This window comes from Pseudorasbora parva, chromosome 16 (assembly GCF_024679245.1).
Source record: "Pseudorasbora parva isolate DD20220531a chromosome 16, ASM2467924v1, whole genome shotgun sequence".
Taxonomy (NCBI): domain Eukaryota; kingdom Metazoa; phylum Chordata; class Actinopteri; order Cypriniformes; family Gobionidae; genus Pseudorasbora; species Pseudorasbora parva.
Window position 1 is genome coordinate 39,113,902 of NC_090187.1, and position 72,089 is coordinate 39,185,990.

General features: G+C 38.1%; 2 protein-coding genes and 1 long non-coding RNA gene across 4 annotated transcripts in view; 2 read left to right on the top strand and 1 right to left on the bottom strand.

Moving 5' to 3' along the window:
* Positions 1–2,391: 2,391 nt before the first annotated feature.
* LOC137042974 (sodium/nucleoside cotransporter 2-like) lies at positions 2,392–27,589 on the top strand. 2 transcript variants are annotated; one of them, XM_067418958.1, is made up of 18 exons: positions 2,392–2,602; positions 2,813–2,889; positions 2,965–3,038; positions 3,250–3,341; positions 8,687–8,876; positions 17,739–17,880; positions 18,122–18,235; positions 18,455–18,529; positions 18,608–18,688; positions 18,788–18,868; positions 21,688–21,813; positions 21,963–22,093; positions 22,176–22,344; positions 24,083–24,274; positions 24,404–24,485; positions 24,620–24,718; positions 26,783–26,888; positions 26,972–27,589. In XM_067418958.1, exons 1-18 carry the CDS (start codon positions 2,599–2,601, stop codon positions 27,081–27,083), a joined length of 1,947 nt encoding a protein of 648 aa, XP_067275059.1. In that variant the 5' UTR covers positions 2,392–2,598; the 3' UTR covers positions 27,084–27,589. The 2 variants fall into 2 exon arrangements, with proteins under 2 accessions (XP_067275059.1, XP_067275061.1); XM_067418960.1 differs by lacking the exons at positions 2,392–2,602; positions 8,687–8,876 and having other exon boundaries at positions 26,972–27,585.
* On the bottom strand, positions 3,738–8,640 carry LOC137043524 (uncharacterized). Its single transcript, XR_010898511.1, has 3 exons — positions 8,341–8,640; positions 5,949–6,017; positions 3,738–4,118 (listed from the first exon to the last, which is right to left on the bottom strand). It is a non-coding gene; the product is annotated as an uncharacterized lncRNA (long non-coding RNA).
* Positions 27,590–64,682: 37,093 nt separating the features above from the next.
* Positions 64,683–72,089, top strand: part of rasgrf1 (Ras protein specific guanine nucleotide releasing factor 1) — a 53,136-nt gene continuing 45,729 nt past the window's right edge. The window contains exon 1 of the mRNA XM_067418972.1: positions 64,683–65,339. Within this exon, the coding sequence (XP_067275073.1) occupies positions 65,064–65,339 (276 nt within the window). The 5' untranslated portion in view covers positions 64,683–65,063. The remainder of the gene's footprint in view (positions 65,340–72,089) is intronic.

Below are 72,089 nucleotides of genomic sequence, written 5' to 3' on the forward strand. Positions count from 1 at the left end.
GTTTTTTCAATTGCACAGAATGTGCACAAAGCACAGTTACTCTGGATTGATCAATCATTTTACAAAATGTTGGTTATTTGTAAAAATGTACTTTAAAGGGTTAGTTCACCCAAAAATGAAATTAATATCATTAATGACTCACCCTAATGTTGTTCCTCACCCGTAAGACCTCCGTTCAGGGAATAAAAACATCATCAAAGTAAACTATGGATCTACATAAGTCCATATGTAACATCGCCAATGTCACGTGATTTCAGCAGTTCGGCTCGCGTGTCAAACCGCCAAACTGCTGAAATCACGTGACATTGGCAATTCGAATCATTGATCGATTCACTGATTCATGACTGTTTGAATCTTTATTTGAGGAACACGGAAGAGAAGACAATGCTGAATAAAGTCGTAGTTTTTGTTATTTTTGGACCAAAATGTATTTTCGATACTTCGAGAGATTCTAATGAACTAACTGATGTCACATATGGACTACTTTGATGATGTTTTTATTCCCTTTCTGGACATGGACAGTATAGTGTGCATAGACTGCATATGCTCTGGGACTAAAATATAAAATATCTTAAATTGTGTCTGAAGATGAACGGAGGTCTTACAGGTGTGGAACGATGAGTCATTAATGACATCAATTTATAAAAAATAAATTAATGATGAGTTTATAAACTCTCTGAGTTTATAATATTCTCTTTCTCTCTCTTTCTTAGATTTTATATTATTATAACTTTTATTATAGCCATTGTCGGGTAAAGTTACTTTTAAAAGTAATCCGTTATAATGCGTTACTTCCTAAAAAAGTAACTCATTGTGTTGCTTAGTTACTTTTCATGAAAAGTAATGCATTGCGCGATGCTGGGTAGATTACTTACAAATTGTAGTCTGATACTGACTATAAATTACATGAAAAAAAAATGCAGTTAGTAACGTAATGCATACTTTTTTTTAGAGTCAATGCATATTCACATCTATACAGAGGGCACAGCTCAAACTAACCTTACGGCTGTGCTGCCGCATTTTGCCATTCACAATGCTAAAAAACTGTTCTATAAATCATGAATGTGTGTAGTATGAATGTAATTCGGATGTACTACATCTGCCATGCTCACACCATGTGACCTGTCAGCTTCAGTTGCGTCTTGTCACTGCAATTAACAAATCCTCTCCTAGTGTCCATCTTCCACACATTTCAAAAATCTTACCCAAAGTAGTAGGCCATCTTGGCACTTTTTGCCTATTCTTTTACGAGTACTGTGAATTCAGACTTCTTTTGTCACATACTGTTTTTCGCCTACTATAGGGAAGCATGTGATTTCAGATGCAGCCTCTTACTCCAGCAATTAAATAAAAACTGACACACATATGTGATGTTAAAAGTCATTTTTGCTTATGGTTGTTGCATCATGAAAGGTCATCAGCAAAGACATTGCTTAAAGTGAGATTAAATAAATGAAGTATATTTTTGTCATTTAACATTCAATTAGTGCAGGTTTACATAATGTTCTGAGCTTGCTTTTCACTTTTTTTTGTTCATTTTGAAGAATACCGAATCGTGTTTTTTTTTTTTGTGCGAGTGAGATGAGTAAATGCATGCTCCCATTTAGTCAAGAATTGCAATAACCATCATGTTCACACATCACAACCCCTCACTTAGGCCTACTCCTGATTTCTCTCAACAGGAGATGAGAGCTGTCAGTCAAGTTTTACTTAAGTAGTTACTTGAAAAAGTAATCTAATTACAACTCACGGTGCTTGTAATACATTACTTCCAACACTGATTATAAGTGTAATACTTTAGTTTTTTTTTTGGGGGGGGGGGGGGGGGGGGGGCAATACAATGCTTAAACGCATTATTTATCTGATTAAATGTTTAAATCACGCAACCTTGATCCTTGTTTACTAAGGATTTTTTTGAACGTTCCCTATTAGCTGAGAATGTTTTAAAGACATGCACATCTCAGAGAATTGAAAATTAGCTGAGTTGAAGTTAATTTGCCCTTAACACTGCAAAGACCAGCTCTGTGCAGCTTTTCTGCATGGCCGCCTCTCTGTATCCTGATCCATAGCGACGCGTTAAGTCAGAAAGACGGGGGAGGCTGTCCCCTTGCTCTGTGTCTGCGTGCATTGCGCACCCTGGTTATCTTAGTCCAGTTCCTCTCAGCCCGGTGTGAAAGTGTCGAGCTAAAAAAACAGGGGCGACTCGCTCTTGATCCAGTTCCGGCTTTCTTCTCCACACCAGCTGCCAGTTGCACTCACACGGATGAGGGGAGATCTGCTAAAGCATCTCCACTGCATTGTGGCGCTCTCTCCTGGGATTAGCTGGGCTCTGCATTCCCACTGTCATATTGTTGGAGTCTTCTGCGCTCAGGCAGCACCACAGAAGGCGGGGGTGGTGTGTGACATAGCAATGAGAGTATGAGGTGTGAGATGTGCGGTCTTGGTGGACTTGGCATTTTATCAGCTGGATTTCATTGTCAGTGTTCCTGTAAAGCAGAATAGAAAGATGCTATTAATTAATGACAAGATTTCCATGTGGGCAGAGTATATATCCTGGCTCAAGGTTCAAGACCTAGCAGTTGTCACAGAGAACGCAGAATGAGTAAGCCGTGCATTTACTTCTCCTTTCTTTAAAAAAAAAAAAAATTCAAGCAGGTATTAGAACAGGTGGTTTTAACCGTGGTTTGCATAAAGGAGGTGTTGCTTTTGTATTTGTGGTAGTTAATAAATGTTTGGATGAAATGTGAGAAAGAAACTTACAGCTTTTAGGGAATTCAAGCTGGTAAACAGTTTTCTGATACTTTCCTTACAGCGGACAAAGAAGATTTACAGTTGACAACCGTCTCGTATGGGAATGAACAAGGTGTGGACAATCCAGCATTTGTGAAGGTAGGCTTGAGAAAGTATGAGGAAGTTCTCTGAAAAGGCAATGAGTTAGAAATCTCTATTTTTTTTTATCTTTAGGAGGATAAGTTAACAGATGACCTGAGTGACAGTGATAAAGAAGAGTCAGAACAGCAGTCAAAATCATGCCTAAGGTGTGGTGGTGAATCAAATCAGTGAATATGACATCATTCAGATTTCATTGTCACATTATTTAGTAATGAAATTCCTTTGAATTATGTGTCATAAGCTCATCCTAATTACGAAATAGACAAAAGTGTAAATATATCGACGGTGCCAACCCAATTATGCTGTTACACTTCACATGTGCAAGATCTTTAGCTTTTTATTTATTGTTTGCCACAGCAAAGCATGCATCCCCATCACGGCCACAGAGATCTTCTGCAAGACACACTCCAAAATAATCAAATACATCGCTTTGGGAATCTTTGCTGCAGGTAACATATTTTCATCTTCCTAGTTTTATATCTACAGTATAGATTCTATAAAATAAAGGTTCAACAGGTTTCAGTGAACATTTGAATAATCAGAAGAACCCCTTTTCACTTTAAAGAACCTTTTGTGCGTTGGAACCACTGATGCCAATAAAGAACCTTTATTCTTAATGAATTGTTTTAAATTAAACATGGTGTTACATTAAACATGGGTGATTATTTTTTCAAGTGAACACATGCACTCAAAAAAATTAATTGTTGAATGAACATGATTTGATCGTAGCACCCATTATGCATCTAATCCAATCAATTTTAACTTTGATTGGTTTGAATAGTTTATATGAACACAGTATGCATTTGCAGATTAAAGACAATTTTAATGTCAGTGTAACTTTGCAACTAATTGAATCAAAACGTTTGTATTGTGTTAGTCTAATCAAATTGATCCATATTCTCTCATGTCAGTAAAGCTCTTCAACTAAAGTCTGCCTTGTTACATCACCTAGTTAATGTCTTGTTCAGGTAGTTTAATGTATATCTATCTTGTTGTTTCAGTTAGATTTGTTTTAGATGACAGCACTAAGCAGCATGACATTACAAAAACTTCAGTAATCCACAAAAAATGCACAGAACACATGAAAACAATTTAAATATTTATTTTTAACTAGGATTTAACATGCACCAATTAAGTTTAAACTCCTTTCTTCACTTTAAGTTAGGCAGCGCTCCCTCCTTCAGTATGACATGCTCCATGGTATTTTGTGACTCAATGTCTGAATCCTGTGGGATGAAATACATGAAAGATCACAAACAAAAATTAGCTCAAATGTTTATTAAAAGTAGGGCTGCAACTAACAATTATGTTGGTAAGTTGGCTAATCATTTTTCAGTTAATTAATTGGATTAAAAGCCACTTTTTTTATTTATTATTAACAAAACACACTCTTTAAATTTCTCTAGTTAAGAGTGGAAATCAATATGCCTAACAACATGGTTTTACTCAAATAAATGTGTGTTAATTTCTGTAAGGGTGTGTCTGTGTTGTACATTATGTGCAAAAAAAAAAAAAGTTACTGAACAAAAGGAGCTTAAATCCCAACATAAAAATATTAACGAAAAATAAAAACAGACTTCATGTTAGAAATAAGAGGACTGTTCTGCAGGTCACATTCGCTTTGGACAAACCTGTTACTGTAATTTGTTTATCCAATAAATAGGCTGTCAGAAACCTCTAACATTTATATTCAATCACACGCTGTTATCCCTTTACAGTTATTACTCCCATAAAATATATGTAGACTTTTAAGCTTAAATTTAGTGTCCAAAAGCAGATAGTTCATCTAAATTAATGTTTTTCGCACTGAATATTAATTGTTTCTGTTAGGGATGCTGGGATGAAACAGACCCAAGAGCAGATTAGTTTGCTTAATTTATTGACCCAATTGCAAGGGGAAAACAAAAGACCAAAAAAAAAAAAAATAGACAGCCGAGCTGCCAAGTAAAGCTTGGAACATACTCTGCAAGAACAAAGAAAGAATATTTGTTTGTCCCAAACCAGGGCTGTTCTCGCAGCCCTGGGAGCGAGAACTTTTTTCTCTGTTCTTGTGGAGTATGTTGCAGCCTTAAAGCTTGGAACATACTCTGCAAGAACAAAGAAATTAGTTCATTTTCTCAAGGTGGCAAGAACAAGAACAGTTTGTTCTTGCTAGTACATTCCATACTTCACGAGAAAAGCAGGTGCCGATCATCTGCGTTTCTCTGCATTAACCACACCCATTTTAAATGTATGACCAATCACACAATAGTTCTCAGACACCCACAAGAAAAAAAGTTCTGTTCGGATAATCTGTCGAGAACAAGCTGCGAGAACTCCCAAACCAGGGCTGCGAGAACAATGACGTCATTTTGTTCTCTCAGCCCTGGGAGCGAGAACTTTTTTCTCTGTTTTTGCGGAGTATGTTCAAGCCTTAAAGAGCTGATCTGAGGTGAAATCCAAGGGGCAGTCAGTATACAAGCCAGGAGACAATCCCTTCATGCAATAATCCCTAAGAAAAGTTGAAGGGAGGATGGGCCAGGTAGGGGTCAAAACCAGAGGGAAACCAAAGTCCCAGGAGCAGATCACAGCTAACAGTCTAAAACACAAGCAGAAAATCATTAACCATGTAAAAGATCCAAAACAGGTCTGAATACAGGAACTGGGCAAATCAAAGATTAAATAAACAAACAGGTAATGTAACCTTGGTACGACTAGAACAGAAAAGTATTTTGGACAGTTGTGAAACGGACGGTAACCAAGACATACCGACAGAGAGGCAAAGAAAGAGAGGAGCATTAGTAGCTGAGGAATCAATGCAAATATGAGACAGGTGTGTGTGTGTGTGTGTGGGGAGAGCTGGAGCACTAATTAGAATGAGGTGCAGCTGTGGCAGAGTGAGTGAAAGGACAACTTCAGAAAGGCTGAAGATCAAACCAGAGTCCTGACAACAATTTGTCCAGCTCAGTTATTTGACAAAGTCATACGTTCTCTCGTCACATTTTTTTGTATGAAAAACATGGCTCAAGAACAGATTTAATAGGCTTTTGAAACCCAGAAAATTCTCATCAACTCACCAGTTTTTCAGGGTATTTATTCAACTAGGTGCACTTGATAACAGGCTCTTTGGGGATGTATACACATCACTGAAAGAGAAAGAAAAGGAAGGTTCAGTAATCAAGGATAGTTACATGTAGGCTATGTTACTGTATGTGAGTGTTAAGAAAAACCATGCCATAATGGTGAGGTAAGGTTCACACCAGAAGAGCATGGGGACAGCTTTATATTGTGATGCATTTCTATATTTTTTACTTAGAAAAGAAACATTTCTGCTGAGGAAGAAGAAAAAAAAAAGTGTATAAAAGTTAACCTTCAAAACTGTATCCAATTTACCCTAGTGTGTATGTTAAGACCAGAAAACACAAACAAGCAGCATTCTCCTGTTTGGCCGAAGAAGAAAAAAACACTAACGTTACTGCAGTAGCAGTATTAACATTAAGTGACATGGCATCTGACGCACAGGAGCCAATGGCACATGTCGCGACACACGCAGTGGCACTTCCGGTTCTCATTGGCATATGTCAGTGGATAGTGACATGTGTCGCGACACACGCGGTGGCACTTCCGGTTCTCATTGGCATGTGTCACTGACACTGTCACGAAACGCTGACACTGGCAGTGACACTGAGTCGCGGAACATGTCGCTGTATGTGACACTCACTGGCAGATGAGCTGAACAACAATACTCACGTAATTGTGGCACAAAAGCCAAAATAAATATCCTATTTTCGTGACTTTTTTCCCCTCTTAAATAAATGTTAATCTTACTTGTTAAATTTAGTAATATGTGTTAGTTTGTGACAAGCAGTATCTGAGTGGCATGTGACACTGAATGATTTATGCAATGCCAATATTGGTGCCAATGTTGTTGATCACGCAAACTGCACGTCCTAGAAAACACGTACAAACCATCATAAGTCATTACAAGCATCCGTTACTGTAGTAAAGCTTTAATTTTGCATCATGCTGCACGCTCTCCTCTAGGTGTCAGTATAGCCAGCGCAAAGATACACCATAACTTAAGACAGTTGAGGAACATCAACTGGTGGTGCATTTGACATTTTGTCTGCAAGTTTGATGGTAGCAATAACAGTATCTGATAGTATCAGAGTATGATATGTTAAGGCAAATTTGTAAATACTTTATCAAATTTATTTTTTGCATACTTAGGCCTACTCAGTCATGGCTTTAATATTTCACAACTAATTTTATGGAATTATGTAATGAGAAATAAACACAACTTTAAAAATGTGAACGCATTCCTTCTGGAGTTCCCTAAACGTCACACCATGGCAGACATCAGCATGTGTAGGCAACTGGACGTGACACAACCCTATGGACACAATACACAGCGACATCTTCCGTGACAGTGTCAGTGACACATGCCACTATCCACTGACACATGCCACACATTCTAGTGACACATGCCATTATCCACTGATGTTAATGTTAATTAATTAACGTTAATTTTCCTCAACTGTCTTAAGTTATGGTGTATCTTTGCGCTGGCTATACTGACACCTAGAGGAGAGCGTGCAGCATGATGCAAAATTAAAGCTTTACTACAGTAACGGATGCTTGTAATGACTTATGATGGTTTGTACGTGTTTTCTAGGACGTGCAGTTTGCGTGATCAACAACATTGGCACCAATATTGGCATTGCATAAATCATTCAGTGGCACATGCCACTCAGATACTGCTTGTCACAAACTAACACATATTACTAAATTTAACAAGTAAGATTAACATTTATTTAAGAGGGGAAAAAAGTCACGAAAATAGGATATTTATTTTGGCTTTTGTGCCACAATTACGTGAGTATTGTTGTTCAGCTCATCTGCCAGTGAGTGTCACATACAGCGACATGTTCCGCGACTCAGTGTCACTGCCAGTGTCAGCGTTTCGTGACAGTGTCAGTGACACATGCCAATGAGAACCGGAAGTGCCACCGCGTGTGTCGCGACACATGTCACTATCCACTGACATATGCCAATGAGAACCGGAAGTGCCACTGCGTGTGTCGCGACATGTGCCATTGGCTCCTGTGCGTCAGATGCCAATCGATATGCCAAGTTATGTAAACACCCCGGGTTATATCGTAAAAATGGCACCTTAAGCTATAGCTAACCTTACATTAACTCACAAACAGAAAAAACGAGGGAATGGTGTGTTCGACTCTGTATTCACTTTATCTCCCCCAGTTTAACGTAGATTGTGTAGTTGATAGTTATGCGTAGCTAGCATTGATTGTGACACAATTGTAGCGGATATATAAACGATGGTAAAACGTGCTTCGAGTCTGGGAATATAAACTTACATAGAAACATCGCCACAGACCACACTTATAACTTATATTCAATCTATAACCCAACAGTACTAATAACAAACAGTACATATCAAGTACCTACCCCCTCGATATCAAGGATGCAGACCCCTCCGCCGCTTATAAAACTCTACTTCCAGCCACCTAGAGACTCTGGACCGACCGTGTGTTCCCGAACTTCCCGCCGCACTTCTGAGCATGCGCCGTGACTGTTGATATGAAGCGCCTCAGTCTCATTGAATCAACAAGTAGATCTAATTCATTGAATTATTTGTTCATGTAGTTTCAAATAACACGAAGGAATCATTTAACTGACGCAAACTCTTTATATTCGTATTTATCAGACATATTTGTATTTTGTAATCAAGCAAGGCTAGTTTTTTGAGTGAACAGCGTACAATAGCTCATGGTGTTTGTGTTGTAAATCATAGGTTATTTGGCATACTTCATTGCTGCATGTTATTTGGACTTCCAGAGGGCAGTTGCTCTGGTTGTCCTCACTTGTCTGGGGGTGTTCATCATCATATGCAAACTAGTGAATAAGTACAAGGGTGACAGCATAAGGAGCTTCTTCAAGCCTGCTCAAAGGTGTTTCAAATCCAATATCAGATGGATAAAATGGTAAGTTGGACTCTTTGATACACTATCTTTTAAAATGTTTGTGGCTGTAATATGTTTAAATGTTTTTGAAAGAAGTCTAATTTATTTGATCAAATTAGGCTACAGTAAAACAGTAAATACTATGAAATATAATTACGTTAAGATATAGGATGATTAGAAAGTACAAAAAAGAGCAGCATTTCAAAGGAAATCTTCTGTAATATTAGAAATGTCTTTACTGTTACATGTAATTCCCTTTGGAATTTAGTTAGTGTATTGCTAACAAGTTGCTTTATAATAGATACAAAGTACAACAATGTGAATTATTTACTTGTGTAACAACTTGTTTTTAAAGCTCTGAAAATGAATGTTTGAAGTTCTGTCTGTAATTCATGTTGTAGAAAACAGCTAAACTTATGTTTATCACAGACCTTTAAAGGGGGGTGAAACACTCAGTTTCAGTCAATCTCATGTCAATCTTGAGTACCTATAGAGTAGTATTGCATCCTTCATATATCTGAAAAGTCTTTAGTTTTATTATATGTATAAAAGAAATATGGGCTGTACCGAGTCTTTCCGGAAAAAAACGAGCGCCTGGAGGCGTATCGTGTGGGCGGAGCTAAAGAATGACGAATGCGCAAAGCGGTGACGTCCTCAAGTGTGGAGAAACCCATGGCTATCGAGCTCAGCTAATAGATATAGGAGCCAGAATCATTCGGAGGCTGAAATAAATTGAACAAGAGAAACAGCAGCAGCAGGACGTCCGTCTCTGTGGTATGGACTGTATTTAGTGGCCTGGCAACATTTGTGTGTGTTTACTCGCAGTTTATGAGGACATGATTCGGTTTATGGACTATTGTATGCGACTAAACCTTAGCAGTAGCAAGCAAATGGTTTTGCCTTCAGACTAGTGTAACGCTAGATAGAACAACAATGGAGTCCGTTAGCGCAATTGAATGACGAAGCACGCGATTGTGTCGTTTACTGATGTTTACTCACGTGACAACAGCACAGACATTTGAAGCAGTTTTACTCACCGGCTGCTTCCAAAGCAGGACCGAACCTTTATCGCTGGGACCTAGGGCTGCACGTTTTCAAGTTTTTCATTAACCGTTAACCGAGGCCCTTAGCGGTTAATACTCGGTTAACCATAGTGTGCGTCAGGGTTATTTTTAGTTTATTAATTTGACGACCGCCATCTCCGTAGTGAACGTGCCTAAAGAGAGAAATGCACATCATGGATTACATAATCAGAGTAGCCTATTTCTTTTCGTTTTAAATTGTTAAAAGACATTTCAAGCTTTCTTAAGATATATTTCATGTCTGTGAGGCGTACGCTGAGTTTCGTTAAATTAGGATGAGATGCGCGCTCCAGTTCACGAGCAATGCAAGTGGCCGTGAGGGCGCCTGCAGGATTAGGGCATGTAGTAAAATATGCAGCCGAGAATGATTCACACAGCGTTTGACTCGTGCGGCTGAGCCTCTCCCGGCAGAGAGTTCAAGCATCTGTGGACTCGTTCCTTCAGCTCTGGCCATCTTGCGTTCTGTCCGCGATTAGCTTTTTTTGTTTTATTCATTACAGTTAAAGTAACCTCTGCTTTTCTCTAGTCCCTCACAAGTTTCTCACTTCAAACTTTCTTTCTTCTGCTCCGTTATGCATAGCGCGCACGGCTCCCGCTCTGCTTCTGCCCTAATGCGACTTATAGTCCAGTGCGACTTATGTTATTTTCCTCTTCATGACGCATTTTTTGACTGATGCGACTTATATTCCGGAGCGACTTATAGCCTGAAAAATGCGGTAAGCACTGCATTGCAATACTTGCATTTTGCCCCGTCACTCTCAATTTTAAAGTGCTCCCACGCTTTCTTTGCCCGCTTAGAAAGCTGCTCATGACTTCTTCTTGTGGATATTACAAATGTCTGGGAGCGCTCTGGCGGTCTCTAGGGGTGCAAAAATATATTACAACTAAATTCAAAGCACGTCATTGACGCCACTTAACCGAGCAAAATGTTTCACTCGGTTACGCAATTTTTAACGGTTAATCGGTTAATCGGTTAACCATGGACACCCCTATTGGGACTGCTCCGTCAAAAACACACTTCTTTGGTATGATTTGGTGAAGTCCTGACAGCAGTGACTTGCTGTGCTGAAGCGTTGAAGTCGCTTGATGTCACCCATAGGAATAAAGTGGAGCGCGGCGCAGAGTGTTTATGGGCGTGCATTTCCTCTCTCGCTCTAGTCACGCGCGCGCTCACCCTACCGGGAGAAGAGCCCGTACGGCCCATACAAGGACCTTCCGCTCTAGTAATGTCAAGCCGACCCATACTCGAAAAAAACTCTCCGAAACTTGTGAGAAACCAGAAGGGGTATTTTTGACACAGAAATACTCCATCAAACGTCCAACATTAGTTTTTGAAACTTTGTCTATGTTTAGGATGGGAATCCAAGTCTTTAACAGTGTAAAAAGCTCAGTATGCATGAAACAGCATTTCACCCCCCAAGTCGCTCAGGATTTCGCGGGCCTTTTTTGTGATTGTTGCGGCCACTTTTCTTAAAAGTTGCGATGTTTTTGGGCATTTGTTTTCTAGGTTAAAACGGCAAAGGTATACATTTTTACTGAAGTGCTCATATTATTAGGCTTTTTTTTTTTTGCCTTTTTAATGTTCTTTGTTGTGTTATATCTTTTTTATTCATGCTATAGGTTTACAAAGTAAAAAAGCCTAAAGTGCACCCCAAAGGGACTTGCCATGTCCCACAGAAAATACTGTTCACCATCTGCTCCATTGTAGTCCAGACTTTACTTCAGAGACAGATGTACTCACTTTGTAACACACATTATAATGCTTGCCTTGCTGCTATCATTACAAATTAAAGGATATTGATTAGGAGAACAAAACTACCCTTTAGTAACCTTATAAAAGGCAAAATAAACAACTTGAAGACACAGTAAAATAGAACAAACTAAACTAAGCGAATCAAAAGCAGAGATGTATGGAGATATGTCTGCAGTTGACACTGATTTAGAAAACACTTGCTTATTAAGTTTACCTCTTTATTTTTTTAAGACATACAGTAGTGCTATTATTAGCCTACTTTTGCCGAAAATAATATATTCCTTCATGCACAACAGAAATATAAATGTGAGATTAGTCGCCTAATTGCTTAAATTAATGACTACTAGTTGGCTAGAAAAATCTTTATTCTATGGCGATTCTAATCTATACATTTACTATATTTAATTAGTAATTATAGCTCTTTACATTTAATTAGTTGAGTTAACAATTAGTTAATGAACTAATAAAATAATAAAACAAAGATTAAATTAAGATGCTAACTATATATACTTCTCATTACCCCAGGACTGATTTTTAGGTGATAATCCATTATACATGCGAGCTTTACTGTATCTTGAAGAGTATTTTCTTCTGTTATAAAGATGAAGACATTTCACAACTTCAACAACAAAAAAATGCACATAATGCTGTAAAACATAAACAACTTCTGTTCTGTTAGATGTCCTGCGTTTTGACAACTTTTAGTATTTTTCATAATGATATCTCTAGGTGATGGATATATACAGCTCTGGAAAAAATTAAGATACCACTTAGCATGGATTTCTCAATGTTAAGTGGTCTCTTAATTTTTTCATTTATTTATTTATTTTAAAGGCCTCATTGAATACTTTGCAAATGTACGTTTATTATTAGTGAACCCTAGCCTGACAAGCCCGACACACATCAAGATGTTTGGTCTGGAAACTCACCATTGACAGGGCTCAATCCGAGGGGCGGATAAACGGTTGTCTTTCAAACTCCCTCTGCACGGCGTGCACGCAATTGAGTAGCGCTAACCAACCAGAGCAACGAAGGCGAACCGGAGCTCGTAGATTAAACTTTCGCCGTATCCGGTCGGCAAAACTCTGAACACATCTTCCCTTTTTAAGAATGACTTCAGTGCCGTTCTTTGTTCTTTTCTCAGAGAAAAGCTTAACTCCAAGTCCTCCAGAGTCGCGGTCAAATCTGATTCGAAAGACTGCCGTTTGCCAGTTCCTGTGTTTACTAGAAGCACCAAGCACAACTTGGCCGTAATTATGTTAAGCCCCGCCCACCGACTCTATACATGGTGTGGTTGGCCTGACCAGAGTTTGGCTTTTACAGCTCAGAAGTGTATTGAGAGTTGCTAGACGACACTCGCGGCAAATAAGATTTGCTGCCGCTAGGGTGCGTCTAGATTTCTAGGCTAAGTGAACCCATACTTATTCAATAATAATCAATAATACAGCATGAAGACTAGACATGTATCAAAGATTAGATGTTTTTCAAAGAACTTGTTCATGTCTCTTAAGCCTAAGCTTAAAAATTCAGAATAAGCAGGGATTTCTCTCATTTTAAGAATATAAATAAAGAGAGTTTACACTGACAGTTTAGTTCAGAACAGGACACAGTTCGTATGAAAAATTGGTAATGTGAAAGCTGTCATGCGTAGCCGGAAGTGCACCAGTATTACACCATTACCTGGAGAAGGTTGTAACAGGAATATAGTGTGGCCCCTTTAAGAGATCTGTGTTCCCTTTTGAAATGCCGGTATTTTGAGTGTGCGCTGAATTGTGCCTCGATTCACATGAACAGTGTGAGAAACACAGACTTGGTAGCAAAATATAAATATAGTTTGCTGACCTATGACGCCGCTTAGCAGGAGACCGCATTGATTGGACAAAGTTGCAGAAAAGTTTTGGTGATTGGTCAAAATTGTGAGTCCCACTGAATTCACGAGGATTTGTTGAAGTTGCGTTAATAGTTGCGATCGCGACAGCGTGAAATCCTGGAGAGACTGTTTAAGTATTTAAATGAATCGATTATTATTAATATATAAAAATAGCCAGGTTCCAATATAAATTAAATGTTAAAACATGATTTTTATGAACTCAAAGGAAAAAGAACGTATTAAATACTAATAAAAGTGAATTTGATTGAACTAATTTGTTTAATTTGAGTTAGCTCTACACAAACCAATTAATTATTTTTAGCATTAGGGTTTACAGTGAACCATATGGTGAACAGAAATAACTCAATGATTAAGGGAACTTAATCAAGGAGAACAGAAACAGGTGTGAAGGAACGACCTAGGAACAAGGAAAACAGGAACAGAGCAAAACAAACCAAAACATAACAGAATATATACATTACAATAGCATTCGTTAACTAGTTAACATGAACTAACAATGAATAACATTTCTACAGCATTTATTAATCTAAATCTCAAACCACTGGAGTATTAGTCATTTTAAACAAATCCGAACAGAGGAGAATCTGCTGGCAAATAGAGAATGCGACAGAGCTCGTAATAAAACAAGGACCAACATAAGATTGTCTTTTCGGAGATGGTGAGTAGGCCTGTCGCGATAGTCAATAAATCAATTAATGGCACGGTTTAAAAAAATTAGCTTGTTAATTTTTCCGTCATTTTTCTGTCATTCATCATTTCCATTTGCATGCTTGTTTGTTTGTTTTCCTTGTCTCTCTCGCTGACGGCGCGCTCCTCGTCTTTGTGGGGAGGTCTATCCTCAACGCACAGACTGGGTGATGAGACGTCATTCACGGCCAGATTTGCCTGAACTCAAGCTTCTTCAGTTGCGGAGCCGCACGCAAAGTTACAAAATTTGACGTGCACACCGCCAAGTGAAATGGGTCTTACGCATTCCGTCATTTTGTCATTTTGGCTGCATGCACCCTCGTGCTCGTGCGGACGCGTTGAGTATAAACAAGGCTTAAAGCTACACTGAAGTTGGCAGTTTGATAAATGCAAGTTCATTCTTCAGTTCAATGTTTGTGTGCTAAAAAGGCACATAAGTTCCTGTAGAGATTGTAATACACATTCTACTTTACATTAACAATATTATTGTTTAATATTTATATTGACAATATTATTGTTTATCGCAAAAATTTCTTGGCCAAATTATCGTCCGGCAAAATTAGTTATCGTGACAGGCCTAATGGTGACAACTCATAGATTTGAAATGTTGTAAAGGTGACAGAGTTTTTTTTATTACTCAGGTAAGGTAAGGTAAGGTAAGTTAGAGTAACGTAAGGTAAGGTAAGGTAAGTTAGAGTAACGTAAGGTAAGGTAAGGTAAGGTAAGGTAAGGTAAGGTAAGGTAAGGTAAGGTAAGGTAAGGTAAGGTAAGGTAAGGTAAGGTAAGTTAGAGTAAGGTATTTTATTGAACAGATAAATTGCTATTTGTAGCACTGGATCAGAGTTTATTGTAAAGCATTATCTATTGTCAAGGCTCATTTCATTATGGTTGTTGTTGCCCATACCGTGGAAAGTACCATGTCTATTAATGGGTAAAGCTATAGTAACCTCTTCAGTTAATCAGCCTATGATCCTTTACATCTAAATTAGTTATTTCTCTAAAGCCTAGTAGTCAATGTTTTCTGAGGAGTGGGTTATTGTTTCTCTCTTTTTTTAGTTATGAGAAAGAACCATAGTCATGCAAAGCCGAAGCACAACCAAATCAATATTCTTTCCCAAAAAGAATGCAATTTAGCCCCTTGCCTGTCCCCCCTCATTTTGGCAAATAGGGCATTTTGACATACCCCAAATAAAATGGCTGGTGCTCGCAAGGATTTCTGAGTAGACACATACGTAACATACACTCACCTAAAGGATTATTAGGAACACCTGTTCAATTTCTCATTAATGCAATTATCTCATCAACCAATCACATGGCAGTTGCTTCAATGCATTTAGGGGTGTGGTCCTGGTCAAGACAATCTCCTGAACTCCAAACTGAATGTCAGAATGGGAAAGAAAGGGGATTTAAGCAATTTTGAGCATGGCATGGTTGTTGGTGCCAGACAGGCTGGTCTGAGTATTTCACAATCTGCTCAGTTACTGGGATTTTCACACAACCATTTCTAGGGTTTACAAAGAATGGTGTCAAAAGGGAAGAACATCCAGTATGCGGCAGTCCTGTGGGTGAAAATGCATTGTTGATGCTAGAGGTCAGAGGAGAATGGGCTGACTGATTCAAGCTGATAGAAGAGCAACTTTGACTGAAATAACCACTCGTTACAACTGAGGTATGCAGCAAAGCATTTGTGAAGCCACAACACACACAACCTTGAGGCGGATGGGCTACAACAGCAGAAGACCCCATTGGGTACCACTCATCTCCACTACAAATAGGAAAAAGAGGCTACAGTTTGCACAACCTCACCAAAATTGGACAGTTGAAGACTGGAAAAATGTTGCCTGGTCTAATGATTCTCGATTTCTGTTGAGACATTCAGATGGTAGAGTCAGAATTTGGCATAAACAGAATGAGAACATGGATCCATCATGCCTTGTTACCACTGTGCAGGCTAGTGGTGGTGGTGTAATGGTGTGGAGGATGTTTTCTTGGCACACTTTAGGCCCCTTAGTACCAATTGAGCAGCGTTTAAATACCACGGCATTACCTGACCATGTCCATCCCTTTATGACCACTATGTACCCATCCTCTGATGGCTCACCTGGAACTCACGCGATAGCAGCGCTCCTCCTCTTCCGGGTCATGTATTCAAATGGTGGAGCTGCGTCATATTCTCGCGCATGCGTCGAGTTCACGTCAATAACTTGTGGATAAAGTCGTTATTTTGATTTTTGTGCGCACAATAACTATTTTCGTCGCATTGTAAAATTATTGTACAACCATTGTAGTGAGATGGACTTTGTAATGACGTCTTTAGTGCCTTTAATGAGTCTTGTGAGTGGAAATATACAGAATGCCAATGGAGGCCTTTCTGAAGCCTTTCTCAGCCATCAGCTTTCAACAAAAATATCTTCATTTGTGTTCCGAAGATGAACAAATTGGTTACAGGTGTCCAACGACATGAGGGTGAGTAATTAATGAAATAATTTTCATTTTTGGGTGAATTAACCCTTTAAGGCAGTTCTGAAGGTGAAAGCGGGTCAAACACAGTATTAGTATGGTGTTTCTAATAATCCTTTAGGTGAGTGTATAGAAAGCCAACGCTTAAGGGTTTACAATTCAAGACTCAGAATTACTCAGATTGTTTTTAATATGAAGGTGTATATATATACACATTCAAACATTAAAACAAAAATAAAATATATTAAAATATATTTTTAAATGTATAAAAATATAATGTGACTGTAGGATGACTGTAAGGATTAAGCTACATAACACAAAATAAAATATTAATATTACACTTTAACTCCAAACTCCCTTTAAACAGCCAGCGAGTGCCTGTATTTACTTCTGATTGACATACTGTGGGATTCAGTGATGTTCAATGATGTTAAAATGTTATATTTAGCATTTTATATGGAGCTAATCGCTACATCTGGTTACATGTTACTGGGTAGATTCTTTATGCATATGAAAATACACCAAATCACATGCAAACACACACACATGTAATCGAGCATTTAATAGAATAAACAAAGAACAATACTATTTGTACTAACTCGGATTAATGCCTTATTATATAATTAATGCCTTAAATATAATGCTCATTGTTAGATCATATTAGCTAATGCATTCACTCAAGTTAACAAATGAGATTTTTTTGTAAAGTGTTACCAGTTATTTCTACAATATAATAAAAACAATAATAAACATGTATGCATTTCTCCCCTTTAAATAACTGTTGTTTTTAATTTAAGAACATGTAACTCTCTGAAGTAACAAAATAAATTGTGCTTAATTTGTTTAAAAAACAGCATTATCATGAGTACAGCAGAAATACTGGAAATCCATCAGATAGTCTTTCAATATTGTGTCGGTGGACTATGGGGGGCCTTCGAAAAGAACCAAAAATATGTCAATCATAACTATATACATGTGTCATGGTTTATATGTCTCTCTGTATGTTGCAGGGTGTTCATAGTAATTGTGCTGGGACTGCTGGTGGCTTGGCTGGCAGTCGACACGCGAAAGCGCCCAGAGCAGCTCATCTCTTTTGCTGGTGTCTGTCTATTCATTATTGCTCTATTTCTCTTCTCTGCACACAGAACTGCGGTGAGTGATAAAACACACACACCTGCATTACATGCTTTATTGAATTTGCTTATCTCAGAATTACTTTTTTTAGACTTTGGAATTCCTGCAAACCTTATCAGATTGTTGAAGCTGTCATTTCCCAACAATAAAACAGTTGTATAGGCAGTGATTTTAATCCTTCTCAACTGTATATACTGAAGGTACATGTTTTAAATTTGAGTTGTTAACAAAAAGATTGTTTGCACTGAATTCTGAGTAGGTGAACTGGAGCACTGTCTTCTGGGGACTCGGTTTACAGTTTGCCATTGGCCTGTTTATCATTAGGACAGAGCCTGGTCTCATAGCCTTCCAATGGCTTGGAAAGCAAGTTCAGGTATAATATAAAACAAAATTAGTATTTTATTAAATTAGAAAAAATAAACAAAAAAAATCACAAGTGGCCTCAGACATTTGGACACCTCTAAAATCTCCATCATATGATATCTCTTAAAAGAAGTTGAAGTTAATATTTTGCAATTTGTGGTAACTTATTGGAATAAAACAATAATGAATGATTTAAAGTACAAGAGAGAATTTTTCTTTCTTTTTTCAGATATTTCTGGACTACACAAAAGAAGGTTCATCATTTGTGTTTGGAGACCTCATTGAAGATATATTTGCTTTCCAGGTTAGTAATGAAACATACTCAGCATGAAATGCATGGACAGGTTTAATTTTACTACTGAATGTTGCTCAATACTCATAGGTTCTGCCTATAGTGGTGTTCTTCAGCAGTGTGATGTCCGTGCTGTACTACCTGGGGGTGATGCAGTGGGTCATCACAAAGGTAAGGGACTCAGTCCAGTCTTGTATTGATTCAACCTATGAGACCTTTAGAATATGTTCTTCATATGGCTGTGTTAACAATGTATCATTCTGTGTCAAGATTTCCTGGGTAATGCAGGTAACGATGGGAACCTCCTCTACAGAGACTCTCAGTGCGGCAGGAAACATTTGTGTTGGTCAGGTAATATTTCATGTCCTTATTCACATTCAAAAAAGGTACAAAAGCTGTCACTTGGGCAGTAACTTTACAAACAATGTTGGGGGAAGTTACTTTTAAAAGTGGTGCGTTACAATGTAGTGTTAGTTAGTTTTTTTATGTTACCCCCTAAAAAAATGAACTAATTGTGTTAGTTACTTTTTATGGAAAATAATGCATTACATTTCTTTACTTACTTTTTCTCACCTGGCCTGGCCTGGGCTTGCTTGTTTGTTTGTTTTCAATATAAAAAAAAAATTACCAAAATTAAATGAATACGCCTCAGACTGAAGGAAATGTGAAATCACCCATGTACAGTAGTGTGCGACTCAAACAAACCTTTTAGCTGTGCTGCCGTTCTAGATTGCAGAAGAAACAAAATCGCATACTTGTGACAAAGTATGTCTGAATTCACAGAAAAGTAGGCACAAAAAGTCCCTGTATGACCTTCTTCCAACAAGATTCTGAAGTGTGCATTGATGGACACTTTATTATCCCATGAGGCGATTTATGAATGGCAGTGAACTGATGCAACTGACGCTGGCAGGTCACATGGTAATAAAAACATGATGGATGTAGTACGTTCAGATTACATTCATACTACACACTTATACCATAAAGAGCATACATTTTTAGATGTCTTTAAAGGGTTAGTTCACCCAAAAGTTTAAATTCTCTCAGTAATTACTCACATTCGTTCCTATGTCGAATGTCGTTCGAAATGTCGTTCCTAACCCCTTTGTTCATCTTCGGAACACAAGTTAAGATATTACATAGCAATGTTTTATTTTTTCTGCCAGCTACATTTTTAAAGCAAAGCCACGGATCATTGTGTGACTTGCAATAAAATGTTCAGAAAGTAGCCTAGTTAATTTGTGAATGAATCCGAGTCTTTGAACACATCGGTTGAGTGATTCACCTGCCATACAGCCATTGATTTGAATGAACAGTCTATTATTGAATGAATAAGCATTTCGAGTGAATAAAATGACTCATTCATTAACAGTGTTTTGCTGCCTCCTACTAGCAATATTTCATATTCGTTTCATCTTGTAATTCTATTTCATATTTCTGTATTCAAAGCATTTTGTATAAAACATCAAATTAATGTCATGCAGCTCTGCTGTGTGACTGTATTTACGGACCTCTCTCAGCATTAAATTGTGTAAGTACATCTAAAAGCAATTTCAGATGCTGCATTGCCGCACCTCTGGAGCGCAGGACTCCTTTTGCTAAAACAAAATAGTGTCAAACTCTAAATTAAAAGATGGCATGCCTATATTTCATAAGATATAGGCTAGCTATTTTAAAAAGGTAGCCTTATTTGACTAATTAATTTATGACAGCAATATATGACAATAAATATAAAAATATATATTAATCTCTGGCTTTATATTGTTCAAAGTGTTTCATAGATTCATAGTCCCTTAAACACGTAAATGAACGGCAAGAGTGCAATAAAAGCTATTGTCCTATTTTCCGTTAAAAATGGTCATTTGAGTTAATGATTTTTACAACAAAATTGATTCAATCAAGAACTTTAGCTAGATTCACTTTATCTTAAAGCTGTCCGTAAAGCCAAAACAAACTCTGTCTATTCATTTTTATATTATAACTGTAAAGCTGCTTTGAAACAATCTGTATTGTAAGAAGCGCTAGGCCTATATAAATGAAGATGGCTTGACTAGACCCTTGAACAGATTCTGCTCTGCGCTTAGGTCAGTCTCTCTCCGCACAGCCTCCGGCACACAGAATGAGAATTGGTCAGCTGAATAAGAAGACTAATAAGTGTGCCAAATAGTTTAGCTAGTTGTGAGAGCAGATGCCATGTAAATGATTATTTAATATGATAAATTAGTATTTCACTACACGCAAATGCCTAAGAAAGCTCTGTCTAGGCTCTGCCCTGGTACCAGGGTTGTGTCGAGCTATTTATTAGTCTGTCTGATGAGAACGAGATTAAATGTAGTTACAATAAACTCTGTAATAATCTGTGTATCGGATAGATGTAAAGCTATAAATTCGGTTGCGTGGAGCTGAGTTCTGGAGCTAAGAATTGCGCGGCTTGATCTTTGACCAATCAGCGGAAAGGGCCGTTTTGTTCCCGCCCATATAGAGATCGAAAATTGAAGCTGTTTATCCATTTTGGTTTTATTGTTTTTCCATTTGGTGGATTAGAACAAAGTGTGATTAAAACAAAAATAAAAATATTTTTTAAAAATGTCTCGAGATTTGTTTATTTGTGCTGATGAGGAAGGTTGAATATGTGATAAATTAATGCTTTCTTAGTTTTTTTTCCCCTTTAGAAGACAAAAAGGAAAAAAAACATCTGGAGGTACATGGACAGTTACTTATTTGAAAAATTAACTCCGATATCTGGTTGTAAATTTAAAAGTTATGCGTTATTTTACTAGTTGCTTGTAAAAAGTAATCTGATTACGTCATTTGTAATGCAATATACCCCAACACTACCAATATGTACACTTTAGTTACTTACATGTACCTTTAACGTACTAATAGGCGACCTTAATGGGTAAATAATGTATAAATGTGAACCTTTTGAAAGGGTACTGCCTCAGTGACAGCTTTTCTAGCTTTTTCCTATTATGTACATAATTATAAAATTAAGTTAAATACATAAAGATGCAACATATAGTAAATGCACCCAAATTTCCTAAAATATTTCTTGACAGATTTAGATGCACATTGGTTTCTTAAGGGAGAAGATCCTTTAAAAAAATTAGGCAATTAAACTTTTTTGGGTCAATGATAAAGTTGTGATGTAATGTTTTGATGTGTTTCAGACAGAAGCGCCGCTCCTGATTCTTCCTTATTTAAAGGACATGACCAAGTCTGAGATTCATGCTGTCATGACTGGAGGATTTGCCACCATTGCTGGGAGTGTCATGGGGGCATATATATCATTTGGGGTATGGCAGCATACTTTATTTTATTAGTAAAATTCTCCCATGAAAAGGCAGAATAGAAAAAAACCCAATGTAGTTAGAAATGAAGGAGTTTAGTTCTAACCACAATATGTTACGTTCTCTATGAGATAATTAAAGTCTCCTCTACACAGATTGATGCCGCGTCTCTGATTTCTGCATCAGTGATGGCTGCCCCATGTGCTTTAGCCATCTCCAAACTTTCCTATCCTGAAACTGAAAAGAGCAAGTTCACATCTAAAACTCAAATTAAAGTTGACAGCGGGTGGGTTCCCCTCTCAAATATGCAGTTTAGGTTTGTAAATATTGTATGTTTTGTGTTAAATGTTATGTTTGTTTGTGCTCAGTGGTGAGCAGAATATCTTGGAAGCTGTCAGCAACGGTGCATCTGCATCTATTGGACTTGTGGCCAACATCGCTGCTAACCTGATTGCTTTTCTTGCCATTTTGGGCTTCATAAATGCTACTCTCAAATGGTTGGGAGCCATGGTGGGATACCCTAATATAAGTTTTGAGGTGTGTATTACCCATACCTAGTGCACACAATACATTTATTTGATTGAAAATACAGTAAAACACTAATATTATAAAATTTTAGTACAATTTAAAATAAATTCGTTCTGTTTGCATATGACAAAGTGATGACAAAAGATATATTTTCAGTAGGGGTGTGATGAGATCTCGCAAGACTAATCTGTGACGAGATTTCTCGTCGAGATGAAAAGCTGTCTTTTCATATTCTCATGACCTGGCCATGAAGGAGTGTGAGAGTGAAGTTTACATTATGGCTCCACTCCAGTTTTGCTTTTAATAGAAATAAAAACTATTTAATTCAGGTGGATAATCATAACAGTCGCTTTAATTCCATCAGTTTATCTAGAACGAGCTGTTCGCAGTGTGTTATGAGTGTGTTGCGCTTGCATTCAGCGAGTTTGTGTTACATGTTGTTTAATGGTCAGGTCTGTGGCGGAGGATTCGTTGCGCAGCAGAAGTGCCAGACTTAAATTTTGAACTGTGCGTTCAGCACCACCGCTCCCTAATCACAGATTCACACGCAATTTCAATGCGTTAAATGGCATTCATTAAAAGATGATTAGTTAAAACATTTCAAATGCACCTGCAAACTATTTTTTATTTCTAGTCATGTATTTCATCATTTTGGATTTCTTAAAAATACTATGTAAAAATCTTGTCTCGTCTCGTTCTCCTCAACCCGATCTCGTGTCTCGTCTCATCTCATGAGATTAGTGTCTCGTCACACCCCTAATTTTCAGCATCATTACTCCAGTCTTCAGTGTCACATGATTCTTCAGAAATCATTCTAAGATGATTTGCCACTCAAGAAACACCTTTTATTATTATCAGTGTTGAAAACAGTTGTGCTGCTTAACATTTTTGGGGAATTTGTTATACAGGATAGGATTCTTTGATTAATAGAAAGTTCAAAAGAACCGCAGATGAAATATAAATCTTTTGTTTACTGTCACGTTTGATCAAATTGCTTCCTTGCTGAGTAAAAGTAAAGGTAACACTTAAGATTAGGGTCCAATTCTCACTATTAACCACAAATTTAAGCACAAAAAACTCATATATCATCTTATACTGCTTATTAATAGTTAGTAAGGTAGTTGTTAAGTTTAGGTATTGGGTAGGATTAAGGAATGTAGAATATGGTTATGCATAATAATTAAGATGTGCTTTATAATTACAAATGAACAGCCAATATCTAAGTAATATGCAAATAAGCAGCTACAATGTAAAATTAAAAAAAAAGTTACCTTGTTGCCTTAAAATTATGAGTTCATTGAAATTTAAAAAATTGAGTAAATAGTATTAATATTTTTGAGAATCGACAAGCTTTATTCAAATATTATTAAAAGATTTTGTAACCATATTAGGCAATTGTGTGTGTTTATATATTTTTTATGTGGTTCAGTAATATTTTGAGTTTCTATTTTTTTAACCAATTTCCTTAATTTTATCAACTAAATTTCAATAAACTTAAAATTTTAAGGCAACCAGGTTACTTACTTTTTAAAGTTAAACCAACAAACAAATTTTTTTACAGTGTAGTTAATAGTGAGAATTGGACCCGAAACTAAAGTGTTACCAAAGTCATGATTTCTTTCAAACTTTTGAATGGGTATAATGTGGATACACATGTTATATCAAAATGAAATAATCATAATCATCATCCCACAAATCTTTATGAAAGTGAAGTGTTTAAACAGAGCCATTTCTTTTACCCCTGCAGTTGATCTGCTCCTATGTGTTTATGCCGGTGGCCTTTATGATGGGAATTCCCTATGAAGAGACCTTTACAGTGGCTGAACTTATTGGCACTAAACTCTTCCTCAATGAGTTTATAGCTTATGAGAAGCTTTCAGTACTCAAACACAACAGAATGAATGGCATTTTAGAAGATGGTGCAAAAAACTGGCTCTCAGTAAGTAATTATGTAATGTCTCTTCAGATTGTGTATAAATATGCTTTTAATAAAACATAATAATCAGTCAAATGCATAATCTGAAGTTTGTCTGAAGCATTACTAGTATGCGTTTCGAATCACTTGCAGATTCGATCAGAAGTCATCTGCACCTATGCCCTCTGTGGCTTTGCTAATTTCAGCTCTCTTGGTATTATGATTGGAGGCCTGTGTGAGTATCTTTTTAAATCACTTATGTGAAGTGTGCTTAAATGATTTCTAATGATGGACCTTGTGCCTTTTTGCCATTGTTCAGTGACATTTTTTTAATTACATCATTTACTGATAAATGTTGTCATTCCACAGCCTCTATCTGTCCATCAAAGAAGAGTGACATATCCGCTTTAGTGCTCAGGGCCTTGTTTACAGGCGCATGTGTTTCCCTCATCAATGCCTGTATTGCTGGTAAGGAATCTCTAATATTAGAGCATATCACCACATGCCATTAATAGAGGCCTTCTAAAGTGAAGTGATGTGTTTTTGTAAGAAAAATATCCACATTTATAACTTTATAACTATAATCACTGGCTTCCGGTAACGGCTGAATGCGAGTTTAGTTATGGTGGAAGTGGGAACTTTGACCCGATGTAGAAATATGGTAAGCCTAGGTGAGATAAGATGCCTGAACTGGGTAACAAACTCAAGCTCCTCTTCTATCGAAATCCTCCGACATCTCTCTTTAAAGCAACACTAGGTAAACCTTCAACTTTTCAACCTTCATAATATATTTTCAAGACTCTTGTGATGATACATCGACTTACAATAGGTTGAACGACACGTCTGCCATAGCTTGATGGGGTCTGTATCGTTTTTAATCGTACTTTTAAACTTCGGGTTTCGGGTAGTAACCCGAGAACAAAAAGAACTACAAAATTTGACTGCTTTATGGCATATACGTCACTTCCACCAACACACACACTTCCTTACATTAGGACGTGCCAGCCAAACTTTGTTCGTCGGATAATACAGTCATGTCCGAAGCAGCAGAGACAAATAAGAAAGAAAAGGTTTTGTTGGAGGAAAGCAATTAGAGGAAACGAAAAAGTGATGGGATTAAAGGCAGGACGAGGATCAACATGTGACCAGCGTTTGCTCGTTGGCGTGAGCTGAAGGAGGCGTGCCCGACCGATGCTGTCATGCTTGTTATGGTGATTACCTACCACTCAAACATTGAACTGAAGTATCATATAGATTCTGTAAAACGCTAACCAGTAGACTACTATAATGACGCTGGCTTGTAAACGTGAGCATCGTGATTATTTGGCGTTTGAAAAAAATAAAACCCATGAAATTATATTCATATGACATGCTGAAACATATTGCCACTGACTGTAACGTTACCTGGGATGAAGACATTTCACACGACATGCACTGCCAGAAGAACAGCTGCATGTGAACTCCTCTTGCAGTGTTCAGGGGAACTGTTAGTGCTGCACCAACCCGCGGGGCTGCTTTTATGAAGTTATTTGGCCCGCTCCGCACCACTGTATATATTTTTATAACCCGCCCCGCACCCGCGACCATTAAATAGACATACGGTGTCCGCGGGTTATGAGACGACCCGCGCATTACTAGTTCAGGGCTATCAGTATTGTCATGTCAACAAATGCACGCGCAATGGCATCCCCTGTTGTAGGATGACAGAGCTTACGACAGTAGTTGAGGACATTATTTTTTCCCAACTGTAGGGGGACCCCGAGAGCAAAAGTTGCCAAATGCTACTTTAAAAATTCTAACTTTAGACTTTTAATTTATGACTTTCAACATTTGTCAATATGTCATGCATCCAGTCAGAGGTCACTCTTCCACCAGAACTAAGCTGCCTTCCATTCGACAGGGTCTCTACGCAGTGTTCACTGCTCCCCACTCCCCGAGCTCGGTATATCAGTTGAAGTGGACTTTGCTGACTATAATCGCTCTTTTGGAACACCCTGCAACATCATCAAAAAAAGGCAGTGATGGGTCGCGCAGATTTAGAATATAACAACATTGTATGAGTCTATTAGTTTTATCAGTTTACATATACTTAGCGGTCTCATTTCGCAGCTGCATGGTAAACATTTTTGAGGAAAATAAAGTAAAATCTAAAAAATGACAGCCCTCAGCTGCTTCTCAACACGTTTTGTTTGTTTGCATATTCATACAGTAGAATATGCGAATGTAATAGTCATTTCCATGACTATTCATAAATACTGTAGTTGGCATAATAATAACTATATTTATGAATATACAAATGCATACGTAAACTCCTCCATCACAGAGCTGCTTGAAAACTCTTCCATTTCCATTTTACATTTATGCATTTGGCAGATGCTTTTATCCAAAGCAACTTACATTGCATTTTAAGGTGCACATTTTAAATTTTTGTCAGTTCTTGCTTTCCCTGGGAATCGAACCCATGACCTTGGCGTTGCTAGCGCATCTGGTATTGACTGAAGATTGTTATCATTATCGTTCTTCTACCTGTAGGTGTCCTTTTCGTCCCTCCGCTGGACTGTGTGGGTCTGTTTCAAAACACAGTCTTCAATACCACTGTTCCCAACATTGAAACTTGCTGTAACGATCTTTTTCAAAGGTAAGGACAAATATTGTTGCATTGGATATAAATGTTTAAATATTTACTCAGATGGTTTAAAAAATTTTTTTTTTTTTTTGCAGCACTATCAACAATGAAACAATTTCTTTCGAGGGATCCTGGAGTGGAGTGAAAAATGCTACAATTTACTTTGATAGCTGCTGTGAACTCTATAGGCCACCTGTGTGCATGTAGTTTGACCAAGAGGTAACACTACAACAACGCAGAAAACACATCTCAACTACATATAATGACTTTATTTATTAAATTCACACATTTTAAAATATATGTTCAGTTGTTTTATGTATGGACACAGTATATCTGATTTTATTTGGTCATTTACCTATTCAATCATAATTTCTTTATAGCTTTATAGCTAATAACTGTGTTAGAGAACAATGTTCATATAAGTATTTTATTTCTGTTTTTATGTTAATGCTGTAACTATAATTGCATTTGTATTTTTCTGTCTTACGTAAATGTTATAATCAAATAATTAAATATTTTTGGAATTTACATGATGTGACAGATTTATGATATAGGATGCGTGCTATGCAGTGTTTTATTGTGAAAATCGTGCTGGGATTGCAGTGATTACTGCGTTATAATACTGCGATAAGGGCCATTGAGCTCTTTGGTCAGGAAAGTTTTTTATAGATATGAAGCACTGGACTCCACCTTGGACAGTAAAATGAGTCAAATAAGTTTCTACTGCTATTTACATGTTTATTTTACAAAAACAAATAACAAAACAACAAGAACACCTAAAATACTCATCCCTATAAACATATTCTGCTAAACTATACTACTATACTAATACACTACAATCCTCTTATCATCTTATCTTTTCTGACCAAAGTATGGTAATCCTTCATATTCATCTAAACAAGAACTGACATTTTATGAGTGAGTCTAACTGTTAGCATGAACAATGTCCACATTTTTTTTTTGTTGATAATTCTTGTGATTGGGGTAAAGATTTAGACAGGTTTAGGTTATTTTAAATTAACATACATGTGTGTGTGTGTGTGTGTGTGTGTGTGTGTGTGTGTGTGTGTGTGTGTGTGTGTGTGTGTGTGTGTGTGTGTGTGTATGTGTATGTGTATGTGTATGTGTATGTGTATGTGTGTGTGTGTGTGTGTGTGTGTGTGTGTGTGTGTGTGTGTGTGTGTGTGTGTGTGTGTGTGTTTAGGGAGTTCAGAAACAGTGCGCTGATCACTGATATAGAGAACTCCCTTTGGAGTGACTTTGTGCGTTGTAACTTTTTTTTTTTTAGGGTTTTCATGCTCGAACATTAACATTACACACTAAAGAAAGTTGAAAATGAAAGCCTTTCATTCTAATTAAATGAATCATGTATTTTACATTACATATATTCATTTGGCAGACATTTATATCCAAAGCAACTGTACATTTGGCGGTTTATTATATTTTCTCAGAGAATCAAATCCACAACATTGCCTTTGCTAGTGTCATACAGGCAAGGCAAGGCAATTTTATTTCTTTAGCACATTTCATACCCAATGGCAATTCAAAGTACTTTACATAGAAATTAATTAAAATAGTGATAACGTGAATAAGAAATAAGAATACCACGTGTAAGAATTAAATAAAAACAAGGACCATTAAAATGCAGGAACAATTTTACATCTAAACATTTTTATGCATCTTCTACATTTACCCACAAACAGCAGTTTATTGGCTGATCTGGTGCTCATAATGTGGTGATATAATCCTGTTACTTGCTCAGCAACACATCTTCCTCTTTTATAGCACAGCAGTGCAGCACAGCGCCTTCACCAGCAGGGGGCTGTACAACTGAGTTTCTAAAAATAGTCATCAACTTTATTTCTCAGGGGATACAGTGGCTTTTCTAGAATGTCTTCTTCTATTTCTAAACAAAGCAGTCATCCGCTTCCTAATAGAGAATACACATTGTACAGAATATCCTTGTATAAGGATGCTGAAAGATATTTAAGGGCACTGCCCATATGTTCACGGTTCTTATATATGTTCATATATTAAACTAAGATGCACCACTGAGAAACAAAGGGTAAATCAGTCACTTCTTTCCAGAGACTAAAACTGGAAGTAAGCCTTTGGTCTGTGTCGCTGTTTCGTAACATTTAGCATTTGATGTGGCTTTTGAGAAATGAAGGATGGACCCCACGTATCTGCCTGTACTGCCTGAAAGACTTTTCCCCCCAAACCATTTTTGGCTGTACTGAAATTCACTCAGTTGCTATGGACACAGATCATAGTTTTTTTTTTAAATCTGTGTCCATGACAACAAACCAGCTATTACAGGAAGGGGCCACAATGTAATTCACTTTAGAAGAGGTTGCACATGCACATGCAAAAAAAAAAAAAAAAAAAAAAATGGGGGGGGGGGGTCTTGACGCATTAAAGCTGTCAGACTACCTATATTGTTTCATGTAATTTGCATACAGACAATACATACTATTTTTGTGTTTAGTAAAATAGACTAGTGTCAGTCACTATGGTGGTAAGCTGAAGAAATATATATGATAAGAGCTTAAATATAGATCACACAATACTTAATATGATCAGATAGTATCGTGTGCTTTTTTTTTTTTTTAACAAGGGATATGAATTATTAGCCTATTAGCCTTAGCTCTGTGTCCTAGCAATAAACACTGTTAGTGAGTTTGTTTAAAGTGTGTGCTAATAGTGCAGCGGAGCATGTAGAATGCTGTTCCAGCGCTGACATTAATTGTGGCTTGCATGTGGTATAAAATAAAGAGGCTATGCACTAATGATGAATGGCGTGGAGAGGCTGAATTCAGATGCATCTCAATAGCTATTATTCACCACTGAGTGAGGAAATGCTCGCGGACTTCAAGAGCGCAGATGACATGAAATGTGCTGAATGTTCTGAAATGATTGTTCCCTTTAACCTTTATGCTCGTTCGGTGTCTGTTCAGATTTTTTTGTCACTTTAAAATCCAATGGTGTTATCATAAATGTACTGCATGCTCAGACCAAGGAAGTGTCATGGTAAAAATGTATGATCGTATATTCAAATCAAATGGAATCATATTAAATCTGATTTGTAGATATGTTGGTCAGTGAGGGATTTACATTGTGTTACTGATATTGTTCATACCATGATAGTATATCAAGTGAAAGCAAGTATAGAGATTTATTTGAAAGTTGTGTTGGCTTGCTGTCCCAAACTGAACTGACCAAAGAGGCAGCTCTTTTCTTTTCTTCTTGTGTGTGAGTGTGTGTGTGGTCTAGGTAAACCCTACGTTATGAGGATGTCCATACAATGATGGCAATATCTGAAATCCTTGTTCGTGTGGGCACATTTTTGGTCCCCATGACCATTAGAATAAATAATAATTATTTTAATTATTTAAAGGTGTCATGAACTGTCTATTTTTCTTTTTTTATACTGTTGTCTGAGGTCAACTAATGACATTTGTGTGGTTTTTACATTTAAAAACATCATAACTAATAAGTAATAGGCTATTTTCTACGCTGGCTTTGAGGCTATCATACATTAAAAATAAATGAAGTATCACACATTCCTAATATTATGATCCGAAGGAAGCTTCCACAATATCTTGCCTGCTATCTTCCACATGTTTATTGCTGCTGGCTTGTGACCGACCGAACAGCTCCATGAGTCGGTGGCCGGGGCTACTAAATGAAACGTTCTGTAGAGGCGGTGTTTCGTCGTGCAGTGACGTAAGTATGAAGCACAGGACTGTTCGCTGAGCCTGGTGTCTATAAAAGCTTTTCTTTGACTAACATGGAAATTTTCAGCTCTGAAACTTAGATGATATTCTTATATTACCATGACCTTTTTATATGGGCACTCTGCCTTCAGGCCCATACGTGAAAAAACTGTGATGCACTTTGTATTCTGACACCTTTCTATCAAAACCAGCATTAACTTCTTGTGCAATTTGAGTTGCTCATCAGTTTGATCAGACCACATGGACCAGCCTTCGCTCCCCACGTGCATCAGTGAGCCTTGGCCACCCATGACCCTGTCGCCGGTTCACCACTGTTCCTTCCTTGGACCACTTTTGATAGATACTGACCAATGCAGACCGGGAACACCCCACAAGAGCTGCAGTTTTGGAGATGCTTTGACCCAGTCGTCTAGCCAACTCAATTTGGCCCTTGTGAAACTCACTCAAATCCTTATGTTTGCCCATTTTTCCTGCTTCTTACACATCAGCTTTGAGGACAAAGATGTTCACTTGCTGCCTAATATATCTCACCCACTAACAGGTGCTGTGATGAAGAGATAATCAGTGTTATTCATGTCATAATGATAGTGTTATACCTGATCGGTGTATTAATATATTTGCACAGAAAACTCATTGAAAATGAACACTGTAATATTCCTTTAAAAAAGTACTATTTTTAAAATATATTATATTAAGTATATATATATATATATATACAGTGCCTTGCGAAAGTATTCGGCGCCCTACTTTGGACCTTTTACCACATTTCAGGCTTCAAACAAAGATATAAAACTTCACAAATATTTTGTGAAGAATCAACAACAAGTGGGACACAATCATGAAGTGGAACGAAATTTATTGGATATTTCAAACTTTTTTAACAAATCAAAAACTGAAAAATTGGGCGTGCAAAATTATTCGGCCCCCTTAAGTTAATACTTTGTAGCGCCACCTTTTGCTGCGATTACAGCTGTAAGTCGTTTAGGGTATGTCTCTATCAGTTTTGCACATCGAGAGACTGAAATTTTTGCCCATTCCTCCTTGCAGAACAGCTCGAGCTCAGTGAGGTTGGATGGAGAGCGTTTGTGAACAGCAGTTTTCAGTTCTTTCCACAGATTCTCCATTGGATTCAGGTCTGGACTTTGACTTGGCCATTCTAACACCTGGATATGTTTATTTTTGAACCATTCCATTGTAGATTTTGCTTTATGTTTTGAAACATTGTCTTTGGAAGGCAAATCTCCAGCCCAGTCTCAGGTCTTTTGCAGACTCCATCAGGTTTTCTTCCAGAATGGTCCTGTATTTGGCTCCATCCATCTTCCCATCAATTTTTAACCAGCTTCCCTCTCCCTGTTGAAGAAAAGCAGGCCCAAACCATGATGCTGCCGCCACCATGTTTGACAGTGGGGATGGTGTGTGTTCAGGGTGATGAGCTGTGTTGCTTTTATGCCAAACATAAAGTTTTGCATTGCTGCCAAAAAGTTCAATTTTGGTTTCATCTGACCAGAGCACCTTCTTCCACATGGCTTGTGGGAAACTTTAAACGACACTTTTTATAGATATCTTTAAGAAATGGCTTTCTTCTTGCACTCTTCCATAAAGGCCAGATTTGTGCAGTATACGACTGATTGTTGTCCTATGGACAGAGTCTCCCACCTCAGCTGTAGATCTCTGCAGATCATCCAGAGTGATCATGGGCCTCTTGGCTGCATCTCTGATGAGTCTTCTCCTTGTATGAGCTGAAAGTTTAGAGGGACGGCCAGGTCTTGGTAGATTTACAGTGGTCTGATACTCTTTCCATTTCAATATTATCGCTTGCACAGTGCTCCTTGGGATGTTTAAAGCTTGGGAAATCTTTTTGTATCCAAATCCGGGTTTACACTTCTCCACAACAGTATCTCGGATCTGCCTGGTGTGTTCCTTGTTCTTCATGATGCTCTCTGCGCTTTAAACGGACCTCTGAGACTATCACAGTGCAGGTGCATTCATACGGAGACTTGATTACACACAGGTGGATTCTATTTATCATCATTAGTCATTTAGGTCAACATTGGATCATTCAGAGATCCTCACTGAACTTCTGGAGAGAGTTTGCTACAATGAAAGTAAAGGGGCCGAATAATTTTGCACACCCAATTTTTCAGTTTTTGGTTTGTTAAAAAAGCTGGAATTATCCAATAAATTTAATTCTACTTCATGATTGTGTCCCACTTGTTGTTGATTCTTCACAAAAAAATTACAGTTTTATTTCTTTATGTTTGAAGCCTGAAATGTGGCAAAAGGTCGCAAAGTTCAATGGGGCCGAATACTTTCGCAAGGCACTGTATATATATATATATATATATATATATATATATATATATATATATATATATATATATATATATATATATATATATATATATATATATATATATATATATATATATATATTATGGCTACTTTTAATTTAGAAATAGAATCTCAAACGAACGTGTCCCACATTCAATAGTAAACATGCACAGAGAATTCCTGCACCTTGATTTCTGTTTCCATCCAGCAGATGGCGTTCACATGCAGGTGATTGTCCACGCGCCATGGTCATCAGGCTCATTATCAAAGTGGATGATGAGGCTGCACATTGCTTGCGAAGCTCGGCAGCTGAGTAAGCTGAGGATAAGGTGCAGGTCCAGAGGAAGGTGTTAAACAGAATCCTGGCCATTTTCACTCAGAGGGCAGAGCCAATGTGAGCCCTGCATTATTTCAATCTTTAAATTGTGGCCATCCTTGGGGAACTCATTGCATTGGTTGTCACAGGTTATCAGGATTTTTACTTAGCAGTTAGCGTCAGGCAATATGATGCTTTGATGCTTATTTATGCAAAACACAAAGCTGTACTCTCTATACACCACACAAGCCTCTGTATTTCGACAACAGCCAAGTGACACGCTCTAGAGGGTTCATCTAACAACAACAAAAAAACATGCCTCTTGTTCTTGTAACTAAAGTAGGTTTACAATCCAGTGGTTCCATAATAACCGTGCCAGGCCTTTAAAGCAGAAAGTTGGTGCATAATAAAGTTGATAAGATGTGCACTTTAGTTGTTTTCCCTTATTTGACTAATTTTACTAACAAACTTCAAAACCTAGCGATATACCTCTGTTTGGGTATGTCGGTTGAGGTATCAACACTTTAAGATTTATTAAGAAGCATATTGTATTTAACAATCTTTTTCTGTGTTTGTGTTCATTAATGACACAGCAGCCAGCAACACTGTGAAGAGAGAGCAATGGATGTCTTCTACGGTAACACTGCAGTAAAAAGGAGCGAAAGGGGGTGTTTAAGATCACCACCTCAAAATCAGCTCTGCACGCTGTTGGCAAGTCTTGTTGCTATGGAGATCGCATCCTACTGCAGGTGTAAGTAACGACAGAGGAAGTCAACTGTGTTTTCTCCTTCCCTCTCCTCACACTATGCTGCCTTAAATCTCTGTCTTTACTCTCATCGTAATCGTAGATATGAAACTGCATTTTTCATTTCGGTCGATAACGTGCAAGAATCTCACAGATCGGATCTTGCAGCTCAATGGTCAGCATGAACCGTGAATACCTTCACATCTGTGCTGCAATTAGTCACCACTGTAACTAGCCATTGTTGCGGTGAATGATCGCAACACGAGTTGTCTTGCTGACCAGACAACCTCTGGCTAATACTTTGGTGACGTTGGACACGCTGGGCTGTGCAATAGAATTAGCTCACAGGCGGTGTGTAAAATGCACACAGAGCCAGACTGAAATAAATGAGCTAAAAGCCTTTTCTTCCCATCTTTAGTGTTTGTGGAGATCCAAGCTGAAAAGATGCAGATCCAACCCAGCAGTGAGCATTATTGTTGCCCTCATCCAGTCTATTTTTTTTTTTTACAATAATGCATAAAAACAATGCTTTTTCCCCCCTCCATGTTTTTTAATGGTGACAAATGAACAGACAGGGACTATTGAAGCTGACTGTTGATTCTGTACCCTTTAGATGAGGCTTCAACCACAGAAAATCAATTGTGCTTTATGGTGTGGTGGAGTATGAACAATTACCATACAGCATGTATATGAGTACAGTCATGCAGATAATGGCTAGGGCAATCAAACTTAAATTTAGTAAAGGCACAATAATGGTAGTGTAATAGTTCTAATATGGCATTTTACGCTATTTAAAATGATTAGTTGTCCCAAAAATAAGATAGTTCACCCAAAAACTAAATTCTATCATTAATTACTTACCCTCATGTCTTTCGTTCTAAACCCGTAAGACTTTCGTTCATCTTCGGAACACAAGTGAAGATCTTTTTGATGAGAGCTCTGAGAGCTGTCTGACCGTCCATTAACAGCTCCACAACTACCACTTTGACACATTTGAAAAAGTTCACAAAGAGATCATAAAACAAATCCATATGAATTGAGCAGTTTCTGAAGAGACTCAATCACTTTATATGATGAACAGATTGAATTTAGGCTTTTATTCACATATAAACATTTATCAGTGAACATAAACAGAAGCTCAAATGTACTTGCTTTCAGGCGCGAGATTGAACCTCAGTGGTTCTCACAGAAGCTCAATTGATGCGTAACACGAGAATGAACCTCATTGGTTCTCACAGAAGCTCAAACGTGCTACGTAACACGAGAATGAACCTCATTGGTTCTTGCTGAAGCTCAAACGTGCTGCTTAACACGAGATTGAACCTCATTGGTTCTCACAGAAGCTCAAACGTGCTACGTAACACGAGATTGAACCTCATTGGTTCTCACAGTAGCTCAAACGTGCTGCGTAACACGAGATTGAACCTCATTGGTTCTCACAGAAGCTCAAACGTGCTACGTAACACGAGAATGAACCTCATTGGTTCTTGCTGAAGCTCAAACGTGCTGCGTAACACGAGAATGAACCTCACTGGTTCTCACAGAAGCTCAAATGACAAGCAAGCTTCTGTTTACCACAACTGATGTGTGAGCTGATAAATATCTATATGTGAATAATACATTTAAAGGGATAGTTCACTTTGAAATTAAATTTTGATATGTTTTAGCTTACCTCATGGGCATCCGAGATGTAGGAGTATTTGTTTCCCCAGTAGTTTCAATTTTGATCATTTTAGGTCAAACCGTTCTTGTCTGTGCTTCACATAATGCAGGTGTATGGTCACCACCTCAAAGAGCTTACACAGAGAAGTCCAAATTAAAGAATCCCCCATCGTAAGTACACACTGATGGCCTAAGACACGAAACAAGCGGTTTGTGTGAGAAAATGAACAGTTTTTATATCGTTTTTACCTTTTATACACCACTACGTCTGACTGATCCGAGGGCGCGCGTGCGTGTTTCCTGTGGTGAGATTCGCGCGTTCTGGCTTTAGTCTGCGCAAGCGCGGAAACTCTTCGTGAACAGTTTGAAGCGTCAAAGTGTCAGTTGCGTAGCTGTCAATGGAGGGACAGAAAGCTCTGAAAATTCCTCAAAAAGATTTGTGTGTTGAATATGAATGAACGTCTTATAGGTTTAGAGCGAATGACATGAGGGTGCCTAATTAATGACAGAATTTTCATCTTTTTGGGGTAAACTGTGCCTTTAAGAATTCAGTTTTTTTCTTGATTATTTGATGAATAGAAAATTATAATAATAGTTTTATTAAAAATAAAATATTTTGTCAAACTATAAAAGTCTTTATCTTTACTATCAAAACTGATCAATGTAATGTGTCCTTGCTGAATAAAAGCATTATTATAAAAAAAAGTCTTATCTTATTATTGTTTACATTTTTTTTTACCTTTATGTCATTACAAACCAGTATTCTGTTATTTTTCTGCTGCTGTTAAGCTTAACAGTTCACAATAGCTTTTTGTGAAGAAAAGACCATCATTAATGGATGAAAAATAGATTAAATGATTATGAGACACATGACACAGATTTCAGTAACTTTAACACACCTTCCGATGTTCATTGATGTTTATTTCGCATTGCTGTTATTAAATAGCCTGGTTTTACCAGACTCTCGTACATTTTATTTGTACATAGAGTCTGGCCACTCTCCATTGACAAGGGTTTATTTCTGCGAAGGCGGGCAACCTGTTGAGGTTTAAAACTTTTGGATCTGCCCTGAGCCGCTCTGGATCTGCCATAACCAATCGCTAACGTTTGGTCGTGACGTATGTCATGCGCCCTTCGCCTGTTTCACTCATGGAAATCCGACAAAATAAAAGTGCACATGTGCATGCCACCTCAGTAATAAAACTATAGGATAAAACCTAAAACTCGTGCATTCGGATTGTGATTTATTCACGCCACGGTGGACAGGAGAGTTCTGTGATCGGGAACGTGGCGCTCACGTGGTCCGTAACATCATTGTATGCTGTAAATAAAATGTCATATGTTTGGTATGATAATAAATGCTGCTATAAATAACAGACCAATTCAAATGTTTAAGTGCTTTTATTTTAATTTGTTTGAGCGGTGATGAAATATATTGCTCTTCTAAATACTTGCCAGCATTTTAAGGAAATACAAGTCTAGAAATGCATCCTAATAACAGCAAAGCAACCGTATGGTGTTCTGCAGTGGTCAAAAATGATTACAAACAGTGCATTTTGAAGTGATATATTGTTGAAAACTCAGAGATGTGGATTCGGACAAGCTATTACATCAGCACGACCTTGTGTTTGTCAAAAGCAGTCGGTAACTCGGACGGGGATTTTTACACGGGTGGTGAGAGACGGACGGCAATAAAATAACTGACCAGTCCCTTTAACTTAAATGATGGCAATACCTTCCGACCCCACGAGAAACAGTTACCGTCCGAATAGCTTCAGCCAACTCCTTCATCACTAACGAAGCGCAGGGGCGTGGGACTTGGGGGATAAAGGGTACTGAGTAACCAGGGCCCGAGGCAGGGGGGGCCTTAGAAGTCAGTTTTCTACACATACACATACATGGTACGGGGGCCCAGCAAGATGGTTTGTACCCAGGGCCCAAAATTTGGTGCTACGCCCCTGACGAAGCGATCTGGAAAATCAAACTTTTCCCGAATTTACCCTGTTGGAGGGCCACAACATCATAGCCACCAACAAACCCCAGCAAAGACTGTTATTGCTCCGGCTTTAACTTCGGGAAATTCGGCAGCGGTGCCACAATGCAATGAATGGTTTAGTTTGCATCTTTCTCCGCCGCCATTCCTGAACTACATTTCAAACTAGCGCTTGACATCAACGTCATCGTTCTCAGCCACTCCCTCTGTTCGCTGATTGGACCGGTAAAAATTTGTTCGGAGAAAACCTAAGAATACACTGCTGTCCCAGACGTAGTACTGAAGGAAAATGAAAATTGAGCGGGAGTGTGTAGGAGGGCAGAGCCAGGCTAGTTATTAAAGGTAAGGAGCTTGTGAATCGAAAAATCGAAAAATTTGTGTCTATACCCAGCACTATACTTAGGCTACCGTAGTGAATCAGTGTAAGACACAAACATGTTTTGGAAAAAGTATGATAATGTATTGAAATTTTGAGCAAGTTACATAGTGTACCTTTAAAACAACAACAAGAAACCTATCCACATACTGAATGTCATTGAATAATTTTTTCTGCCTCTCCTCCAGAAAACTTGCTCCGTAGCGCTGACTTGTCTAATTCTATCAGTTTTGGAGCGCAGTGTTGTGCACTGCAGGCGGCCGCTGTTCGGCTCTCCTGTGGAGTTGAGCCTAACCGAAGCGGACTGAAAGAGGCTTATTAATCCTACCGCTGCACATGCTCTCTTCAGGCCATGACACAGTGCAGCACAGACGTCCAGCCACAAATAGATCTCCAAATGTAGATTATCCAAATACATGAAGTGCAGACCGTGAGGGGATTCATCCTGTACAAAGGCAAGCGATAGAGGCTGAAGGACTCCATCGCTAACAGGGACTGACACTGTTAAGGTTTGGAAAGATAGGAAAGATGGGTACAGGTTTCCACCTGAGATCATATCTGTTGGGGAGACATCTGTCCTCTGTCTGGAAGTCCCTTGTCTTAATTTGTACTAATGGTAATTTCTCACAAAAACCTGTTGAGAACACATCTGAACAACATAAATCCTTTTCTTTTTTCTTTTTTATAAGAAAAGAAGTGTATCATTATTATATTACTTTCATGATGATAAAGCACATTTCCCCATTAAATTGTAATAAAAAATAACATGGCTTAATAAATGTATTACTTTCTTAAAAATATTTTTACTGACTCAACTTTTATAGTATAAAATGTTATAACATTTTACTTAAAGCCATTAAGTGTTATAATGCATTATATACACTCATCTAAAGGATTATTAGGAACACCTGTTCAATTTCTCATTAATGCAATAATCTAATCCACCAATCACATAGCAGTTGCTTCAATACATTTAGGGGTGTGGTCCTGGTCTGCTCAGTTACTGGGATTTTCACGCACAACCATTTCTAGGGTTTACAAAGAATGGTGTGAAAAGGGAAAAACATCCCGTATGCGGCAGTCCTGTGGGAGAAAATGCCTTGCTGATGCTAGAGGTCAGAGGAGAATGGGCCGACTGATTCAAGCTGATAGAAGAGCAACTTTGACTGAAATAACCACTCGTTACAACTGAGGTATGCAGCAAAGCATTTGTGAAGCCACAACACGCACAACCTTGAGGCAGATGGGCTACAACAGCAGAAGACCCCACCGGGTACCACTCATCTCCACTACAAATAGGAAAAAGAGGCTACAATTTGCACAACCTCACCAACATTGGACAGTTGAAGACTGGAAAAATGTTGCCTGGTCTGATGAGTCTCGATTTCTGATGAGATATTAAGATGGTAGAGTCAGAATTTGGCGTAAACAGAATAAGAACTTGGATCCATCATGCCTTGTTACCACTGTGCAGGCTAGTGGCGGTGGTGTAATGGTGTGGGGGATGTTTTCTTGGCACACTTTACGCCCCTTAGTGCCAATTGGGCATCGTTTAAATGCCACAGCCTACCTGAGCATTGTTTCTGACCATGTCCATCCCTTTATGACCACCATGTACCCATCCTCTGATGGATACTTCCAGCAGGATAATGCACCATGTCACAAAGCTCAAATCATTTCAAATTGGTTTCTTGAACATGACAATGAGTTCACTGTACTAAAATGGCCCCCGCAGTCACCAGATCTCAACCCAATAGAGCATCTTTGGGATGTGGTGGAACCATAGACTGTAAAAAATATGGACGTAGTGTCCGTGACGTCACCCATAGGATTCCAATAAGCCGTTCTGAAGCTTAAAGTATGGGCGAGCTATAGGCGTTGCCATCTTGTGAGCGAGTCATCGCGTGTCACTCACGGATAACAGAAAATGGACAAAAAGGCGGGATGTGCGCGGAGCTGAGGTGACGCAATGACTATAGACGGCAGATAAATGGCTATCCACTTGTAACCACGCCCTTAATTATGCAGAACTTTAAGGCTTTCTATAACGTAAACGAATGAGTTATAAAAAAATTCACCCCCCTCACAGTTGTCATGAAGATCAAAATTAGCCTTATAAGCCAAAACCACAATTGGTTCCAGGCTGTAAATATGTTGTTTTCTGCTTTAAAGTTGAGAATTTTAACATGGGGCTCAATGAGATTCTGCTCCCTTCTGGAGCCTGTCCCTAGTGGCCAGTTGAGGAATTGAAGTTTACATTACTTCCGTATTGGCTTCAAGAGAGATCGCGGGAGGTTGCCGCTTGGGTGGAATGGGAGCTTCGTGCCCTGGATGTGCATCCCACAAATATCCATCAACTGCAAGATGCTATCCTATCAATATGGGCCAACATTTCTAAAGAATGCTTTCAGCACCTTGTTAAATCAATGCCACGTAGAATGAAGGCAGTTCTGAAGGCGAAAGGGGGTCAAACATACCCCCTTTATACCCATATATGGTGTTCCTAATAATCCTATAGGTGAGTGTATTTTCATAAATAATTCTAACCAAAGTTAAAATGCAGATTCAGATTGGATGTTTGCCATGTGTTTTGATGTATGAAACTTTCTAAAGCTGTGTTCAGTGATTAGAAAGTATTATAATGTAATATAATGTGGCTACAGTTATTCATGAGACATACAATGCATTATAATGTGGATTACAAGGCATAATTAATGCATTACGATCTTTTTTACTACATAAAGGCTTTAAGGTTTCCCTTAATTAATGATTTAAATAAAAATAAAAATATGTAATAATGAGAATTTGGTCATTTTAAAATTGATTGTCATGACTAATGGCAATGCAAAATATCCTAATGATATTTTTCTTTTGATTAGCTTATAGAGAATATATAGAGGTGTGCACTGATGCATTCTAACAAAAAAGGCATACGAGGGCTAAAGAGATTACATCAACGATCAAATATTGTTTAAAATTCCTTCTATAAAATATTTGACCATTGGTCATTTTTAATGCAAAATTAACAAATACATTAAACAAAGGACCAATCGAGTTCAGTTGAGCAGATTTTCATGTGCTGACTAGTAAAAATGAAATGTTGATATTTGTGAGATTTAAGAGCAGGCTTGCAGGTTTTGTCCGAACACCATTGGCTGGACAATTTATGGCCTTGCAACACTGCGAGAACAAAAAAAGAGAGCCGTACAAATCAACCCTTGAAAATTTTGCCCCACAGACCATCTAAATGTCAGACAGACAAATGACAGAGCGATGGCTCAGATGGGAGGGCTCGTGGGAGAGGATTTAGACGACGTTGATATTACACACAGGTTTGATGATAGCGTTTTTATTAAAAGCACTTATCAATAGTGGCGTAACCTGGCTCAAATCAGGCCCGCAGCTGTAAAATGATGGCAGTTGCTTGAAGTGGGGCCTATTACCACTCATTAGTTCCCACTGATGGGGCTGATGGGTAGTGCAGAAGGAAGTGATAGAGGGAAAGGTCAGCGTATGGATCTTGATTTGACCTCTCTAACCTGCTGCTGATGGCCAGCATCTGTCATCCTTACATTTAATTTAGCTGAGATAGGGTGGTGCAGAGGACATGGAGATAATAACCACCTCCCCATCTCTCTCTCTCTCTCCCCCTTACTCGCCCTTCTCTCTTCTTTTCCTGCGTAAATGCATCGCTTCTTTGTCCTATCCAGGTTGGACCGTCATTGACCCACCTGCTACACGGGACGGTTTGTTTGGACTATGCTCTCTCCTTGTTCTAAAGGCTTTGTGTCTAACGGAGGAGATTGACTCTGTTTCAGGGATGTAATTCAGAGTATATGAGGAATGTGTTGATTAGATGTGACTGGAATTTTCCGTCGCTCTTCTGTGAGATTATGTGATTTGAGAGTGTGTGTGTGTGTGTGTGTGTGTGTGTGTGCCAGCGTGTCTATGTGTGCAAAAAGCCTTTGGAATATTAATCACACTGCTTCGCATGACTCAATAAAATTAAGCTTAACTCCTAATTATCCCTACTGTTATTAAGAGAGGTTGGTTAAGAGTCATTTTTGTCCCACTGCTGGCAAGATGAACTTGTTAAAAGTAATTTTTGACTGCCAACAGAGAAGAGAGAACAGCTGTTTTGCAAATGTAGAATGGAAAGGCCTCGGCTCATAAGGGAGTTGGAAGGTATATAAATTCGTCCTGTTAACTTTCTTAATTTGCATTTTTGATCATGATCATTCTGTCATCCTTAGGCAGGTTGATAGTAAAGAAAATTCCATAACCAGAGCATATTAACACAAAATGACTACATATAAGAGGACAGAAACAAGCCACTACTCCAAATTATGAAGACAGGATTGATTAGTCAATAACCGCTGTTTTATTGATACAGAAAAAGCAGTAAAATACAAAGTTAATTCACAATAATGATATACATGATCAGGAATAACATCATGACCACCTTCATATTGTGTTGGTCCAAGATGTTAGCAGCAGATCCTGTAAGTTGCGAGTTGGGGTCTTCATGGATCGGACTTGGTTATTCAGTACATCCCACAGATGCTCGATTGGATTGAGATCTGAGGAACTTGGAGGCCAAGTCAACACCTCAAACTCGTTGTGCTCCTCAAACTATTCCTGAACCATTTTTTCTTTGTGGCAGGGCACATCATCCTGCTGAAAGAGGCCACAGCCACCAGGAATTACTCAATGAAAGGGTGTACATGGTCTGCAACAATGCTTAGGTAGGTGGTACATGTCAAAATAACATCCACATGGATGGCAGGATCCAAGGTAGCTCATCTGTTTGATCGGGCCAGCCTTCGCTCCCCACATGCATAATTTCACCTCTTGGTGGTCATAATGTTATGCCTGATTATTGAGTAAATTAGACCTTTTGTTCAATATTTTCATATTTACAATATTTTCCTGCTTATAAAGTCTTTCTATTGATTGTAATGTAGTCCCACTTGTCTCCTTCCAGCTGGTAAGTGAAAATATATTCCAAACTTGTTTTAACTTGTTTTTTTTTAAATTTGTGAATCTAAATTTGTGAATCTATTTTTTTTTTCTAAGTATTTATTCTGATGGACTACTGATCATTTTCTTCCAGCTACTATAACATCTGATTCTGGATATCTATTTGCAGACTTTGATAAAAACAAATACAGTTTTACAAACATTAAGAAGTGAACATTAATTTATTAACCAATTTGAGACATTGACCATTGCAGATGATAATTCTACTGCAGCTTGCTTTTAGCTTTTAGCATGCACATACACTCACCTAAAGGATTATTAGGAACACCATACTAATACTGTGTTTGACCCCCTTTCGCCTTCAGAACTGACTTAATTCTACGTGGCATTGATTCAACAAGGTGCTGAAAGCATTCTTTAGAAATGTTGGCCCATATTGATAGGATAGCATCTTGCAGTTGATGGAGATTTGTGGGATGCACATCCAGGGCATGAAGCTCCCGTTCCACCACATCCCAAAGATGCTCTATTGGGTTGAGATCTGGTGACTGTGGGGGCCATTTTAGTACAGTGAACTCATTGACACGTTCAAGAAACCAATTTGAAATGATTCGAGTTTTGTGACATGGTTCATTATCCTGCTGGAAGTTGCCATCAGAGGATGGGTAGGGATGCTCAGGTAGGCTGTGGCATTTAAACGCTGCCCAATTGGCACTAAGGGGCGTAAAGTGTGCAAAGAAAACATTCCCCACACCATTACACCACCACCACCAGCCTGCACAGTGGTAACAAGGCATGAAGGATCCATGTTCTCATTCTGTTTACGCCAAATTCTGACTCTACCATCTGAATGTCTCAACAGAAATCGAGACTCATCAGACCAGGCAACATTTTTCCAGTCTTCAACTGTCCAATTTTGGTGAGCTTGTGCAAATTGTAGCCTCTTTTTCCTATTTGTAGTGGAGATGAGTGGTACTCGGTGGGGTCTTCTGCTGTTGTAGCCCATCCGCCTCAAGGTTGTGCGTGTTGTGGCTTCACAAATGCTTTGCTGCATACCTCAGTTGTAACGAGTGGTTATTTCAGTCAAAGTTGCTCTTCTATCAGCTTGAATTAGTCGGCCCATTCTCCTCTGACCTCTAGCATCAGCAAGGCATTTTCTCCCGCAGGACTGCCCCATACTGGACGTTTTTCCCTTTTCACACCATTCTTTGTAAACCCTAGAATCCTATATATATATATACACCACCAGAATTATATATATATATATATATATATATATATATATATATATATATATATATATATATATATATATATATATATATATATATATATATAATACATACACCATTTTTATTTTTTATTATTATTAATAAAAAGGCCCATCTTACATGTTATGTAACAAATTATATTTCATGTTGACTTTACGTTATCTTATTCATTAGCATAAGCTTGTTGTTGATCTTCAACCCACTTCATTCTGTTTTTTGTTGTGTCAGATTCCAATGTGTCATTCTCATTTGAGGCTTTATGCTAAAGGTGTTAACTTTTTATGTGTTTTTGTTTGAGAACGTGCCTCTGTTGACACTAACTTGAATGGGAAAACACAAAAACCTCATAACAGATGAAGCCTGATTCTGGTTAATCCAGCATTAATCGAGATAAATCCCCCTCCCCCAGATGTATACACCCATCAAGTTATCTCGCTTTGGTTTCATTTTCGTTATCTCATTTCTGAAAACAGAGCTGTAATCGAGAGCCATACGCAACAAAGTGCATCAAACACTTTGGTAGCTACACAGTATCCCAATATAGAAGCGCAGTTAAACCCTCAGGAGTTTCACCACCCTTTGAAATTTACTGAGGCACATTTTTTTCTGTTTCCACCATATGTGTTTTGTTCTCTTGCATACAGAATTAGAGTGCTGCATGTGCAAAGGAAAGTGGGAAATAGAGACATCAGGCCTGAGATTGACATTCTACAAACAGATTTTGCTCTTTTCCCCAGGGCATGCATGACTCTGTGACTTCCTAAAGCCTTCTCAGAGAGAGCTAGCAAAATATCCTGCCAACATAGCAGTCTGATAGAGCCAAACATAGCACAGTTTGTTCTTAAAGTATTTGGAGAGGTTTCTTTCTTTTTCTATTCATACTTCTTTGGGGAAAAACCAAGCAGAGACCTGATGCCATAAATTATGAAGTGGCCATTTCATTATTGCAGATCATGGAAACGGCTATTGTTTAAATTATTACAAAAGGTACAAATATGAATGTCTTGAAAGTCATCTTTACTCTTTGGGGTTCAAGGTCAATTGTCAACCATATATGTTATTCCCACGCTTAAAGAGGTACTTCACTGGCAAAATGGGCTTTCAATAAAATGTTTTTTTTTAATTGATGCTACCTCACTAGAGAAAACAGAGAAAAAGGACTGTTGTTTCCCCTTTTGCCAAATAGGTAGAAAAACTTCAACACCCATAATGCACTGGGCATTGTCATTCAAGGCCACTCCCACTAGTCTACCATGGATACGCTTACCAGAGTCACATACCGCCTTGCTATAGTAGGAAATACTTCTTAGAAAACTTTGTCATAATGGTGTGAACTCATATTGTTCCCTAGTGTAGGATTTCAAAGAGTAAACATTCAGTGGGACTGAGATACTTTCAGTTTCTAGTGAAGGATCCAGGATAAAGGCTGCACAGAATCGTAAATACGTGGAGAATGCCGCATAAAATCTGAAAATCCTTAAGGTCTGTAGCCAACATTTCAAACTGGATGACCACAAACACAGCATTTTATGCCAAATGGAGAGGAGAGAAAGTCCAGGTAACATGGAAAATGTATAATCATTGTTCGTTTACATGTCATTGCAACAATACAAAGTGAGTTGAAAATCAGCGAAGCACTTTTAAAGTGCAGTAATACTTACCTTTGTATGGCGACATTTTACGGCCGAAATCTGGTTATTTTGATATGAATCGAGAAACATTTGTTGACCTTAAAATGCACAAATTAGCTGGGTTCAAAATGACAGATTTGCTGCTTTGCATGTCTAGCTTTGAGGTCATCAATTGGTATTTTTCCACTGCCGGGCCAGTGCGAGCCAAGGCTTTCAACAGGCCAGGTTGGGCTAATAGCCTCGGACCAGTAGCACCGAGCCCAAAACCACTTCAGTAAAACCCGCCTCTCTGGAACAACCTCACACAAGTCCATAATTTCACTTTCAACGGGGAGTTTTGTCAGAAAACTAATCTGAATAAAATCCCTGGAAAGTAGCGTGATAGCAAAACAAAACGTTTATCGATATTTTTCACTCCCAAGCCCGAGCTGGCCCACTTTGGACAGGTATTCGGCGGGTCAAAAAACCCTGGCCCTTGGCCCTGAGAAAGCCCAGACGAGGCCCGATCAAGCCCCAGAAGTGAAAGTGGAAACAAGACTGGCCCTGGGACACACTAGCATGACAATGGAAACACGGCTAATGTTGACCAAATTAACTTTATTGTGTGTGAATGTAAAGTTTTTAAAAATAAATTAAAATATTTCCCACCTAATCACAAAAACAAAAACATCAAGACATGGGTCTCTTGAAATCAGAGTACTGCTAGCTGGCATCCGTTACACTCACCCTTCTAAACCTCAATCCCACCCAGGTCACAGCACCAATGTAACCCCCCAGGACCTACTCGCCCAGCTCTGTGTGGGAGGCGGACCCTCTAACAAGGAAGCTTAAGACCGCAGTCTCTGGCGTCAGCTGCTAGAGCACTTCTTGAGATCAGGGGAGTGAGGTTTACTTGCACAGCGACTACTATCTGGCCTCCGTAACATGAGCATAAATGAGTTATCACATTTTTGCAATAGTTTGTGCATATACTTTACACTTTTAATTGTGTAATTTTCCCTAAACAGGATTTCAAAGACCATTGTCCTGCCAAATAGTTATGTTGTTGTGTGGATTGTAACATATGCAACATGTCACCATGATTTTGCCAAGTATGGCATGTTCCTGATTAACATATCTTGTTGATCCACAAACAACATTGCTGTCCAAAAACATAGTCCTACTCCTAACCCTATCCCTTACCCCTAAAATCAGAGGTAAATGATAGTGAATAACCCTGATCTAGAAGCTCCTAGCTCTGGTTGTAAGCCTAAACTTGACTTAAACCCTATTCGCACAGGATTAGTATTATCTGGGGACCTCCTGTGATCTACAAATGACCCCCACACATCTGATTTTCATGTGGCACATTCGCACGGGATAAGCGAAGTGTGATTTTACTCGAATTTACTGACTTATCTCCTGGATATGATGTCAATGCTTTTGTGTAACATCCGCTATTGCTTGGAAAGGTATTTTCGTTATAGGTCTAATATTAGCTGTATGATATAATAAACAGAAAAATATTCCCAACAGAAAAATTTAACCCAACACCCCAAATTCTATCAAAACACTCCAACACTCCATTCTGCGAAAGATAATAAAAAAGCGCACAGGAAACAAAAACCATGAAAATAAATATACGATCCTGCCAAATCACAGAGATGTCGATTCGCGCGGGACTAATATTATCACAGGAACTCGGTGTTCGCCGAAATATGGTAGGCAATTTGCGATTAAATTTTTACTTTACAAATTACAGACATGGCCGATTCGCACGGGATTAAGATCACAGACAACCTCTGCAATTATTACAAATCACAAGTAATACTAGTCCCACGTGAATAGGGCTATAAACTGTAAACCCCTCAAATCTGATTGGTTGATTAAAACATCGTTCCAGGATCAACACAGATGTTGATCCAGGAACATGTTGTACTTGGTGAAATCACGTTCACCTTGCAACATGATATCTCACATCATGATCAGAGGACTTGCTCTTCCTGGGGCAAGGGATGAAGAGGGACAGCCACCTCCTCTTCCTCTCTCTTGGCAGATCTAGAGGAGCAGTAGCTGCAGAGAGACAGGAAGACGGACTTGGTTATGTAACTAGAGACCTTCTGTGTGTGTGTGTGTGTGTGTCCTCTCTGGGTTCACATTTACAGCCCTGACAGAGGGAGCAGAGCTTGAAGACACCCTGCGTATCTCTTCCTAGGCTCTGCCACTTTGCATTAGTGTTTGATTTCATACTCACTGATAATTGGCCCAGTTTGTGTTTTTATTTTTGTTCTTTTTCACACTGACATTGGGCTTTATGGCAACAGAGATATGAACAATGACACAATGCCACGCTAAGAGACACAATGCATCCAACCCAACAATTCAGAAGATATGTTATTTCTATTTATAATGAAGAACAGAGAACGAAAATGTCTGAGTTAAACTGATGCTGGAGGGTAAAGGATTTCATGCATCAGGAAGTTTTCCATCTATAGCTCAAACCAACATCATAGCAGTGACCCAGTCTCAATTACAGCTATTGGATTCTTTATTCGTTCAAGATCTCTGAACACAGTTTTGTGTGTTAAGTTAAACTTTATGTCTTGACAGTTTCATTTATTTACAATACATGTTCATCCATCCATCCATACAGAATCTAGACAATCTCTAATCAGATTCAGCTGTTTATATCTATCTATCTATCTATCTATCTATCTATCTATCTATCTATCTATCTATCTATCTATCTATCTATCTATCTATCTATCTATCTATCTATCTATCTATCTATCTATCTATCTATCTATCTATCTATCTACTTTTATATTGGATGCGATTAATCGCCATTAATCGATTTGACAGCACTATAACGTCACAATAATAATTATTTATTTATTTACTTATTTTAAATGTCAAGTCATTAGTATTTCTGTCACTGTTTGAAGGTAAACATTTCAATTTTATTTTAAAATCTTTCTTTTTTCTTTTTTTAAAAATACGTGCTAACATTTATATAATAATACTCACAAAAAACGGTATTCATTTCTGGCTGTTTCTCTCCCTTCTTTCCTGGCAAAAGCGTCCTTTCTTATTCATAGCTTTCAAAATAAATCAGTTCAGACAAAATGAGATGTCAGCCAAGGGACATGACAGCCTTTCAAGCAAACATGCATTGGATGCAATGGTGAGGACTCTTCATTGAAAGCCTCCTATCTGACTACAATTCGCTCTGTTAGCTGAGAGAACTAATGAAATAGACAGAACTGAGTATTTTGTTCTCAGAGAAAGTGCTTTTGCTTATTGCTTAAAGGTGTCATGAACTGGCTTTTTTATTTTTTATACAGTTGTCTGAGGTTAACTAATGATGTTTGTGTGGTTTTTACATTCAAAAACATCATAACTAATAAGGCTATTTTCTACACTGGTTTTGAGGCTCTCTCCTGAACCCTGGGTTTTGATGGGTGTGACACACTGAAGACTTAGAAGTAAATGCCCACGGCTAGGATCTGCATATTAAACCAGAAGCCATATACCCCTGTAGCCCAAGACTGGTTTCCCAGTGAAGCTAAGCTGGGCTGAGCCTGGTCAGTACCTTGAAGGAAGACCAACGGGAAAATGGGAAAACCAGGAGCTGCTATAGAGGTGTTACTGAAAACTACTGAATTAGACACGTTTATTATTCTGTAAAGACATGTTTGGCCACACGAAGACGTCAAGATGTGAACACAAACGTTTTCTGGCCCTGGTGTCTATAAAAGCTTTTCTTTAGCACTATTCACACATGATTAGTATTATCTAGGGACCTCTGTGATTTAGAAATTACTCATCTGAGTTTTGCGTGGCGCATTCGCACGGGATAAGCAAAGCCTGTGATTTTACTCGAATTTACTTCTCCCGGATATGATGTCAAGACTTCGTTATAGATAGCCTATAGCTGTATGAAATCATGAACAGCAATCGATATCGTTTTGATTATTTTATAGTAATAAATAAACATAATTTCGTTCAGTTAGATAACCGACGCCATGAACTGAGCACAGACCGGCGGCAGGAGTCAGATTTCATTTATCACGACTCACGAGTGAGAAGCTGACACACGGTGGAAGATTCAGTGCTAAAGTAAAAGCGGCCATTTAAACAAGCTTGTCCTGTTCTGTTCTGTTTTTCATTAAAGGGATAGTTCACTTTGAAATTTAATTTTGATATGTTTTAGCTTACCTCATGGGTATCCGAGATGTAGGAGTATTTGTTTCCCCAGTAGTTTCAATTTTGATCATTTTAGGTCAAACCGTTCTTGTCTGTGCCTCACATAATGCAGGTCTATGGTCACCACCTCAAAGAGCATACACAGAGAAGTCCAAATTAAAGAATCCCCCATCGTAAGTACACACTGATGGCCTAAGACACGTAACGAGCGGTTTGTGTGAGAAAACGAACAGTATTTATATCGTTTTTACCTCTTGTACACCACAGGAAACACGCACGCCCGCCCTCGGATCAGTCGGACGTAGTGGTGTACAAAAGGTAAAAACGATATAAATACTGTTCGTTTTCTCACACAAACCGCTCGTCTCGTGTCTTAGGCCATCAGTGTGTACTTACGATGGGGGATTCTTTAATTTGGACTTCTCTGTGTATGCTCTTTGAGGTGGTGACCATAGACCTGCATTATGTGAAGCACAGACAAGAACGGTTTGACCTAAAATGACCAAAATTGAAACTACTGGGGAAACAAATACTCCTACATCTCGGATGCCCATGAGGTAAGCTAAAACATAAAAAAAAATAATTTCAAAGTGAACTATCCCTTTAAGAATAGTATTGATGTTAATATTAAACACACCATTCAATCAGTTTACTCCCAAATTGATACTCATTCTAAAGTGAAAGTATATCCGTGCGGCCACACAGGAATTCATAACGGTGCGCATTATGAATGCAGACTCCATTCTTCGTGAAAGATAAAGATAGAAATGCTCACAGGAAAGAAAAACCTTGCAAAAATGATATACAATCCGCCGAATCCTAGCCAAATCACAGAGATGTCGATTCACACGGGACTAATTTTATCACAGGACCTCGGTGTTCGGCGAAATATGGTAGGTAATTTGCGATGGAATTTTTACTTTACGAATTACAGACATGGCCGATTCGCACGGGATAAAGATCACAGACAACCTCTGCAATTATTACAAATCACCAGAGGTCCCTAGATAATACTAGTCCCGTGCGAATAGAGCTTTTGACTAACAAGAAAGTTTTCAGCTCTGAAACTTACAGGATATTCTTATATTACGGTGACCTTTTATATATCAAAAGCTCAAGGGAAAGTTGATTTCTCAATTCATCACCCCTTTAAATTGATCAATCCCAGTAGTGGGCAACACTATAATGGATGCTCGGGTATATGCGATGTGATTCTTTGACTTTTGTGTTTAAGGTTTCAGATGTCACACAATCAATTGTCCCCACAAAACCAGACATGGAGATTTAGTTTGAATGTTACAGAGTGTGTTAAAATACACCCGGTACTATTTAGCCCTGTACACTGTGGCATGTGTGAAATTCAATTATGGTCATGCTGTCCAGCCTCTCTGAGCAACACTGCCTAACTGGAGGAAGCACCGGCCAGGTGGCGACCCTGCAGGCAGTACCCAGCACAGAGCACGCCGCCCTGGCCAAGGCTGGGATGGACCACTGCCATCTTCCTACAACACAACATACAACACATTCTCACGATCCAGACACACTGGGAGTAGGGAACGGTCCACGCTCACGACCACCGCGTTTCCACAGACGCCTGGGCTCTCAGGGTCGCTGCCACAGAGATGCACATTGCATAGCACTTTGCTCCATAATTCATACTAAGTTCTTAAAATAGTGCCCTTCCAACAGTACTCAGTGTTCCATAAGCTCACTGAAATAGAATCAATGCATGCGCTGAGATCCTGAACACAGGCTGAATAGAAAGCCCCATACGGAATTGAGCTTTGCTTGAGAGGAAAGGTACAAATATTAACCCCAGGTACAGCTGAAGAGTCTGTCACTGTGTGAGGGACACACAACATTTATTTATTTATTTATTTACATTTAAAATGTACTGCCATGTGTACTGGAAAGATTCTTTTGTGACCAATTTCATCCCAAATCCTTAAGATAAATGTTATAGTAGTGTCATTTTAAAAGTTATAATATAATACATAATATTTAGTTACTTTTGTTACTGAACTTTTCAGACAATTTTGTAACAATCATGTCATGTTTTAAAAGTTGTGCAGTTTTCATATGCCCATGACAAAAGCATAACCTTTTTATGTCCTCACTGGTTTAAAAACAGATGTTGAAAGCTAGTTGTATATTGTGGATATAGTCTCTGAAAGCTTGGTGTCTCAAGCTGACATGGCACCGAATCTGGTCATCTATTGGACTTGACTGGTGCGTCAGTCAAACTGTCCTGGAAAAAGCTGGTAATGGTGTTGACAGTGTACGGCAAATACAGGGGTTACCGCAGATCCCCCTTTATTATCCATGCCCAATGATAACAGGCATGTGTCGGGGAAACATCAGGACAGCCTCTCTGGGGTCCATGAAAACTCCCCCCTCTGAACCCCCTTGACTGGCAGGCCAACTAATGGGTCCTGACTGAGGAAAATCAGCCTCTGTTAAGAGGAAGCAGCAAGTCCTGCCAAAGGCCAAGAAAGAGAGGCCAAGCTGTATTTAAGGAAGAATTCCTCGACCCATAGAGTATAGACCTTCTCTCTCAATATGAGGTCGAATACATCCCGCAGGCCGGTCACTCACCACACGTCACAAATAATATATAAATGCAGACTTTATTAGTAATGGCATTGGTATGATTAAATGATTGTCTCATTCAAGCTGTATTCCACTTGTCTTTACCACACGATGAATAAGTAATGTGTATTTTTCTCCTCAGTATTACCATTTTTAACCAACTAAAGCTGATAGAAAAACCCACAAACCATTTTATCAAGCATTAATGACAGGACACTATTGAGATTAAATATCTCCTTTTCAGGTTAAACTTTCATTAACCTGAAAAGCCTCCACTTTCAGTCGATAAACCCACTCAAAGCTGGATTTCAGAAGCTAGCTGATGCAATAATGGCAAAAAATTTACTGTATGTGAGAGGAGCTGAAACACGAGTTGATCGTTTTGTCCATTTCATCATTTTGTCGACATTGTCATCAACGTTTATTAAATTCTATGACAAGTTGCACACTAATGTTTTTGTCTTTTCACATTTAAAATTACATTGCAATACTTTATTATATACCCCTTGTTGGCAATGACAGAGGTCAAATGTTTTCTGTAAAGCGCCACAAGGTTTTTACACAAAGTTGCTGGTAGTTTGGCCCATTCTTTCATGCAGATCTCCTCATGAGCAGTGATGTTTTGGGGCTGTCGCTGGGCAACACAGATTTTCTATGGGATTGAGCTCTGGAGACTGGCTACGCCACTCCAGGACCTTGAAATGCTTCTTACAAAGCCCCTCCTTCATTACCCATGTGGTGTGTTTGGGATCATTGTCATGCTGAAAGACCCAGCCATGTTTCATCTTCAATGGCCTTGCTGATGGAAGGAGGTTTTTTTTGGAGGTTTTTTTAGGAGGTTTAGGAGAAAGAAGTAAATTCGTTCCTTTACACGGATAAGTCATCCTGGTCCATTTGTAGCCCCAAAAGCATGATGTTTCCACCCCCATTCTTCACAGTAGGTATGGTGCAACTCAGCATTTTCTCCTCCAAACACAACAAGTTGAGTTTTTACCAAAAAGTTCTATTTTGTTTTAATCTGACCATATGACATTCTCCCAATCCTCTTCTGGATCATCCAAATGCTCTCTAGTAAACTTCAGACAGGCCCTAACATGTACTGGCTTAAGCAGGGGGACACGCCTGGCACTGCAGGATTTGAGTCCCTGGCGGCATAGTGTGTTACTGATGGCAGCCTTTGTTACTTTGGTCCCAGCTCTCTGCAGGTCATTCACTAGGTCTCCCCATGTGGTTCAGGGATTTTTGCTCACTGTTCTTGTGATAATTTTGACCCCACGGGGTAAGATCTTGCGTGGAGCCCCAGATCGAGGGAGATTATCCGTGGTCTTCTATGTTTTCCATTTTCTAATAATTGCTCCCACAGTTGATTTCTTCACACCAAGCTGCTTACCTATTGCAGATTCAGTCTTCCCAGACTGATACAGGTCTACAATTTTGTTTCTGGTGTCCTTGGACAGCTCTTTTGTCTTGGCCATAGTGGAGTTCGGAGTCTGACTGTTTGAGGTTGTGGACAGGTGTCTTTTATACTGATAACGAGTTCAAACAGGTGCCATTAATACAGGTAACAATTGGAGGACAGAGGGGCCACTTAAATAATAAGTTACAGGTCTGTGAGAGCCAGAAATCTTCATTTTTTGTAGGTGACCAAATACTTATTTTCCACCATAATTTGCAAATAAATTCTTTAACAATCAGAAAATGTGATTTTCTGGATTTTTTTTTTTTCTCATTCTGTCAATGAGAAAATTCATTCATATTCATTCAATCCATAGTTGAAGTGTATATGTGAGGAAAATTACAGGCCTTTCTCATATTTTTTAAAAGGGAGAACTTGCACAATTGGTGGGTGACTAAATACTTTTTTGCCCCAATGGAAGTGTTCACATTCTTGTTTTTCTTCTTTGAAATGCCCAATAGTAGTTTCGACACCCTGGGTTGCCAGTTGGTGAAAAACAGTGTATTGCAGTCATGGAAATCTCTTACTCGCATGTGTTTTGATCAGGAGATTCAGTACTCATTCAGAAGATGCGCTATATGGTGCCCCCGTAGCGCCCGACAGTGAAAACACGGAAACCCACAACATTCTTACATTTTGGAAGCATTTCTCACAAATAATGGAAAATTCTGTGTTTGGCAGGGAAAAAGTTCAAGTCCCACTGAGGTGCCTTGAAATGCACAGCATTATTTAATGTGTTTACGTAATTTCCACTGAAACAGGAAGACAGGGCAGGACATATCGAACAGCTCCTCCCCTTTTTTAAAATAGCCAATAGCGTTTAGTTTATATTACAGATCGGCCAGAGCCGTTGAGCCCAGTAAAGCCACTGTTTCCTCCTAATCTCTAACAATTTCTTCTCCTAATCTCATTCCTTTTGCTTTAGAATACAGACTTCTGTGACGTATTCAAATGGGTCTGATACGTTTTGTGGTCTGCAATGACTCGATCATATGATCCGCTCTGTGCTATCATGGGTCTGGACCAGAGTAGACTAGGTGTACGCTGTGGTGGTTTGACACTAACGTCAAATGCCCTGCTCATTATAAACAAAGTATTTTTTTTAAATATGCAGTATGTCGTTTTTTGACTGCAAAAAACATATTCATTCTTAAACCCAAACAACTTAAATTTTGACTTTAATCATGCTCTAAAAATTGATAGTTTGGATATTGTGGGATGTATGTCACACGGCAAATACATTAAAAGTCTTTCACATTAACGTACGACATAAAAAAAAATACCATTAATTTAGGAACAATAAATGAGAAAATACAAAAAAATGAGAATTCTGTCTTAATTTACTCATCATTCCAAATCATGCTTGTTTTGTTTTGACTCAAAATATATTATTTTATGTTAGAACAACAAGGGTGAGTAAATGAGGACAGAATTTAAATTTTTCCATGAAAGTATACTAAAACATAAACAAGAACCAAACTGTAAACAAAAAAACCCTTCGGATCAAGCCATTAAACTGCAGGATAGACCTTAACACGCAAAATACTTTTTTATTTCTCTAGTACAAACTGATCAACAGTTAAAAGTACAAGTGTGACGTATTTCTAACGGCTTTGACGGAACTGCCCACATGCCCGTTCTTCTCTGATAGGTGGAGCCCATGGCAGTGTCTTCACCTCCTATGAGCATGCACTGGAAGCAGACAATGAGAAACAAGGGAAGGCTTGATAAGAGCGAGGGAGCTGCTGCTAAAAAAAGGAGTGAGTAATTAGTAAATGTCGTCTAAGAGGAACACGGTGAATTAGAGGCCTAGTGGATCATGTAATTAGGGGTAGACCAGTCTCCAACACAGCACAAAGGGTGGAGGGGACACAATATCTTCAGCCACGTTCATTTTAATGATCATTAGGAATCTTTCAGTAAACTAAGGTTACGGTTTTAAATGTATAGACTTTGAAAATAACAAACAACTTTTAGAAACGTGCCATTTTTTCTTTGAATCCCAATGAAACTCATTTTGAAGGTATAATTCAGAAAATTCTGTAACCATTTACTAACCCTCATGTTGTTGCAAAAATCTTTATTTCTACAAAAAGTTTTTTGGACCCACTGACCCACCGTTCTTCAGAATACTATTTTTTGTGTGTTTATTAATCTGTAGGGTTTAATACAGAATTGGCCCACTCTTTTCGGCTCTTCTCAACTCAACTCTTCTGGGAAGGCTTTCCACAAGGTGAGTTGCTGTTGTTCCCAATTGCTTCTACTTTGTTATAATTCCACTAACATTTAGTAGTGAAGAAATTTCACAAATGGGCTTATTGCACAGGTGACAGCTTACAACGCTTGAATTCACTGAGCTCTTGAGAGCAACCCATTCTTTCACACATGTTTGTAAAAGCGTCTGCATGCCATGGAAGTGATTGGAACACCTGAATTCAATGATTTGGAGGGGTGTCCCAATACATTTGGCAATTTAGTGTATATTTAAATACATTAAATATTTTCTCTTATCCTAGCTGAGTCTGCAGAGACAATGATAGATTTTCCCAGAAAAAAAGTAAAAAGTTTGACTATTTGATTTAAGGGCGGGGATATTTGTTTGTTTGGTCGATGGCAGTTGAAGGGAGTGTTCAGGAAACCAGTCTGAAAATAGTCAGTATTTTACTGTTATTTCAACTGACACTGATAAAAAAAATGACACATCTTTCCTTTAGCATGAATCATAAGATCATACAATTTTTTCCTTTCAAAAGATCTAGGCTGTGCCCAAAACTGAATTATATTAGTCTACTAATATAGTCCACACTCTAAAAATGGCTGGGTTAAAAACAACCCAATTGGCAACCCAGCGCTGGGTAAATATTGGACAGAACACATGCTGGGGTAAATTAACCCAGTGGCATTTTAACCCAGCAGGCTGGGCTGTTGAGAAAACCCAAAATGTAGTCAATTTTTTACCATTGATGGATTTGCTATTCTGGGTTATTATTGCTGGGTTGTTCTTAAAAAATCTCATGTGCATTAGCCTACTGTAAAACTAGACAACCATGAAAGAACAAATGAAGAATGCATGTTTAGACTGTTAAAACAATCATTTTTTTGCTTGACAAATGGTGTAATACACAAATGTGTTCAAATTGGCAACAATGACAACTACAAGCCTAATATTCTGTCAATTTATTCACGTTGAAATCGAACTTTTATTTTGACGGGTTGCCGTGACTTTTGAGTGTCTATGTTCATGATATGACACGCGCCCCCGTCATTCACACAGAGACGCAGTCTCTAATAAATTGTATTTAATATAACGTTACACAGACACTCGTATATATTAGGCTACAGTCTGGAGCCCTGCGTGACGCGACTGAACGCAGCTGCGGGACCGAATATAGTCTACTTGTGTGAGTCGATGCTATACAGATACTTTTGTCACATTTTTAACATTTCAGTATGTACTTGGTACCGAAGGACCGGTAACGTTACTTGTGACATCCCTACATACAACCATGTTTAATTTTCGTAAGGGGATCATGGTTCTGTGTTTTCACAAACTGTATTAATCTAACGTTATCGTCTCACATGCCCACCTAAACTAACACGAGTCAGTAACTTACATTGCATCGGATTCTGAGGTAAAAGTTTTGTCTTAACGTCATTTAAGCTTAAGAATTGTTGTCGCGAAGAAGAAAAAAACTATAATTATGCTAATTATTAATGATTATTAATGAAAATATATGAACTTATCTTAAAACATCTGCAACCAGTGGGTTTGCCTTTTGCATCGTCCTTTAAAAATTACAGTGGGAGCGAATTTAAACGAATCAAGGCAGGAGAACGTGAAACAACCAAGCTGGGTAGAATCAACCAAGCATTGCGACCCAGCAGGTTTAACCCAACGACTGGAAATTTGAAACTACCCAATGGTGTTTAAAATGTGATCAAATAAACCAACAAAAATTACCCAACAGTCTTAACCCAGCATTTTGGGTTAAAAAAATAACCCAGCATTATTTAGAGTGCACTTGAAAGGGTGAATGAAAACGAGTGAGGGAATTTCTAGCTGTTTAATAATCATTTAAAACGTAGCAAATTAGAAGCTCCAGTAGTAATGAAATTATTTGACTTGACCTGTTGAATGATTCTAGCTGTTTACTCAGTTAATTTAAATAAAATAAGCTGAAACAACACATCTAATCTATAGTTTTTTAACTTAATTGCCATTTGACTCAATTTTATTACATTAAATTAACTAGAATTTGTAAAATGATAAGTTAACCTAAACCATTTGTGTTGGGACTACATGAATCATTTATGTTGCGCTAACTGAACTAGGCAGTGTATTTCTAGTTCCCAGCATGCTTTGCATAGGGATGGATCAGGAGAGTAAATGTTGAAGTGCTGTTTAATGTGTTTTTTTAGTGAAGGGAAAGACCTGTTAACATTTGGTGTTATATATGACAGTTATATTTGACATGTAAAAGTTTTATGTTGTGTTGATTTTGTTTAGGTTACCATTATCATGAAGTGTAGACCTTGTGGTTAGACTGTGCTGTTCTCAATGAGCAGTAACTGTGCTAATGGCAGTGATGAGAAATAATTTACTTGATCATTACTTGCATGTTACAATATGCAAGTGATCAAGTGTTGTTGAATAATAGTTTTTATAAAAATAAAGAAAATAAATTCACGTGACAGTTCCCAGACTAAGGAGATTGGGGTTGGGGTTTGTTGGTGGCCATGATGTTGTGGCCACAAACAAACCCCAACCTCCTTAGTAAAGATTGTTCTTGATCCCGCTTTAACTTCTGGATATTCAGCAGCGTTGCCACAACGACATGAATGGTTTAGTTAGCATCGTTCTCAGCCACTCCCTCTGTTCGCTGATTGGACCGGTAAAATTTTGTTCGGAGAAAACCTAAGAATACACTGCAGTCCCAGACATAGTACTGAAGAAAAATAAAAATTGAGCGGAAGTATGTAGGATGGCAGAGCCAGGCTAGTGATTTCGGACACAGCCCTAGTTAGTAATGTGAGATGTTTGAAGATTTTACTATTGTATCTCACCCATACTTTGTGCCATCACTCATCCATATAAAAGGTGCTGTGGTGGGGATTTGTTGGGGAAAATATTTGAATGGAAAAGAACAAATAAACCAAGAGGAGTTTTACCATGATTTTTCTGTCTCTGAGCCACACGGTCAGCAGTTGCTGTTGCTTCCAAAGAATGCTGATTCAGATTGCCGCAGACAAAACCGTTGATTTTACTCCCTTCATCCATACCAAAAAAGAGAATATCCTGATGAAACACACATAACTGCACGCATGAAAATAGCAGCGCTTTTGAAACTCGAGCACCGTCCAATCCACACACAAGTGCTAATGGACAGTAGGTGTTATCTCTTTCCTTGCATGATGTATTGAAAAGATGACGTGAGCCGGTGGCAATCATCAATGACAGTTACAATGATTTAAAACCATGCACAGAGATATGAAAATGATATTAGCCTTTATTTGCAGCAGTTTAAGTAATAATGCAGGCTAATGTTAATTCCACATGAAGTATTTACCGAAGGACTAGTCTTTATGTATTCAAATAGGTGCCACAGTGGACCGTGAGGATTTATGACTGTGTAGTTCTGAGGGAGATCAGATGACAAGGATAAAGTCATAAATGAATCTTGTCCGTGAAGTAGCCAGCAGACTGACAGTGCCAGATTAAAGCCTGTGCCTTTTAAACAAATTGGGTGCTTAAGGAGCATATTGCCTGTGTGCTAGAACATGTTTTATTGTTCAGCCACATTAGCGCTGAGACAAAGAGGAGCGTCACACGGCGGCACGTCACAGGTCCTGACGAGCCTAGATAATTGGTTCCTCGATTGATTGCCATGAAAACGGTGCGCTCAGTGAGCCAAAGGAGAGGGGGACAGCATGGATGATTTGGACCACGGTCCGTCAGAGCGTCTATAGTTCTCTCCTGAATTCGATCCGGTGTCCACTGACCTTTACCTTCTTTATCCCACACCCGACCCAATTCTCAGCAGACAAACAGCAAGGAAATTCCATCTATAACTGTCAATTACAATTCGAAACGTTATGATTGGAATTAAACTAACCCATTAATGAATTTGGATGATAAGTTTAACCTCTATATTTCAGAGCTTGGAGAATTGACAATAATTCTACACAAGATAAACCAAGCAGATGTAGAACCACAGGTTTGGATGTATTATATTTCCAAATTTGTATGACTTTCTACTTTTAGTTTAGAACACAAAGGATAAATTTGAAGAATATTTATGCAGCTCTTTTCTATGCAATTACTAAAAATGTAAAATACCATAAAAGCAGCTTAGTATATGCTATCTCTTGCTATGGCAAGAACTACATAAAGAAATCTTCCAGAATGTCTTGTTTTGTTAGCCTGGATGCCAGCCGAACTTAGCCCCGCCCACAAAATGTTTAGGTCGGGCAGTTCGGTCTGGCCTCGCTCCATAGAGGAGTAATTATCCCCGAACAGAAACTGTTCAGACCAATGAAATCATCAGGGCGGGCTTTAGACGATGACGGACAGATGATCAACAGTAACGTAATCATGCACGTCATCAAAGGGGCTTGGATTATATTTGTTCAAATCTTAAATGGAGAGAAAAAGAAAAGTAGGGCGGAACTTGCTTCTATGCATCGGTTGTTGATTAGATGGAAGCAACAACAACAAAAAACCCTTTCTAGGTGCTGTATTTGATTTTAAGTGTTTTGTTAACTTGAGTCACTAACTTCAACCACACAAAATACCATACCTGAAATTGAAAAAAAAAACTGATTCTCCCACCTTTTTCAGTGATATCTGTCGGGTATGGCCACTGATATTCATCGAAATCGCTGACATCACCTTTAATATGTAGGAAGTCAGGAGTCATATCACTACAGGAAAAGGAAGAATGGAGGCATTACGAATATGTCCTTGATAGAAATGTTTTTTCTGCTTATGGTGAATCACAGGCATGGTCTCAACAATTACAGGACATAAAGAAGAGGAAATGACAGAGCTGTTCAAGGAGCTGCTGGGCTTGAGCACAAACAGCTGTTTACAACTGTCATCAATGCAAGGTTTGAGGACACTTAGTGCTGTATTATGCCCTTCCGTAAACTGGTTAATTCATAAATACACATTTAAAAGAAGCTTCAAAAACAAATGTTTTTCCTGGAAATCATGGTAGGGTGCACTGAAAGTGCAACAACCCTGAGAGATGCAAAACAACTTTCCTGCAGGGCGGCAGGATGTAAGGCTCATTGCAAAAGCTCCTTTGATTAACTGAGCAAATGAAAAGTCCTTCTTGATTTACTACCAATCGACCACTAATGATCATTCACACAATTGATTACAGATAAATGCATTGTTTGGACAAGCCATGAAATAATGTATTGCTACCTAAAGGAAGGTTCTTGATTATTAAAAAGTAGTACAAATTATAAAGTAGATTTTCAATTAATAAGAAAAAGACTTTTGACTATAGGACCAATTTGATAATCGTCAGGCATTTTTTACAAGAGGAGGTAAATACATTAAAGGGATAGTTCACCAAAAAATGGAAATTCTGTCACTAATCACTCACCTTCATGCCATTCCAAACCGTAAGACTTTCGTTCATCTTCAGAACACAAATGAAGATCTTTTTGATGAAATCTGAGAGCTTTCTGACCCTCCACTGACAGCTACGCAAATACCACTTGACGCTTCAAAAAGTTCATAAAGAGATCGTAAAACGAATCCATATGAATTGAGCTGACTTGAGACAAATTTTCTCAAGAGAAATGATCGCTTTATATGATGAACAGACTGAATTTAGGCTTTTATTCACATATAAATATTGATCAGCTAATATAAACAGAAGCTCAACCAAATGCTTGACAAGCGAGAACAAACCTCATTGGTTGTTGCGGAAGCGCACACTTGGTTCTGTGTAAATAAAAAGCAGGATCAGTGCAACCTCAAACTTTGAGTACGTAGGTAATTATTTATCATATGTAATATTTTATGTATAATTCTAATTATTTGATATGTCTTTGGTTGTAGTATAATATTTTGTAAAACATAAAATGGAGAGTTCCAGTGCATGCTGCTGATTGGTCATCATTACAGCGGTTGTATTACTTATGACATGAAACACCTGTTCACCCCAGAGGAATACTTATTTGTTGCGTAGCAACGTTCTGGCCTGTTTTCCTTGTTTAAATAACGTTTGAAAGCCAAAATATGTTTTTTTTTGCCGCTAGAGGTCGCTTATTCAAAACAAAGGTGCTACTTGATGACGCCTTGATTTCGCAGAGCTTTTATTGTCCCGCAGACAAGTGCATCCGCTTCTTACACTCATGTAAGTCTGGTAACGCAGTGCTGTTTTATCATATTAGATACATTTGAGTGTGTTAAAAGTTATGTTATAATGCTACTCTGTACGTTCAATCTGCGGTTACTATGAGATACTTGTTACACACTGCAGTAGCAAGATTAATATTAGGCATGATAAAACATGGTACTCGCGGTAAATCAAGAAAACGAGATTTTAACAATAAAGGCCTTTGCACACTGAGTCCGTAATTCGCATGCAAAATTTGCACTCGTCAAAAAATAAATTCGACCTCACATTATGTCAATCACGCTTGCACACTGCCTCCGAAACTTTCGTCCATCAAAAAATAAAATCGGAACAGGTTCGATTTTCTGCATTTTCGCATCGGTAAAAACGCACTTTGAGAGACGTTTTGACAACTCATGTGTGTGTGTGTGTGTGTGTGTGTGTGTGTGTGTGTGTGTGTGTGTGTGTTTGTGTGTGTGATCGGATCCATAGACATACTGCCAGGTGTTCGGGTTCAATTGATTCACGGGAATTAGTGGTCTTTTTAATATGTGGCAGTATCGCTACACTGTAAAAAATTATTTAGAAAAAAGTTACCTGGTTGCCTTAATTTTGAGTTAATTGAAATTAAAATTTTGAGTTAATGTGGTTGAATAGAGACCCCTTACATGAGTGTGAAGCGCTTTGGGTGTACAGTAGTACATTTGAAAGCGCTATATAAATGCCTCATTCATTCATTCATTCATTAATACAATGAACATTTTTTTTAAATTAGACAACCTTTATTATTTTTTTATTTTTTTTAAGATTTTGTAAGCATATTGGATAATTGTGTGTTTTATTTCTGATGACGCAGTGAAACATGCCAAATAGTGCTATTTTCATGATTTATCAAAATTTTTATGTGGTTCAGATACAATAATATTTTGAGTTTCTATTTATTAAACAAATTTCCTTCATTGTATCAACTCAAATTTTTAATTTCAATAAACTCAACATTTTAAGGCAACCAGGTTACTTACTATTTTAAGTTAAACCAACAAAAAACAACCAACATTTTTTACAGTGTAGCAAAGCATCAAACTGAGCCACTGAAACTTTGAATCGGTCGGTCTGGATCCCGCTTGATAAGGAGGGGAAACTCTCCTCTCTACACGATCGCAGGAGTGGATGAACAATATCTTCTCAGGACAAACAAATCATCCTCACTAGACTAACTTTGTCTTGTTTTGCGTTTTTTTTAATCTGTAACGCATTCATGACTACGCATCGGACTCAGTGTGCAAGGTCTCTGTGCGTGACGAATTTTTTCGGATCACGAATACGAAAAAACGCATGCGAAAATATTGGACTCAGTGTGCACAGAGCTTAAGACTAACTGTGTTGAGCTGTATAATAATGATTTTTTTTTTCTTTTGATGAATGTATCCAAACAGTTGCTCATAAAACACATCATATATTAAAGCGTGTTTGGTGTTTCAATGGTTTCTACAAAATAAAAACAGAAGTTGAGGGTATGGCGGTTGTGATGTCATTGTTCGCATCCTGGTTAAAGTGACTTATTTCTCGGGATTTAAAAATTCTTGGAAAACATTTAGGATAACGTAAACAAGTCAACAAAATATATAACATTGTTCTTGTGGTTGTTGGATATTTCAATCCAAATATCTTACATATTGTGCCTTTAATGCAAAATTTTGTATTAACAGTTTTACTTATATTTTAATTACAAGCGGTAAGGTGTTTTACTTACAATACTTATATTTTACTTTATACAACTCAATATGCACTTTAATGTGACTGCATTATGGTTAGGTTTCTCTGCAGTGCCCTTAGCAGTGACAATAATATTCGCAATTTAGCACGTCTTAAATTAACTTGTTGCTTTTTATAACGTCGTTATTATTATTACTGCCATAAATGCACTATGCCTCTATGTTGCGATGCAATTTAACGTTTGTGGAGATGACAGATTTAGATAATGTTACATGTAGTGTAAACTTGTGCCATGTAGTAAGTCTAACTTTGCCAATATTAATAGCAATACTGGTTCGTCGTATGAAGAGAAACGTAGCCGTCCTAATCTGTGCAACAGATCTAAAATGAGCTGAAGTGACTCTTCGAAAGTACGTTTGCATCTCTGTCCGAGGTTCTGAAACCAGATCACGTGACGCCACTGCCTCATTCAGCAGTGAGCGCGCGCACTGGTTTATAGAGAATTTCACGTGAGAACGCGACAAACCATCACACGCATACACACTGTAGCCCACTTCTCCGCTCGCAGCCTCACAGAAGAGCTCACGGGAGGCGTTTTGCATCTTTTCCCACAGCTTCAACACAATCGACAACATTACGATGGTAGACTTTGGCATTCTTCGTTTTTCTCTGCGCTTCTTCCCTACTTCATGCCAAGGCGGCGATTGCAGTGGATGGGCAGAACGTGCCAGGCTTCGTTTCTAATCAAGAAAGTGCCCGTCTGCTCGGGGATCTCGTGCTAAGAAGATGTAAGGACCGAAACAAGCCTTTCCCCCCCTCCCAAAACCAGCATCTTCTTCACAAAAATGCAGAAGGGAATTCGACTTAATGATGGTCATGTCACCTACCTGGGTCTTTTGGCAAAGAAGGATGGCACGAGGCGAGGCTGTTTAAGCAAAAAGAGCTCCGACAACACAAAATGGCACACCAAGTGGTTTGCTCTGTTGCAAAATATGCTTTTTTATTTTGAGAGCGAGTCCAGCTCGCGACCTTCGGGATTATACCTGTTGGAGGGATGTGTGTGTGACAGGTCGCCCTCACCCAAACCTTCACTATCAGCAAAGGAGTGCTTAGAAAAACAGGTACGAAACAAACGGAATGGCAACTTTTGTGCATAGTTCATACATGGTGATATAGACCGTTAGAATAGAGTTACTTTTGGGGTAGGGCATCTAAAAATGGGCTTTCTGTTTCCAGCCAGCAGCGGCTGCATGGGGGTTTGTTTTATGCGTAAAAATGATGAGCATGCGCTCGAGACAACCAACAATTTCACCAGCAGGCAGGCAGCATCTACTGCTTTGCTCAGTGCTCGGATAATTTTTTGTTGTTGTTGATGTTCTTTTTTTGCATCTGATATCTCGTTTACTTTATTTAAAATAAAAAAAGAGGTTTGTCAGTCATGTCTACTTTTCTTTGGAAATTAGCATCTTTTGAGCGACATCACGTTACGTTAAAGTTAAAGGCAATTCCGTACGTTACATAACATGCGTATGATTATTGATTACTAGATTCGCTGCGATTACATAAATTAGGCTATCTGGCTAAACGATTAGCCTACAAATATGATTTTGTTCGTAGTCATTAAAGGCCTGGTTCATCCAAGCACTCAAAGTGTTGTCATCATTTACTCACCCTCAATGTTTCAACCCTTTAAGACTTTATTTCGTCAGTAGCCTAAAACTAAAAAAGAAACAGCATCAGTCACTTTCATTTAGGCTAATGTAAAACGAGAAATCATGGTCCCTAACATTATGCCTTGTGTTTCTCTTTGTCTTTCACTTAAGACATAACAACACGAAGGAGATCGAGGAAATGACAGAATTGTTTTAAGTAGGCCTGCTACAGCGTTTATTGCAGTAAACTTAATTGTCAGTATCACGCTAACGGTATTCAACAGTTTGATTGGTCATCATTTGCTATCCATCCAGCTTTCCAGGAACAATGGATCTTATTTTTCACGTTTCTCCTCAGAGACATTTAAGTTTTGCCTGTTCCGCTCTGCTTCTCACAAGAGAGAAAATGACGCTAGAGAAGCACTTTAAAAACCTCAGAGTCGCCATCATGCGGAAAACTGGCGTAGAATCGCAGTCTGTTTGACGTATTGATTTAATTCCCGCGCTGATATTAATAGCATCCTACCTTGGCAACTGCGTCTTCACAACGTGTTTATTAACAAATCGCTCCCAAAACTGAACTTTATGTTCACAAGACACTGTTTTGGCGTCTAGAAAGGTGTTATGCAGCATTTAATGTTCTTTGTTCCTGTAATTGACTGCTGATTAGGCTAAACCCAGTGACTTCTCGCTTCAAATATGTCTTTTTTTTTCCAGACATGTCAAAGTAGGCTATTTTAATGTAGTTATCACTTAAACATAGTTATGGTAATGTTATGGTGTTTTGGGCTATCCTTGTTTGATTTTAGAGTGATTATGTACCAACATTTTTGCTCCAATAAAAATGTATAGCCTTACTTATAGGTGCATTCCACATTTGTACTTGTTCAGATGTGATAGACATAAAGTAATGAGTGTCAATTTTGACAAATATAATAAAATAAAAAAAATGTATGTCATCATTAACATGAGAAAACAGCTTTATTCTGTGTGGAGCGGGTGGTTTTCAGTGGAGGCCACCATGTTGAAATCACATGACCAGCAGTGTCATGAAATAAAGTACAACAGTGCCGATCACTTTTTCAGCAGCCTTGATTTGACAAGTATTTTCCCCCCATTGGGATTGTAAAAAAATGGGGGGGAAAAGTCTGTTAAAAGCCATTAACCATACCAGCCAGATACAAGGTGAATCAGACTACAAACTTTAATTTAAAACAAAACAAATTTAACTAGTTAATAGTTAATAAGGGAAAGTACAGTGGCCGAGAGAGCTGCAACTGACGAAAACACATGCTAACAGAAAAAACATTACCAAATTAAGTCCTTGTTGGTTTGACAACACGTGCTGCAAATACTTAACATAACCAAATACAGAAACACACTGCAAATACTCAACACAACCAAATACAGAAACACACAGCTAATACTCAACACAACCAAATACAGAAACACACAGCTAATACTCAACACAACCAAATACAGAAACACACTGCAAATACTCAACACAACCAAATACAGAAGCACACTGCAAATACTCAACACAACCAAATACAGAAACACACAGCTAATACTCAACACAACTAAATACAGAAACACACTGCAAATACTCAACACAACCAAATACAGAAACACACTGCAAATACTCAACACAACCAAATACAGAAACACACTGCAAATACTCAACACAACCAAATAGAGAAACACACTGCAAATACTCAACACAACTAAATACAGAAACACACTGCAAATACTCAACACAACCAAATACAGAACCACACTGGAAATACTCAACACAACTAAATACAGAAACACACTGCAAATACTCAACACAACCAAATACAGAAACACACTGCAAATACTCAACACAACCAAATAGAGAAACACACTGCAAATACTCAACACAACTAAATACAGAAACACACTGCAAATACTCAACACAACCACATACGGAAACACACAGCTAATACTCAACACAACCAAATACAGAAACACACTGCAAATACTCAACACAACCAAATACAGAAACACACAGCTAATACTCAACACAACCAAATACAGAAACACACTGGAAATACTCAACACAACCAAATAAAGAAACACACTGGAAATACTCAACACAACCACATACGGAAACACACTGGAAATACTCAACACAACCAAATACAGAAACACACTGCAAATACTCAACACAACCAAATACAGAAACACACAGCTAATACTCAACACAACCAAATACAGAACCACACTGGAAATACTCAACACAACCAAATAAAGAAACACACTGCAAATACTCAACACAACTAAATACAGAAACACACTGCAAATACTCAACACAACCAAATAGAGAAACACACTGCAAATACTCAACACAACCAAATACGGAAACACACTGGAAATACTCAACACAACCAAATACGGAAACACACTGCAAATACTCAACACAACCAAATACGGAAACACACTGCAAATACTCAACACAACCAAATACAGAAACACACTGCAAATACTCAACACAACCAAATACAGAAACACACTACAAATACTCAACACAACCAAATACAGAAACACTGCAAATATATAACACAACCAAATTACGAAACATGCTGCAAATACTCAACACAACTAAATACAGAAACACACTGCAAATACTCAACACAACCAAATACAGAAACACACTGCAAATACTCAACACAACCAAATACAGAAACACACTGGAAATACTCAACACAACCAAATACATAAACACACTGCAAATACTCAACACAACCAAATACATAAACACACTGCAAATACTCAACACAACCAAATACAGAAACACACTGCAAATACTCAACACAACCAAATACAGAAACACACTGCAAATACCCAACACAACCAAATACAGAAACACACTGGAAATACTCAACTCAACCAAATAGAGAAACACACTGCAAATACTCAACACAACTAAATACAGAAACACACTGCAAATACTCAACACAATTAAATACAGAAACACACTGCAAATACTCAACACAACTAAATACAGAAACACACTGCAAATACTCAACACAACTAAATACAGAAACACACTGCAAATACTCAACACAACCAAATAGAGAAACACACTGCAAATACTCAACACAACTAAATACAGAAACACACTGGAAATACTCAACACAACCAAATACAGAAACACACTGGAAATACTCAACACAACCAAATAGAGAAACACACTGCAAATACTCAACACAACCAAATACGGAAACACACTGCAAATACTCAACACAACTAAATACAGAAACACACTGCAAATACTCAACACAACCACATACGGAAACACACAGCTAATACTCAACACAACCAAATACAGAAACACACTGCAAATACTCAACACAACCAAATACAGAAACACACAGCTAATACTCAACACAACCAAATACAGAAACACACTGGAAATACTCAACACAACCAAATAAAGAAACACACTGGAAATACTCAACACAACCACATACGGAAACACACTGGAAATACTCAACACAACCAAATACAGAAACACACTGCAAATACTCAACACAACCAAATACAGAAACACACAGCTAATACTCAACACAACCAAATACAGAAACACACTGCAAATACTCAACACAACCAAATACAGAAACACACAGCTAATACTCAACACAACCAAATACAGAACCACACTGGAAATACTCAACACAACCAAATAAAGAAACACACTGCAAATACTCAACACAACTAAATACAGAAACACACTGCAAATACTCAACACAACCAAATAGAGAAACACACTGCAAATACTCAACACAACCAAATACGGAAACACACTGGAAATACTCAACACAACCAAATACGGAAACACACTGCAAATACTCAACACAACCAAATACGGAAACACACTGCAAATACTCAACACAACCAAATACAGAAACACACTGCAAATACTCAACACAACCAAATACAGAAACACACTACAAATACTCAACACAACCAAATACAGAAACACTGCAAATATATAACACAACCAAATTACGAAACATGCTGCAAATACTCAACACAACTAAATACAGAAACACACTGCAAATACTCAACACAACCAAATACAGAAACACACTGCAAATACTCAACACAACCAAATACAGAAACACACTGGAAATACTCAACACAACCAAATACATAAACACACTGCAAATACTCAACACAACCAAATACATAAACACACTGCAAATACTCAACACAACCAAATACAGAAACACACTGCAAATACTCAACACAACCAAATACAGAAACACACTGCAAATACCCAACACAACCAAATACAGAAACACACTGGAAATACTCAACTCAACCAAATAGAGAAACACACTGCAAATACTCAACACAACTAAATACAGAAACACACTGCAAATACTCAACACAATTAAATACAGAAACACACTGCAAATACTCAACACAACTAAATACAGAAACACACTGCAAATACTCAACACAACTAAATACAGAAACACACTGCAAATACTCAACACAACCAAATAGAGAAACACACTGCAAATACTCAACACAACTAAATACAGAAACACACTGGAAATACTCAACACAACCAAATACAGAAACACACTGGAAATACTCAACACAACCAAATAGAGAAACACACTGCAAATACTCAACACAACCAAATACGGAAACACACTGCAAATACTCAACACAACCAAATACAGAAACACACTGGAAATACTCAACACTACCAAATACAGAAACACACTGGAAATACTCAACACAACCAAATAGAGAAACACACTGCAAATACTCAACACAACCAAATAGAGAAACACACTGCAAATACTCAACACAACCAAATACAGAAACACACTGCAAATACCCAACACAACCAAATACAGAAACACACTGGAAATACTCAACACAACCAAATAGAGAAACACACTGCAAATACTCAACACAACTAAATACAGAAACACACTGCAAATACTCAACACAATTAAATACAGAAACACACTGCAAATACTCAACACAACTAAATACAGAAACACACTGCAAATACTCAACACAACTAAATACAGAAACACACTGCAAATACTCAACACAACCAAATAGAGAAACACACTGCAAATACTCAACACAACTAAATACAGAAACACACTGGAAATACTCAACACAACCAAATACAGAAACACACTGGAAATACTCAACACAACCAAATAGAGAAACACACTGCAAATACTCAACACAACCAAATACGGAAACACACTGCAAATACTCAACACAACCAAATACAGAAACACACTGGAAATACTCAACACTACCAAATACAGAAACACACTGGAAATACTCAACACAACCAAATACAGAAACACACTGGAAATACTCAACACTACCAAATAGAGAAACACACTGCAAATGCTCAACACAACCAAATACGGAAACACACTGCAAATACTCAACACAACTAAATACAGAAACACACTGCAAATACTCAACACAACCAAATAGAGAAACACACTGCAAATACTCAACACAACTAAATACAGAAACACACTGCAAATACTCAACACAACTAAATACAGAAACACACTGCAAATACTCAACACAACCAAATACGGAAACACACTGCAAATACTCAACACAACCAAGTACAGAAACACACTGCAAATACTCAACACAACTAAATACAGAAACACACTGCAAATACGCAACACAACCAAATACGGAAACACACTGCAAATACTCAACACAACCAAATACAGAAACACACTGCAAATACTCAACACAACCAAATACAGAAACACACTGCAAATACTCAACACAACCAAATACAGAAACACACTGGAAATACTCAACACAACCAAATACAGAAACACGTTGCAAATATTCACAACCAAACCAAATACATAAACATGGTGCAAATACTCAACACAGAAAGTACAGAACTTTCTGTGTTGAGTATTTGCAGAACAAAATACAGAAACACACAGCAAATACTCACAACACAACCAAATACAGAAACACACTGCAAATGCTCACAACTCAACCAAATACAAAAATGTGCTCTAAATAGCATTTATTTTGACCAGGTTTAAACCATTAATTAAACAAAACAGATTTTATTTTTATAAACCTTTAACTTTATTTAGTTATAGTGTATTTTGTCAGATTACTTAAGATATTAATATCCAAAAGGCTATGGAATTATAAGATCAGGAT

Excerpts from the sequence above, each read along its gene's own strand:
- LOC137042974 (XM_067418958.1), top strand. Across the intron at positions 18,530-18,607 it reads AAGATATATTTGCTTTCCAG|GTTCTGCCTATAGTGGTGTT; the intron begins GTTAGTAATGAA and ends CAATACTCATAG. Across the intron at positions 26,889-26,971 it reads TGTAACGATCTTTTTCAAAG|CACTATCAACAATGAAACAA; the intron begins GTAAGGACAAAT and ends TTTTTTTTGCAG.